The following is a 72,089-nucleotide window of genomic DNA, read 5'->3' on the forward strand; positions in this document are numbered from 1 at the left end:
GACTTCACCTTCCTCGATAAAGTCTTAGTCCTGCCATGCAGTTCTGCTTGATGTATCCTTGAAAATGCCTCTGCTGTTGTTTGGTGCTTGTCCTATACATTTTCAGAGACTGACTTTATCTCATGAGTCTAGATCTGGAATGTTGAATTCTGGATCGCATTTTGGTAATTTATTTGCCATTCAGCAGAGTAACGTGATATTGCCAAAGGCCAATGTTCTCAGGACAATTCTCCAAATCTCACCATGACAGATGGTGAAATTTTAATTCAATGAAAATCTGAAATAAAAAGCCACTCTAATGGCATCCATATAACCAATGTAAATTGTCTGAAAGAAAGAACCATCTGGCTCACTAACGGCCTTTAGGGAAGGAAATCTGCCATCCTTACCTGGCCTGGCTTACATTTGACTCTAAACCCACAGCAATGTGGTTGACTCTTAACTGCCCTCTGGGATGGGCAATAATGCTGGATTGAATGAATTTTAAAAATCCTCTATTAATATTCAGTTTGGTGAGTTGGCTGCTCTCGAGGAGTTTTGCTACACTTTCACTCATGAGTTCTTCAGGTGTATCTCAAATTCCACTGATTTGTGCAACTCAATTAAATCTGCACATATTCTTATGGAACTCTTTCACTTTGGGACTGTTACCACACCTGGACATCACCTCGTTGACATGGTAACTGGTGAGCTAACTTCCTGTTGGTGCTTCAGCTTTAACTTTGTCTAAGAGTGCCTGAGGGACATTCCTTGGTGTGAATAAATAAATCTGTACAGCATTATTTCACAGGGCAATGTGATATTCAATGCAGTTAATTTCCACAACTGTGAGAACACTTTTGGAAACTCACTCCAAAATTCATTTGTGTATTCAATGTTACAATCTCATTAACCTTACAGATCAATGCCAGTGTTAAGCATGCCTTTCTACTTACTAGAGAATAGTTCTTGACATGGAGACATTCAAGAAATTCTCAAACTTTTAGCTGAACTTCGTCATGGCTGACTTTTTTAATGATGTTCCTCCATGACTTTCTGATTTGATCAGTAATGATTTTAAGTTGGTTAGCTGATGAGAAAATATTGACACAGCGGCTCCTATATTCAATTTAAACTCCGCAAAGTGTCCAGCCACTTCTGGTTAAACACTCATGATCATTTTTATTTCCTCAGAAGTATTTGATCTGATCTTCTTCAGCCTCTGAAAAAGGCATGGCTTTAAAGATTTTTCACTTTATTTGGCAGCTGTCTCCATTTTAGAACAACAGATTGCTTTAAAATGACCTATTTTTCCATAGTTGTGGCACTCTGCTCCCTCTGCTGGGTATCTTTGTGTTTGTGTGGCTTGTTCCCGCTGCACTAGAGCCATGTTAAAATGATGGTTGGTGTGCTTTATCCTCTTTTTGTGAGCCAAGGCTCTCGCTTCCTTTGAGCCATACCAACTGAGGCAGCTCACTCAATATTTTTCCATGGGCTATTGCTTTTCCCGCCAAACAAGTACCTGATTCTGTTTCCTAAGTTCTGTTTGCCTCATGAACGAAACTGTTTCCACCAAAGATAAATCATCCAAGCCTGAAAGTCCCAGCCTATCATTAATAGTGATCCCTGCAGTATAAAGTAATGGACTAATCTGTCTCGTGGCCTTCCTTCTCCAAGCCTGAAGTGGTTCTGTACTTAGTGAACCTGTTCTTCTACATTTCCCCTTCCTCTCTGTGGAGTGATTCCTTTAATGCCTGGAATATTTCTAGAAAAAGTCGGCCAGTTTCCACGCTTCTTTGGATCCCTAGTACTGTTCTGGCATGTGCTCCTGAATCTATTCCACTGATTGTGGCCTTGAGTCTTTGCTGTCTGCTGTCCACCTTTTGTGTCTGTTGCCCTGCTTGGTGCTGCTCCTCCCGTTGTATTCCAGAAGTCTTGGTGAGTCTTTATGATACAATTTCAGGTTTTTCTTCTGAATATCCTTAACCTTGAAGTTTCCTTCAACCACTGGCTTTGTCGATTCTTTTAATCCTATTCATTGCCGTGGTGTCTTGTTGTTTGTTCTAGGCTTCCAAAAGAATGATGTTTGAGTCATTGAACTAGAACTTTACACACCTCTTCACATGAGGTGAGAGTTTCTGCTCCCTTGTAGATCACCCTACTGACTTGTATGACTCTGACATGATCCTAATATCATCATATTAGATTAGAGAGAAAAAGCATTAACATTAGAGGTCAATTCAGCAGACACAACATTTAGTTCCTCTGGATCCTGGAGTGAGCCTGAATAATTTTGCCAGTTTAAAACAAAAGCTGTACTGGTACTGAAAAGTTAAACTGTTAAATCTTTACTGCCCTATTTAGAAATGTCACTCCTATACTTTTAATATAAATTCCAGCAATGTTATAGACCAACTAGAGGTGCAACAGTGGGGTATACATTCAGGAGAAAGTTGTCCTGGAATTTTGGTTTATTCATTCATGAGGTGTGGATATTACTGGCTAAGCCAGCATTTATTGCCCATCCATAGTTGCCCTTGAGAAGGTGGTAGCAAGCTTCCTTCTTGAATCACTGTGGTCCATTTGGAGTAGGTACACCCACAATGCTATCAGTGAGGGAGTTCCAGGATTCTGACCCAGTGGCACTGAAGGAATGATGTTATATTCCCAAGTCAGGATGGTGAGTGGCTTAGAGGGAGACTTGCAGGTGATGGTTTTCCCATGGATCTACTGCCCTTATCCTTCTCAATAAAAGTGGTTGTGGGTTTGTCGAAGGATCCTTGATGAATTTCTGCAGTGCATCTTGTGTTTAGTACACAAAGCTGCTACTGAGTATCAGGGGTGGACAAGAGTGGACAATATCCACAAGAGTGGATGCTTGTGGAAGTGATTCCCATCAATCAGGCTGCTTTGTCATGAATTGTGTCAAGCTTCTTGGGTGTTATCAGTGCACACATCAAGGCAAGTGGAGATTACTCCATGACTTTCCTGAATTGTGCCTTCAAGACGGTGGACAAGCTTTGGGGACTCAAGAGATTATTATTTACTGAAGGATTCCTAGACTCTGACCTGCCTTTGTACCCATTGTACATATTAGGATAATCTAATTCAATTTCTGGTCAATGGTAACCACCGGGATTTTGATAGCGGGGATTCAGTGTTGGTGATGGTATTAGAATTAGAGTGAGCTTTATTATCACATGAGCACAGTGAAAGGTTTACAAGTCGCCATTATGGTGCCATCTTCGGTACAAGGTACCTAGGTACAGATTCTTAAGTACAAATTCCCAGGGTTCAAAAAAGGAAACAAAAAAATGGAAGTCCAGCATTATAGATCATAGGAATAAATTAGAAAATTACAGAAATAAAACTTCAGAGTAATGATTCTTCAAACCTAATTTGCGCTGGCACCCATACCATGCTAGGCTTCACATCAAAGCTGGCGGTCCATGCTGAGACCAAACCAGGCCAGGAGACCACTGTGCCGGCACCATACACCACCACACTGGGTCCATACACCACCACACCGGGTCCATACACCACCACACCAGGTCCATACACCACCACACCGGGCCCGTACACCATCACACCGGGCCAGGAGACCACCACACCGGGCCAGGAGACTACCACACCGGGCCCGTACACCACCACACCGGGCCAGGAGACCACCACGTTGGGCCCATACACCACCACATCGGGCCCATACACCACCACACCAGTCCCATACACCATCACACCAGGCCCATACACCACCACACCAGGCCCGTACATCACCACACCGGGCCAGGAGACTACCACACTGGGCCAGGAGACCACTACACCGGGCCCATACACCACCACACTGGACCAGGAGACCACTACACCGGGCCCATACACCACCACACTGGGCCTGTACACCACCACATCGGGCCCATACACCACCACATCGGGCCCATACACCACCACACCAGTCCCATACACCATCACACCAGGCCCATACACCACCACACCAGGCCCGTACATCACCACACCGGGCCAGGAGACTACCACACTGGGCCAGGAGACCACTACACCGGGCCCATACACCACCACACTGGACCAGGAGACCACTACACCGGGCCCATACACCACCACACCGGGCCTGTACACCACCACATCGGGCCCATACACCACCACACCGGGCCAGGAGACCACTACACTGGGCCCGTATACCACCACACCGGGCCCATACACTACCACACCGGGCCCATACACCACCACACCAGGCCAGGAGACCACTACACTGGGCCCATACACCACCACACCGGGCCCATACACCACCACACCGGGCCCATACACTACCACACCGGGCCTGTACACCACCACACCGGGCCCATACACTACCACACCGGGCCTGTACACCACCACACCGGGCCCATACACTACCACACCGGGCCTGTACACCACCACACCGGGCCCATACACCACCACACCGGGCCCATACACCACCACACCGGGCCTGTACACCACCACACCAGGCCCATACACTACCAAGGTAAAAACAATGACGGCAGATGCTGAAAACCAAATACTGGATTAGTGGTGCTGGAAGAGCACAGCAGTTCAGGCAGCATCCAACGAGCAGCGAAATCAACATTTCGGGCAAAAGCCCTTCATCAGGAATAAAGGCAGTGAGCCTGAAGCGTGGAGAGATAAGCTAGAGGAGGGTGGGGTGGGGAGAAAGTAGCATAGAGTACAATGGGTGAGTGGGGGAGGAGATGAAGGTGATAGGTCAAGGAGGAGAGGGTGGAGTGGATAGGTGGAAAAGAAGATAGGCAGGTCGGACAAGTCCGGACAAGTCAAGGAGACAGTTACTGAGCTGAAAGTTTGAAACTAAAATTAGGTGGGGGAAGGGGAAATGAGGAAGCTGTTGAAGTCCACATTGATGCCCTGGGGTTGAAGTGTTCCGAGGCGGAAGATGAGGCGTTCTTCCTCCAGGCGTCTGGTGGTGAGGGAGCGGTGGTGAAGGAGGCCCAGGATCTCCATGTCCTCGGCAGAGTGGGAGGGGGAGTTGAAATGTTGGGCCACGGGGCGGTTTGGTTGATTGGTGCGGGTGTCTCGGAGATGTTCCCTAAAGCGCTCTGCTAGGAGGCACCCAGTCTCCCCAATGTAGAGGAGACCACATCGGGAGCAACGAATACAATAAATGATATTAGTAGATGTGCAGGTGAAACTTTGATGGATGTGGAAGGCTCCTTTAGGGCCTTGGATAGAGGTGAGGGAGGAGGTGTGGGCACAGGTTTTACAGTTCCTGCGGTGGCAGGGGAAAGTGCCAGAATGGGAGGGTGGGTCGTAGGGGGGTGTGGACCTGACCAGGTAGTCACGGAGGGAACGGTCTTTGCGGAAGGCGGAAAGGGGTGGGGAGGGAAATATATCCCTGGTGGTGGGGTCTTTTTGGAGGTGGCGGAAATGTCGGCGGATGATTTGGTTGATGAGAAGGTTTGTAGGGTGGAAGGTGAGCACCAGGGGTGTTCTGTCCTTGTTACGGTTGGAGGGGTGGGGTCTGAGGGCAGAGGTGCGGGATGTGGACGAGATGCGTTGGAGGGCATCTTTAACCACGTGGGAAGGGAAATTGCGGTCTCTAAAGAAGGAGGCCATCTGGTGTGTTCTATGGTGGAACTGGTCCTCCTGGGAGCAGATACGGCGGAGGCGGAGAAATTGGGAATACGGGATGGCATTTTTGCAAGAGATTGGGTGGGAAGAGGTGTAATCCAGGTAGCTATGGGAGTCGGTGGGTTTGTAAAAAATGTCAGTGTCAAGTCGGTCATCACTAATGGAGATGGAGAGGTCCAGGAAGGGGAGCGAGGTGTCAGAGATAGTCCAGGTAAATTTAAGGTCAGGGTGGAATGTGTTGGTGAAGTTGATGAATTGCTCAACTTCCTCGCGGGAGCACGAGGTGGCGCCAATGCAGTCATCAATGTAGCGGAGGAAGAGGTGGGGAGTGGTGCCGGTGTAATTACGGAAGATCAACTGTTCTACATAGCCAACAAAGAGACAGGCATAGCTGGGGCCCATACGTGTGCCCATGGCTACGCCTTTGGTCTGGAGGAAGTGGGAGGATTCAAAGGAGAAATTGTTAAGGGTGAGGACCAGTTCGGCCAAACGAATGAGAGTGTCAGTGGAAGGGTACTGTTGGGGACGTCTGGAGAGGAAAAAATGGAGGTCTTGGAGGCCCTGGTCATGGTGAATGGAGGTGTAGAGGGATTGGATATCCATGGTGAAGATAAGGCGTTGGGGGCCGGGGAAACGGAAGTCTTGGAGGAGGTGGAGGGCGTGGGTGGTGTCTCGAATGTATGTGGGGAGTTCCTGGACTAGGGGGGATAGGACAGTGTCAAGGTAGGTAGAGATGAGTTCAGTGGGGCAGGAGCATGCTGAGACAATGGGTCGGCCAGGGTGGTCAGGCTTGTGGATCTTGGGAAGGAGGTAGAACCAGGCAGTGCGGGGTTCCCGGACTATGAGGTTGGAAGCTGTGGGTGGGAGATCTCCTGAGGTGATGAGGTTCTGTATGGTCTGGGAGATGATGGTTTGGTGATGGGGGGTGGGGTCATGATCGAGGGAGCAATAGGAAGAGGTGTCCTCGAGTTGGCGTTTGGCTTCAGCGGTGTAGAGGTCAGTGCGCCCAGGAGGACTAGTTCCACCATAGAACACACCAGATGGCCTCCTTCTTTAAAGACCGCAATTTCCCTTCCCACGTGGTTAAAGATGCCCTCCAATGCATCTCGTCCACATCCCGCACCTCTGCCCTCAGACCCCACCCCTCCAACCGTAACAAGGACAGAACGCCCCTGGTGCTCACCTTCCACCCTACAAACCTGCCTTTATTCCTGATGAAGGGCTTTTGCCCGAAATGTCGATTTCGCTGCTCGTTGGATGCTACCTGAACTGCTGTGCTCTTCCAGCACCACTAATCCATACACCACCAAATCATCTGCCGACATTTCCGCCACCTCCAAAAAGACCCCACCACCAGGGATATATTTCCCTCCCCACCCCTTTCCGCCTTCCGCAAAGACCGTTCCCTCTGTGACTACCTGGTCAGGCCCACACCCCCCTACGACCCACCCTCCCATTCTGGCACTTTCCCCTGCCACCGCAGGAACTGTAAAACCTGTGCCCACACCTCCTCCCTCACCTCTATCCAAGGCCCTAAAGGAGCCTTCCACATCCATCAAAGTTTCACCTGCACATCCACTAATATCATTTATTGTATTCGTTGCTCCCGATGTGGTCTCCTCTACATTGGGGAGACTGGGCGCCTCCTAGCAGAGCGCTTTAGGGAACATCTCTGAGACACCCGCACCAATCAACCAAACCACCCCGTGGCCCAACATTTCAACTCCCCCTCCCACTCTGCCGAGGACATGGAGGTCCTGGGCCTCCTTCACCGCCGCTCCCTCACCACCAGACGCCTGGAGGAAGAACGCCTCATCTTCCGCCTCGGAACACTTCAACCCCAGGGCATCAATGTGGACTTCAACAGCTTCCTCATTTCCCCTTCCCCCACCTAATCCTAGTTTCAAACTTCCAGCTAAGTAACTGTCCCCTTGACTTGTCCGGACTTGTCCTACCTGCCTAGCTCCTTTTCCACCTATCCAATCCACCCTCTCCTCCTTGACCTATCACCTTCATCCCCTCCCCCACTCACCCATTGTACTCTATGCTACTTTCTCCCCACCCCCACCCTCCTCTAGCTTATCTCTCCACACTTCAGGCTCACTGCCTTTATTCCTGATGAAGGGCTTTTGCCCGAAATGCCGATTTCGCTGCTCGTTGAATGCTGCCTGAACTGCTGTGCTCTTCCAGCACCACTAATCCATACACCACCACACCAGGCTAGGAGACCTCCACACCGGAACCGCAAACCACCACACCGGGCCCATACACCACCACACCGGGCCAGGAGACCACTACACTGGGCCTGTATACCACCACACCGGGCCCATACACCACCACACCAGGCCAGGAGACCACTACACTGGGCCTGTATACCACCACACCGGGCCCATACACCACCACACCGGGCCAGGAGACCACTACACTGGGCCTGTATACCACCACACCGGGCCCATACACCACCACACCGGGCCAGGAGACCACTACACTGGGCCTGTATACCACCACACCGGGCCCATACACCACCACACCAGGCCAGGAGACCACTACACTGGGCCTGTATACCACCACACCGGGCCCATACACCACCACACCGGGCCAGGAGACCACTACACTGGGCCCGTATACCACCACACCGGGCCCATACACCACCACACCGGGCCCATACACCACCACACCAGGCCAGGAGACCACTACGTGGAGCTGGGAGACCACTGTGTGGGGCCAGGAGACCACCACACCAGGCTAGGAGACCACCACACTGGGCAGGGAGACAGCCACACCGGGCCAGGAGACACTACGCCAGGGCCATATACCACCACTTTGGGCCAGAAGCCACCACACCAGGCCCATACACCACCACACCATGCCCGCACACTACCACACCGGGCCAGAAGACCACCACACCCAGGCCAGGAGACCACCACACCAGGCCCGCACACCACCACACCGGGCCCATACACCACCACACTGAGCCCGTACACCATCACACCGGCCCCATAAACCACCACACCAGGCCCATAAACCACCACACCAGGCCCATAAACCACCACACCAGGCTCGTACACCACCACACTGAGCCAGTAGACCACCACATGGGCCAGGAGACCACCACACGGGCCAGGGGACCACTACACTGGAACTGTACCCCACCACACCGGGCTAGAAGACCATCACACTGGGCCAAGTTCTCTGCTATTACATATTTTCTCACCACTGATGTCAAGTTCACTGTTTATAATTTGCTGATTTCTCTTCTCCTTAAATAGTGGGGTTACATTAGCTAGCCTCCAATTCAAGATTGAAGTGAAGTATTCATGAAGCTGTCAGATTGCCATTAAAAAAAATCTGGTTAATTCATGTCTTTAAAGATAAAATAGCTGCCTTCCTACCTCACTGCTCCATCCCTGATTCTACATCTACATCTATATTGATGATTTGTAAGTATGATCCACCAAGGTTTGACAGTCACTGTAACGTACAGGATTAAATTGTTGAGAAGGAGGCCCACTAAGTTTTCAGAGCAACTACTGGTTCATTGCTCAGGACGTCCCCATAGACATTTGTCAGTGATGCCCACCTCCTGAATAATTAAAACGAGGAGGGAGGCCTGGCAATTGTTTTGCACAGGCAACATTGTCTGTAGGTTAAACCAAATGTCTGAAATTCATGGATGAATTTTAAAGGCCAGACCACATACCAGCACATCATAAAATAGGCAATTGAGCAAATGGTGATTGGCTGTTCTGGGAGATATTGGTATGATTGATAGGAGCAATGAACAGCATGGCTTGAAAGCAAACAGGGGAGAAGCAGTTGAGTTGGCAGTGACATGAAGAGAGGGAGATGGGGAGAGTCGTGGCTGAGTGACTCCATCTTTCAACCTCATCAACAGTTCAGCAACTTGGCAGCATCTCATTGTGGCAAAGAAAAAGGTTAAAAAGCAAAATTGTCTACCTTATAAAATTCAGGCATTCTGTGAATTATCAAATTTGATACACAGATTGGCACTATGGCCCCAGATGTTTGATATGGCTCTTCCCACTGCTTCAGCCAGGAATTTGCAATTCTTTAGGATTGGCATTGTTTTCTCAGTGATACTGCCAGCTAATCTTAACTGGCACAATGTCAGCAGAGAGAACAGTTCTGGAGATTCAAGAAGATGGAACTCCAAACAGGTCAAACTGGCTCAGGAAGAATCAATCACAGCAGCAGCCTTGGCAGCGGAATTTGAAGCGAGAGGAGAAGAGTGGATCAGTGAAACCAGCCGGAGACAGAACTACTCGAACATTTTATAGAGTGAAAGTCACAGATTACCAAACACACACAGTCAAGAACGAATAAGTGATTTTAAGGTAGTTTGTTAAGAAGCAACAATTTAGTGAAACAGACATTAAAAGTTTAAGACCCATAATAGGTGAGAATAGTTTCAAAATAATGGTTGGAGAAAGCGGGGCTTGCTGATCTTGCAGACTAACAGTTTCCTGAGAGTGGTTTACATATCCTGGATCATACACACAGTTGGATACAGCTTGTCTCCATGGCTGCAAGTGACAGCCTCTTGTCTAGTTTGTTAACAGCAATCTTCTTCTCCCTTTGTTCGATGTTTTCTTGAGTTGATCAGATATCAGTTCATTTTTCATCCCAAAGGTGAGGGGAGCGAGTTACAGTTTCCTTCTGTTTCCTTCAGTCTTCTTGAGCTAATCAAAGTGTTGGGTCTGGGGTCAGCATTGGTTCGCCTCAAAGTTGTTTTTCATCCTTTCCTTTATGAAAGTCCATTGATATAACTTACTTCTCGGAGGCTTATGCCAATCATTTATTCAACTGTTCATTGGTAAGGCACAAATATTCAAGATAATTGCTTCTGTTTCTACCAGAGATCCATTAAGTCATCCTGTGACTCACTGCTTCCTGTTGACAGTGTTGAATTGTCAGAAATTATTTTCTGATTGCACATGACGTCCCTTGTGAAGTCCAATCAGGATAACCAATGATATGTTTCAATCTGTTTGTGACACACCCTTGGCAAAAATGGCAGCCAGTGTTGTCTTTGTGTTTGTCAACTGATTTGAGAGCTTTACCCTCAAGGGGAAAAGAGACAGAAGGGGCTATTTCTATGAGTCACAGGATGACTTAACCGGAAGTTTCAACCAGATCCCCCTCATCTTTCTAAACTCCATTGAGTACACACCCATAGTCCTTTACATCATGTTGCAAGCTCTTCATTCCCAGGATCATTCTTGTAAACTTGCTCTGGACCCCCTCCAATATCATCCCACCCTTCCGCAGATACAAGGGCCCAAAACTACTCACAATATTCCAAATGCTGTCTGACCAGAGCCTTACACAGCCTCAGGGGTATATGCCTGCTCTTGTATTCTAGCCCTCTTGAAATGAATGCTAACATTGCATTTGCCTTCCTACCTGTGAACACAACCTGTATAGAACATAGAACATAGAAATGTACAGCACAGAACAGGCCCCTTGGCCCACGATGTTGTGCTGAGATATAATCCTAATGTAAAATACAGTAACAACCTACACACCGCTCAATTCACTGCTATCCATGTGCATGTCTAGCAGTCACTTAAATGTCCCCAATGACTCTGCTTCCACCACCACCGCTGGCAACGCATTCCATGCATTCACAGCTCTCTGTGTAAAGAACCCACCTCTGACATCTCCTTTGTACCTTCCTCCTAATATCTTCAAACTATGACTTCTCATACCAGTCAATCCTGCCCTGGGGAAAAGTCTCTGGCTATTGACTCTATCTATTCCTCTCATTATTTTGTACACCTCGATCAGGTCTCCTCTCTTCCTCCTTCTCTCCAGAGAGTAAAGCCTGAGCTTATTCAACCTTTCTTCATAAGACAAGTCCTCCAGTCCAGGCAGTATCCTGGTAAACCTTCTTTGTACCCTCTCCAAAGCCTCTGTATCTTTCCTATCGTAGGGCAACCAGAACTGGACACAATATTCCAAGTGTGGCCTCACCAGGATCTTGTAGAGCTGCAGCAAAACCTCACGGCTCTTAAACTCTATCCCCCTGTTAATGAAAGCCAAAACACCATATGCTTTCTTAATAACTCTATCCACTTGGGTGGCAACTTTGAGGGATCTATGCACTAGAACACCAAGATCCCTCTGTTCCTCCACACTGCCAAGAATCCAATCTTTAAACCTATATTCAGCATTCAAGTTCGACCCTCCAAAGTGCATCACTTCACATTTATCCAGGTTGAACTCCATCTGCCATTTCTCAGCCCAGTTCTGCATCCTGTCTATGTCACGCTGCAACCTGCAGTAGCCCTCTATACTATCAATGACACCTCCAACCTTTGTGTCATCTGCAAATTTACTAACCCACCCCTCAACCTCCTCATCCAAGTCATTTATAAAAACTGCAAAGAGCAGAGGCCCAAGAACAGAGCCCTGCAGGACCCCACTCAACACTGTCCTCCTGGCAAAATACTTTTTATCTACAACCACTCTCTGCCTTCTGTCAACCAATCAATTCTGAATCCAGATAGCCAAATCTCCCTGTATCCCATACTTCCTGACTTTATGAATGAGCCTACCATGGGGAACCTTATCAAATGCTTTGCTGAAGTCCATATACACCACATCCACTGCTCGACCTTTGTCGACCTGTCTTGTCACCTCCTCAAAGAACTCAATAAGATTTGTGAGGCATGACCTGCCCCTCACAAAGCCAAGCTGACTGCCTTTAATCACACTATGCTTTGCCAAATAGTCATAAAGCCTATCCCTCAGAATTCTTTCCAAAACTTTGCTGACCACAGACACTGGTCTGTAATTGCCAGCAGTTTCCCTATTACTCTTCTTGAAAAGAGGAATTACATTCACCTCCCTCCAATCCTCCGGTACGACTCCTGTGGAGAGTGAGGAGGCAAATATCCTCGCCAGCGGCTTAGCAACCTCCTTTCTCACTTCCTGGAGCAGCCTGGGATACATCTGGTCTGGCCCTCGGGACTTATCAATCTTAATGTTTTCCAAATTACTAGCACATCATCTTCATCAATCTTGATCTGGTCAAGACTGTATCCCAGCTCCTCCAAGTTTTCATTTATAACAAGTTCCCTTTCCTTAGTGAAAACCGAAGCAAAAAACTCATTTAGGGCTTCCCTTATCTGTTCGGACTCCATGCACAAGTTCCCTTCGCTATCCGCGATTGGCCCTACCTTCTCCCTGATCATTCTCTTATTCCTCACGTATGAGTAAAACACCTTTGGGTTCTCCCTAATCCTTCTTGCCAAGCATTTTTCATGCCCCCTCCTGGCTCTTCTCTGTCCATTTCTGAGTTCCTTTCTAGCAAGCCTGTAATCCTCTAAAGCAGTGCTCGATCCTCGCTTCCTCCACGTTACATAAGCTGCCTTCTTCCTTTAGTTGAGAAGTTCCTCTGTTCTCGTCATCCAAGGTTCCTTAATCTTACCTCTTCTTACCTGCCTCAGAGGAACAAATTTGTGCATCACTTGCAACAACTGCTCCTTAAACTGTCTCCACACGTCTGCTGTGCCCTTTCTGTGGAACAATTGCTCCCAATCTGTACTTCCCAACTCCTGTCTGATAGCGTCATAATTTCCTTTACCCCAATTAAATATCTTCCCTTGGTAACTGCTCCTTTCCCTCTCCAAGGCTATGGTAAATGTGAGGCAGTTGTGATCACTGTCACCAAAGTGCTCTCCCACCACGATATCTGACACCTGTCAATAGACAATAACAAATAGGTGCAGGAGTAGGCCATTCTGCCCTTTGAGCCAGCACCACTATTCAATATGATCATGGCTGATCATCCTCAATCAGTATCCTGTTCCTGCCTTATCCCCATAACCCTTGATTCCACTATCCTTAAGAGCTCTATCCAACTCTTTCTTAACTGAATCCAGAGACTGGGCCTCCACTGCCCTCTGGGGCAGAGCATTCCATACACCCACCACTCTCTGGGTGAAGAAGTTTCTCCTCAACTCTGTTCTAAGTGGCCTACCCCTTATTTTTAAACTGTGTCCTCTGGTTCGGGACTCACCTTTCAGTAGAAACATGCTTCCTGCCTCCAAAGTATCCAATCTTTAATAATCTTATCAGATCCCCTCTCAGTCTTCTAAACTCAAGCGTATACAAGCCCAGTCACTCCGATCTTTCAGAGTAAGATAGTCCTGCCATTCTGGGAATTGACCTCGTGAACCTACACTGCACTCCCTTAATAGTCTTTCATCAAATTTGGAGACCAAAACTGCGCACAATATTCCAGGTGCAGTCTCACCAAAGCCCTGTACAGCTGCAGAAGAACCTCTTTGCTTCTATACTCAATCCCTCTTGTTATGAAGGCCAGCATGCTATTAGCCTTCTTCACTACCTGCTGTACCTGCATGCTTACCTTCATTGACTGGTGTACAAGAACACCCAGATCTCTTTGTACTGCCCCTTTACCTAACTTGACTCCATTTAGGTAGTAATCTGCCTTCCTGTCCTTGTCACCAAAATGGATAACCATACATTTATCCACATTAAACTGCATCTGACATGCATCCATCCACTCACCTAGCCTGTCCAGGTCATCCTGTATTCTCTTAACATCCTCTTCACGTTTCACCCTGCCACCCAGCTTTGTGTCATCAGCAAATCTGCTAATATTACTTTTAATACCTTCATCTATATCATTAATGTACATTGTAAAAAGCTGCGGTCCCAGCACTGATCCCTGCGGCACACCACTGGTCACTGCCTGCCATTCCGAAAGGGATCCGTTTATCACTACTCTTTGTTTCCTGTCAGCCAACCAATTTTCAGTCCAAGTCAATATTTTGCCCCCAGTACCATGCGCCCTAATCTTGCTCACTAACCTCCTATGTGGAACTTTATCAAAGGCTTTCTGAAAGTCCAGATATACTGCATCCACTGGATCACCCTTGTCCATCTTCAGAGTTACATCCTCAAAAGATTCCAGAAGATTAGTCAAGCATGATTTCCCCTTCATAAATCCATGCTGACTCTGACCTATCCTGTTACTACTATCCAGATGTGTCGTAATTTCATCCTTTATAATAGACTCCAGCATCTTTCCCACCACTGAGGTCAGACTAACTGGTCTATAATTCTCTGTTTTCTCTCTCCCACCTTTCTTAAAAAGTGGGACAACATTAGCCACCTTCCAATTCGCAGGAACTGATCCTGAATCTATAGAACATTGAAAATGATCACCAATGCATCCATGATTTCTCGCACCACCTCCTTCAGTACCCTGGGATGTAGACCATCAGGCCCTGGGGACTTATTAGCCTACAGACCTAACAGTCTCTCCAACACCATTTCCTGCCTAATATAAATTCCCTTCAGCCATTATTACATCTGGGAGATTGCTTGTGTCTTCCCCAGTGAAGACAGATCTAAAGTACCAATTCAACTCTTCTGCCATTTCTTTGTTCCCTGTAATAAATTCACCCGTTTCTGTCTTCAAGGGCCCAATTTTAGTCTTAACCATTTTTTTTCTTTTCACATACCTAAAAAAGCCTTTACTATCCTCCTTTATATTTTTGGCCAGTTTACCTTCGTACCTTATTTTTTCTTTGCGTATTTCCTTTTTAGTTATCCTCTGTTGTTCTTTAAAAGCTTCCCAGTCGTCCAATTTCCCACTCATCTTTGCTATGTTATACTTTTTCCCTTTGGTCCTTAACTTCCCTCGTCAGACAGGGCCAGCCCTGTCTCCCCTTAGGATCTTTCTTCCTTTTTGGAATGAACTGATCCTGCACCTTCTGCATTTCCCCAGAAATACCTGCCATTGTTGTTCTACTGCCATCCCTGCTAGGATTGCACCATTGAATTTTGGCCAGCTCCTCCCTCATAGCTCCATAGTTCCCTTTATTCAACTGAAATATTGTCACTTCTGATTCTACCCTCTCCTTTTCAAACTGCAGATTAAAGCTTATTGTATTGTGGTCACTACCTCCTAATGACTCCTTTACTTCGAGGTCCCTGATCAAATCCAGTTCGTTGCACAACACCAGATCCAGAGTTGCTTTCTCCCTGGTAGGCTCCAGCACAAGCTGTTCTAAGAATCCATCTCAGAGGCACTCCACAAATTCCCTTTCTTGGGGTCCAGTACCATCCTGATTCTCCCAGTCTACCTGCATGTTGAAATCCCCCATAACAACTGTAGTAATATCTTTGCAACAGGCCAATTTCAACTCTTTATTCAACTTACACACTATATCCAGGCTACTGTTTGGGGTCCTGTAGATAACTCCCATTAGGGTCTGTCTATCCTTAGAATTTCTCAGCTCTATCCATACTGACTCTACATCCCCTGATTCTAGGTCCCCCCGCACAAGGGACTGAATATTATTCCTTACCAACAGGGCCACCCCACCCCCTCTGCCAGTCAGTCTGTCCTTACGACAGCACGTATAGCCTTGAATATTCATTTCCCAGGCCCTGTCCACTTGAAGCCACATCTCAGTTATCCCCACAACATCGTAGCTGCCAATTTCCAAATGAGCCATAAGCTCTTCCATGTTATTTCTAATGCTTCATCAATTCATATCTAATATTTTTAATTTGTTACTCCTCTCACCCGTCCTATCAATTCCTATTTCACTTGACCTTACGTCATGATCCCTTTTTGAGTTTTCTGCTCCATTGATTCCATTGTCTTTCTTGACTTCTCTTGTTCTAACTTTCCCTTTAACTTCCTTCTTAAACTTCCAGCTTGTCCCCTCCCCCCGCTATTTAGTTTAAACACAGCTGTGTTGCAGTGGCAAACCTACCTGCCAGAATGCTTGTCCCCCACCTATTAAGGTGCAACCCGTCCCTCTTGTATAATTTATCCTTACGCTAAACATACCCCAGTGATCCAAGAATTTTTTTTTTTTAGATTAGATTAGATTACTTACAGTGTGGAAACAGGCCCTTCGGCCCAACAAGTCCACACCGCCCCGCCGAAGCGTAACCCACCCATACCCCTTACCTAACACTATGGGCAATTTAGCATGGCCAATTCACCTGGCCTGCACATCTTTGGACTGTGGGAGGAAACCGGAGCACCCGGAGGAAACCCACGCAGACACGGGGAGAACGTGCAAACTCCACACAGTCAGTCGCCTGAGGCGGGAATTGAACCCGGGTCTCAGGTGCTGTGAGGCAGCAGTGCTAACCACTGTGCCACCGTGCCGCCCACAATTTAAATCCTTGCTTCCTGTACCAGTTCCCCAGCCACACATTCAGGTCCATTATCACCCTGTTCCTGTCCTCTCCTGCCCAAGGAACTGGAAGCAAACCAGAGATAACCACCTTGGACGTCCTGCTTTTCAGCCTTCTTCCGAGTTCTCCGAAGTCCCGCTGTAGAATGTCCCTCCTCTTCTTCCAGACGTCATTTGTGCCGACATGTACCACCACGTCTGGCTCTTCACCTTCACCCTTTAGGATTTCCTGCACTCTGTCTGCGATGTCCTTAATCCTGGCACCAGGAAGGCAACACACCATCCTCAAATCCCACCTGTTGCTGCAGAAACCCCTTTCAGTCCCTCTCACTATGGAGTCCCCTATTACCACGGCTCTATGTGATGTCTGACTCCTCAACTCTGCCTCCATGCCAATTTCTGATTGGCAGACCTGACCACCTCTCGGACTGGCAGTGATGTCTGTCTCTACGGTTTCCAAGAGATTCAACCTGTTCCTGACAGGTACTTCCCCTGGGGTCTCTTGCACTTGTCTCATCTCTGCCTTCCTCATCGTCTTCTCCCTTCTACTCACTTCTGGTACGCTCGGTGTAATAACCTCGCTGAAGGTCCTGTCCAGAAAGATCTCGTTCTCTCGGATGAGCCTGAGGTCATCTAGTTCTTTCTTCAGTGCTGCAATATGTCCTGGCTCGTTGCCGAGCCACCAAATCCAAAATGGCCTCTCCCCTCGTCGGTCTGTCTATGTACTGAGAAAGGAAACCCTCCTGAACACACCTGACAAAAACAGCTCCATCCAAACCATCTGCATTTAGGAGGTTCCAGTCGATATTGGGAAATTTGAATTCAGCCATAATAACAACCCTGCTACTTTTGCATTTTTCCAGAATCTGCCCACCTATGAGATCTTCAATCTCTCTACTGCTATTAGGTGGTCTGTAGAAAGCCCCCAATGTGGTGGCTGTTCCCTTGCTGTTCCTAACATCCACCCATACTGACTCAGTAGACAAACCTTCCTCAACAACCTTTGTTTCTGTAGCTGTGATGCACTCTCTGATTAGCAGTGCTACATCCCCTCCTCTTTTTCCACCCTCCCTGTTCTTTTTAAACGTTCTAAACCCTGGAACATCTAGTAACCATTCCTGCCCCTGTGAAACCCACGTCTCCGTTATGGCCACAACATCATAGCCCCAAGTACTGATCCATGCTCTAAGTTCGTCACTCTTATTTCGGACACTCCTTGCATTCAAGCAGACACACTTTAACCGATCCCTTTGTTTCATTGCGTGAGAAACCATCCTGATAGATTCAACACATCCTGTCACGGTCACGTCTGCAACTGACCCCCTCTCAGACATGTGGCTCTGATTCCCAGCCCCATCCCAAATTTATTTAAACCCTCCCGAATCACATGAGCACATGAGCACAGGACATTTGTGCCCCTCCAGTTCAGGTGCAATCCATCCTTCATGTACAGGTCCCACCTTTCCCAGAAGGTATCCCAATGGTCTAGGTATCTGAAGCCCACCCCCCTGCACCAGCCACACAGCCACGTGTTAAGCTGCATTCGTTGACTGGTCCTCATCTCACTACCTCGAGGCACCGGTAGCAAACCTGAGATCACTACTCTACTCGCCCTGCTCTTCAGCTTCCAACCTCACTCTCTGTAGTCACTTTTCAGATCCTCAATCCCTTTCCCGGCTATATCATTGGTTCCAATATGTAACATGATTTCTGGCTGCTCCCCCTCCCCCTTCAGAATCTTGTAAACCCAATTGGCGACATCCCGGACCTTGGCACTGGGGAGGCAACGTACCTTCCGGGAGTCCCGTTTCTGACCACAAAATCTCCTATCAATCCATCTAACTATTGAGTCCCATACCACGAGTGCTTTTCTATTTGGCCCCCTTCCCTTCTGAGCCACAGTGCTAGGCTCAGTACCAGAGACCTGATAACTATGGCTTTGCCCTGGTAGGCTGTCCCCACCAGCGGTATCCAAAGCGGTATACTTATTGCTGAGGGGAACAGCCACAGGGGATCCCTGCTCTGACTGTAGGTTCCCTTTCCTCCCCCTGACAGTAACCCAGCTGTCCTTATCCTGTGTCTGGGGAGTGACCACCTCCCTGTATATCCTCTCAATCTCCCCCTCAGCCTCTCGGATGATCCGTAGTTCATCCAGCTCCAGCTCCAGCTCCAATTCCCTAATTCAGTTGTCGAGGAGCTGGAGTTGGGTGCACTTCCCGCAGATGTAGTCGGCAGAGATGTGTGAAGTGTCTCTCACCTGCCACAATCTCAAGGAGGAACATGCAACTGCCCTAACATCCATAACCCGTTACTCTGATAGTCCGCACAGGACTAAACAAAGGAAGAGAAAGAAAAACAAAGAAACCTGAAAACCTCCCTAGTTTACAGACTCTTAGTAAGGTTAGAGGAGGTGGGTAGGAGGGAGGCCCCACGGTGTAGGGTCTCAGGTTCAGATCTCACCCACTTAAAAACCTTCCCAGAAGTCCTTCACTCCTCCCTCAGACCTCTCGGCAAAAATGTTATGTTAGCCTTTAGTGGGAGTTCCAAGTTCCTTTGTGCTGAAGATTTTGGAAGCCTTTCCCAATTAAGAAAATAGTTTCCGTCCTTGTCCTTCTACCAAAGTGCATAATCTCACACTTTCCCACATGATATCACAACTGACAGTTCTTTGCCCACTCTCCTAGCCTCCTTTTGCAGCCTCCCCGGACTCTCAACACGCTCTGTCCTTCCTTCCACCTATCTTTGTGTTATCTGTAAACTCAGCAACAATTCTTTCAGTTCCGTCGTCCAGATCATTAAATAATTCTGGTCCCAACACTGGACCCTGCAGAACTCCACTACTCGCTGGATGCCAACATGAAAACGTCCCCCTTCTCCTTACTCACTGCCTTTTGCCAGTTAGTCAATCCAATATTGACTCCAGTACCATGCCCCTAACACGAGGGCCTCTTATCTTATTGAACAGCCTTTTATGTGGCTCCTTGTCAAAGGCCTTTTCTAGAAATCCAAATAGATCATATCCACTGGTTCTCCTTTATCTAACTTGTTCATCACCTCCTCTATTGTAATACATTTGTCAGGCATGACCACACTTTGACGAGGCCATGTTGAGTCAGTCAGAGGGTCATACAGTCATAGAGATGTACAACAAGGAAACAGACCCTTTGGTCTAACTCATCCATGCCAACCAGATATCCTAAATAAATCTAGTCCTATTTGCCAGCATTTGGCCCATAGCACTCTAAACCTTTCCTATTCACATAACCATCCAGATGCTTTCTGAATGTTGTAATTGTACCAGCCTCTACCACTTCCCTTGGCAGCTCACTCTATACATGCACCACCCTCTGCATGAAAAAAATGCCCCTGAGGTCCCTTTTAAATCTTTCCCCTCTCACCCTAAAACTATGTTCTCTAGTTCTGGGCTCCCCCACCCCAGGGAAAAGACCTTGTTTATTTACCCTATTCAATGCCTCTCATAATTTTATAAATCTCTATAATATCACCCCTCAGCCTCAGACACTCCACAGAAAATAATCCCAGCCTATTTAACCTCTCCCCACAGTTCTCCCCATAACCCTCCAACCCTGGCAACATCCTTGTAAATCTTTTCTGAACTCTTTCAAGTTTCACAACATCCTTTCTACAGTAGAGAGACCAGAATTACACACGGTTTTCTAAAAGTGGCCTAACCAATGTCCTGTACAGTTGCAACATGACCTCCCAACTCCTATACTCAATGCACTGACCAATAAAAGCAAGTACACCAAGCACCTTCTTCATTACCCTATCTGGGCTACAGTTTCAAGGAGCTATGAACCTGCACTCCAAGGTCTCTTTGTTCAGCAACACTCCCTAGGACCTTCCCATTAAGTGTATAAGTCCTGCCTTTCCAAAATGCAGCACCTCACATTTATCTAAATCCAAATGCCACTCCTCAGCCCATTGGCCCATGTGATCAAGATCCCATTGTAATCTGAGGTCACTTTCTTTGCTGTCCACTGCACCTCCAATTTTGGCATCATCTGCAAACTTACTAATTATACCTCCTATTTTCACATCCAAATCATTTCTATAAATCATGAAAAGTAGAGGACCCAGCACCGATCCTTGTGGCACTCCTCTGGTTACAGGCCTCCAGTCTGAAAAACAACCCTCCACCACCACCCTCTGTCCTCTACCTTTGAGCCAGTCCTGTATCCAAATGGCTAGTTAAGACCATACAACATAGAACATTACAGCACAGTACAGATCCTTCGGCCCTCGATGTTGCACCGCATGTATGTCATGTATTCCATGTGTTCTAACCTTGCTAACCAGTCTCCCATGAGGAACCTTGTTGAACACCTCACTGAAGTCCGCAAAGATCACTTGCAGTCCTATTTTATCATGCACTTCCAACTACACTGCAATCTCATTCGTAAGAATGGATACGAAAGTCTTTACTGAGTTCAGCCCAACTAGCCTATAGCTTTCTGTCTACTGCCTCCCTCCCTTCTTAAGCAGGGGTGTTATTTTAGCCATTTTCTCATCTTCTGGGACCCTCCCTGATTCCAATGATGCCTGACAAATCACCACCAATGCCTCCAACAGTTCCTCAGTTACCCCCTTCAGAACTCCAGGAAGTGGTGCATCTGGTCCGAATGATTTTTCCACCTTCAGATCTTTCCGCTTCCTTAACATCTTTTCCTGAGTGATGGTCATAATATCCATCTCTGCCTCTGATTCTCTTGAAGTTCTGGTATGCTATTGGCATCTTTCGCTGATGCAAAGTACCTATTGAGTTTCTCTGCTATTTCTTTCAATATTACGAGCTCACTTACCTTCATAGTTCATCTCTTCTCCCCACTGCTTTTTTAGTTATCCTCCGCTGGTTTTTAAAGGCATTTTTTTTGCTTTTATGCTGTCCCACAACTCCCCTGTCAGCCATGATTGTATATTTCTTCTTCCTTGAGATGAATTTCTGCTGTGCGTCCCAGATTACCCCCCACAAACTGCTGTCATTGCTGTTCCACAGCCTTTCCAATCATCTCTGGCCAACCACTACCTCATGTCTTTGGCTTTACCTTTACTCAGTTGTAATACCATGACTACTGAGTCAGCCTTCTCCTTCTCAAACCTGCTATCTCTCATGGTCTCTGCCCCACAGGGGTCCCTCCTTCTTAAGCTCCCGAATCCAATCTGCCTCATTACGCATTCCCCAAATCTGGAACTTCCTGTTCCCTAGTGGGCTGTACCACAAGCTGCTCGAAAAACAAACCTTCTCATAGACATTCCACAGATTCCTTTCCTTGAGGTTTGTGACCAGCGTGATGTTACACCTGCATATTGAAGTCCAGCATAAGAATCTCGATCGTGGCTCCAGCGAACAGTGTCTATTTCCCTGAATATACTAATTCTAATGAGAATTGCCCTCCTCTTTTCTCCCTCTTACTGAATGCCCCCCTGTAGCACGGTCCTACGGTCAGTTTGCACATCCTCTCTACAGCCCCTGCCCTCATCCACACAGGGAGCAAAAATCACAAACCTCACGGCTCAATGGCTGAGGTTCCTTCAGCAACAGCTCCTGTTTCCACGACCCACCTCTCTCATAGTCACACATTCCTGTTCCTCACCACTGACAAAGTTTGAGGCAGTGAACCACAGGGATGTGACCGCCTCTTGAAACACAGCATCCAGGTTACTCACCCCCCCGTCCCTGATGTGGAGCAGCATTTGACACTCAGACTCCAGCTCCAGCTCAACAACCAACACTTTCGACAGCTGTAGACACGATCAGCCAGAATGGGCTCCATCAGCTCCCACATCATGCAGTCACAGCACATCACCTGGCCCTGCATCTCGTTTGAATTCTTATATTGATTGAAAAGAAATTTATAGAGTTCTTTCTGTATATGACCTGTAAACAATTCTGTTAATTAACTACATTCTGAAACAGATTAAAATAGAACATCGATGAGGAAATATCACCAAGGAAGCTATGGTTTACCTGTCAGGGCAATCTTGGGCGAACGCTGATGCTGGGCACCGATTTGTCCTGAAAACAAAGCACTGCTTCTCCTTTGCAACAAATGCCCATGCCGCCTTTGAACTGCCTGAACTATATAAATCCTCAGGCAGTGAGCTCAGTGAGTGAGGGAGCAGTGAGCTCAGACAGTGAGGGAGCTGTGAGCTCAGACAGTGAGGGAGCTGTGAGCTCAGACAGTGAGGGAGCATTGAGCTCAGTGAGTGAGGGAGCTGTGAGCTCAGACAGTGAGGGAGCAGTGACCTCAGTGAGTGAGGGAGCAGTGAGCTCAAACAGTGAAGGAGCAGTGACCTCAGTGAGTGAGGGAGCAGTGAGCTCAAACAGTGAAGGAGCAGTGAGCTCAGACAGTGAGGGAGCAGTGACCTCAGTGAGTGAGGGAGCAGTAAGCTCAGACAGTGAGGGAGCAGTGACCTCAGACAGTGAGGGAGCAGTGAGCTCAGACAGTGAGGGAGCAGGGAGCTCAGTGATTGAGTGAGCAGTGAGCTCAGTTAGTAAGGGAGCAGTGAGCTCAGACAATGAGGGAGCAGTGAGCTCAGACAGTGAGGGAGCAGTGAGCTCAGACAGTGAGGGAGCTCTGAGCTCAGATATTGAGGGAGCAGTGAGATCAGACAGTGAGGGAGCATTGAGCCCGGACAGTGGGGGACCAGTCAGCTCAGAGAGTGAGGAAGATGTGAGCATTGAGCTGAAACAATGAGGGAGCAGTGAGCTCAGATAGTGAGGAAGAAGTGAGCTCAGACAGTGAGGGAGCAGTGAGCTCAGTGAGTGAGGGAGCAGTGAGCTCAGTGAGTGAGGGAGCAGTGAGCTCAGACAATGAGGGAGCAGTGAGCTCAGTGAGTGATGGAGCAGTGAGATCAGAGAGTGAGGCAGCAGTGAGCTCAGTGAGTGAGGGAGCAATGAGCTCAAACAGTGAGGGAATAGGGAGCTCAGTCAGTGAGGGAGCAGTGAGCTCAGTGAGTGAGGGAGCAGGGAGCTCAGACAGTGAGGGAGCAGTGAGCTCAAACAGTGAGGGAGTAGGGAGGTCAATCAGTGAGGGAGCAGTGAGCTCAGTGAGTGAGGGAGCAATGAGATCAGACAGTGAGGGCGCAGTGAGCTCAAACAGCGAGGGAGCAGTGAGCTCAGAGATTGAGGGAGAAGTGAGCTCAGACAATGAGGGAGCAGGGAGCTCAGATAGTGAGGGAACAGTGAGCTCAGAGATTGAGGGAGCAATGAGCTCAGTGAGTGAGGGAGCAGTGAGCTCAGACAGTGAGTGAGCAGTGAGCTCACACAGTAAGGGAGCGGTGAGCTCAGTGACGAATGGAGCAGTGAGCTCAGACACTTAGGGAGCAGTGAGCCCAGTTAGCGAGAGAGCAGTGAGATCAGACAGTGATGGAGCAGTGAGCCCAGAGAGTGACGGAACAGTGAGCTCAGACAGTGAGGGAGCAGTGAAATCAGACAGTGATGGAGCAGTGAGCCCAGAGAGTGAGGGAGCATTGAGCTCAGTGAGTGAGGGAGCAGTATGCTACGACAGTGAGGCAGCAGTGAGTTCAGTGAGTGAGGGAGCAGTGACCTCAAACATTGAGGGATAAGTGAGCTCAGACAGTGAGTGAGCAGTGAGCTCAGACAGTGACGGAGCAGTGAGTTCAGTGAGTGAGGGAGCAGTGACCTCAGACATTGAGGGATAAGTGAGCTCAGACAGTGAGGTTGCAGTGAGTTCAGACAGTGAGTGAGCAGTGAGCTCAGACAGTGAGGGAGCAGTGAGCTCAGACAGTGAGGGAGCAGTGAGGTCAGACAATGAGGGAGCAGTATGCTACGACAGTGAGGCAGCAGTGAGTTCAGTGAATGAGGGAGCAGTGACCTCAGATATTGAGGGATAAGTGAGCTCAGACAGTGAGGGAGCAGTGAGGTCAGACACTGAGGGAGCAGTGAGCTCAGACAGTGAGGGAGCAGTGAGGTCAGACAGTGTGGGAGCAGTGAGCTCAGACAGTGAAGGTGCAGTGAGTTCAAACAGTGAGTGAGCAGTGAGCAGTGAGCTCAGACAGTGAGGGAGAAGTGAGCTCAGACAGTGAGGGAACAGTGAGTTGAGTGAGTGAGGGAACAGTGAGCTCAGACGGTGATGTAGCAGTGAGTGCAGACAGTGAGAGGGCATTTAGCTCTGACATTGTGAGAGCAGTAAGCTCAGACTGTGAGGGAGCAGTGAGCTCAAAGAGTGAGGGAGCAGGGAGCTCAGAGAGTGAGGGAGCAGTGAGCTCAGACAGTGAGGGAGCTGTGAGGTCAGTGTGTGAGGGAGCAGTGAGATCAGAGACTGAGTGGGCAGTGAGCTCAGACATTGCGGTAGCAGTGAGTGAGGGAGCACTGAGCTCAGTGAGTGAGGGAGCAGTGAGATCTGACAGTGAGGGGAGAGTGAGCTGAGATAGTGAGTGAAGAGTGAGGTCCGATAGTGAGGGAGTAGTGAGGTCAGACAGTGAGGGAGCAGAGAGCTCAGACAGTGAGTGAGCAGTGAGCTCAGTGAGTGAGGGAGCAGTTAGCTCAGTGAGTGAGGGAGCAGTGAGGTCAGACAGTGAGGGAGCAGTGAGCTCATTGAGTGAGGAAGCAGTGAGCTCAGACATTGAGGGAGCAGTGAGCTCAGACAGTGAGGGAGCAGTGAGCTCAGACAGTGAGGGATAAGTGAGCTCAGACAGTGAGGGAGCATTGAGCTCAGAGAGTGAGGGAGCTGTGAGCTCAGACAGTAAGGGAGCAGTGAACTCAGTGAGTGAGGGAGCAGTGAGCTCAGAGAGTGAGGGAGCAGTGAGCTCAGAGAGTGAGGGAGCAGTGAGTTCAGACAGTGAGGGATCAGTGGGCTCTGTCAGTGAGGGAGCAGTGAGCTCTGATAGTGAGGGAGCTGTGAGCTCAGTGAGTGAGGGAGCAGTGAGGTCAGACAGTGAGGGAGCAGTGAGCTGAGTGAGTGAGTGAGCAATGAGCTCAGACAGTGAGGGAGAAGTGAGCTGACAGTGAGGACGCTGTGAGCTCAGACAGTGAAGGATCAGTAAGCTCAGTGAGTGAGGGAGTAGTGAGGTTAGACAGTGAGGGAGCAGTGAGCTCAGACAGTGAGGGAGCTGTGAGCTCAGTGAGTGGGGGAGCAGTGAGCTCAGACAGTGAGGGAGCAGTGGGCTCAGTGAGTGAGGGAGCAGTGAGCTCAGTGAGTGAGGGAGCAGTGAGCTCAGACAGTGAGGGAGCAGTGAGCTCAAACAGGGAGAGAGCAGTGAGCTCAGTGAGTGAGGGAGCAGTGAGCTCAGTGAGTGAGGGAGCAGTGAGCTCAGACAATGAGGGCGCAGTGGGCTCTGACAGTGAGGGAGCAGTGAGCTCAAACAGGGAGGGAGCAGTGAGCTCAGACAGTGAGGGAGCAGTGAGCTCAGTGAGTGAGGAAGCAGTGAGCTCAGTGAGTGAAGTAGCAGTGAGATCAGACAGTGAGGGAGCAGTGAGCTCAGACAGTGTGGGAGCAATGAGCTCTGACAGTGAGGGAGAAGTGAGCTCAGACAGTGAGAGGGCAGTGAGGTCAGACAGTGCGGTAGCAGTGAGCTCAGTGAGTGAGGGAGCAGTGAGCTCAGACAGTAGGGAGCAGTGAGCTCAAACAGGGAGGGAGCAGTGAGCTCAGTGAGTGAGGGAGCAGTGAGCTCAGACAGTGAGGGAGCAGTGAGCTCAGACAGTGAGGGAGCAATGAGCTCAGACAGTGAGGGAGCAGTGAGCTCAGACAGTGAGGGAGCAGTGAGTTCAGTGAGTGAGGGAGCACTGAGCTCAGTGAGTGAGGGAGCAGTGAGCTCAGACAGTGAGGGAGCAGTGAGCTCAAACAGGGAGGGAGCAGTGAGCTCAGTGAGTGAGGGAGCAGTGAGGTCAGACAGTGAGGGAGCAGTGAGCTCAGACAGTGAGGGAGCAGTGAGCTAAGTGAATGAGTGAGCAATGAGCTCAGACAGTGAGTGAGCAATGAGGTCAGACACTGAGGGAGCTGTGAGCTCAGACAGTGAGGGAGCAGTGAGCTCAGTGAGTGAGGGAGCAGTGAGCTCAGTGAGTGAAGTAGCAGTGAGATCAGACAGTGAGGGAGCAGTGGGCTCTGACAGTGAGGGAACTGTGAGCTCAAACAGGGAGAGAGCAGTGAGCTCAGTGAGTGAGGGGGCAGTGAGCTCAGACAGTGGGGGAGCAGTGAGCTCAGTCAGTGAGTGAGCAATGAGCTCAGACAGTGAGTGAGCAACGAGGTCAGACAGTGAGGGAGCTGTGAGCTCAGACAGTGAGGGAGCAGTGAGCTCAGATAGTGAGGGAGAAGTGAGCTCAGACAGTGAGGGCGCTGTGAGCTCAGACAGTGAAGGATCAGTAAGCTCAGTGAGTGAGGGAGCAGTGAGATCAGACAGTGAGGGAGCAGTGAGCTCAGACAGTGAGGGAGCAGTGAGGTCAGACAGGGAGGGAGCAGTGAGCTCAGACAGTGAGGGAGCAGTGAGCTCAGACAGTGAGGGAGCAGTCAGCTCAGACAGTGAGGGAGCAGTGAGCTCAGACAGTGAGAGGGCACTGAGGTCAGACAGTGCGGTAACAGTGAGCTCAGTGAGTGAGGGAGCAGTGAGCTCAGTGAGTGAGTGAGCAATGAGCTCAGACAGTGAGGGAGCAATGAGGTCAGAAAGTGAGGGAGCAGTTAGCTCAGACAGTGAGGGAGCAGTGAGCTCAGACAGTGAGGGAGCAGTGAGCTCAGTGAGTGAGTGAGCAATGAGCTCAGAGAGTGAGGGAGCAGTGAGGTCAGACAGTGAGGGAGCCGTCAGCTCAGACAGTGTGGGAGCAGTGAGCTCAGACAGTGAGGGAGCAGTGAGCTGAGACTGTGAGGGAGCAGTGAGCTCAGTGAGTGGGGGAGCAGTGAGCTCTGATAGTGAAGGAGCTGTGAGCTCAGTGAGTGAGGGAGCAGTGAGCTCAGACAGTGAGGGAGCAATGAGGTCAGACAGTGAGGGAGAAGTGAGCTGACAGTGAGGACGCTGTGAGCTCAGACAGTGAAGGATCAGTAAGCTCAGTGAGTGAGGGAGTAGTGAGGTTAGACAGTGAGGGAGCAGTGAGCTCAGAGAGTGAGGGAGCAGTGAGCTCAGTGAGTGAGGGAGCAGTGAGCTCAGACAGTGAGGGAGCAGTGAGCTCAGAATGTGAGGGAGTAGTAAACTCAGACAGTGAGGGAGCAGTGAGCTCAGAGAGTGAGGGAGCAGTGAGCTCAGTGAGTGAGGGAGCAGTGAGCTCAGACAGTGAGGGAGCAGTGGGCTCTGACAGTGAGGGAGCAGTGAGGTCAGACAGTGAGGGATCAGTGAGCTCAGTGAGTGAGGGAGTAGTGAGCTCAGACAGTGACAGGGCAGTGAGCTCAGTGAGTGAGGGAGCAGTGAGCTCAGTGAGTGAGGGAGCAGTGAGTTCAGACAGTGAGGGAGCAGTGGGCTCTGTCAGTGAGGGAGCAGTGAGCTCTGATAGTGAGGGAGCTGTGAGCTCAGTGAGTGAGGGAGCAGTGAGGTCAGACAGTGAGGGAGCAGTGAGCTGAGTGAGTGAGTGAGCAATGAGCTCAGACAGTGAGGGAGCAATGAGCTCAGACAGTGAGGGAGCAGTGAGCTCAGACAGTGAGGGAGCAGTGAGCTCAGACAGTGAGGGAGAAGTGAGCTGACAGTGAGGACGCTGTGAGCTCAGACAGTGAAGGATCAGTAAGCTCAGTGAGTGAGGGAGTAGTGAGGTTAGACAGTGAGGGAGCAGTGAGCTCAGACAGTGAGGGAGCTGTGAGCTCAGTGAGTGGGGGAGCAGTGAGCTCAGACAGTGAGGGAGCAGTGGGCTCAGTGAGTGAGGGAGCAGTGAGCTCAGTGAGTGAGGGAGCAGTGAGCTCAGACAGTGAGGGAGCAGTGAGCTCAAACAGGGAGAGAGCAGTGAGCTCAGTGAGTGAGGGAGCAGTGAGCTCAGACAATGAGGGCGCAGTGGGCTCTGACAGTGAGGGAGCAGTGAGCTCAAACAGGGAGGGAGCAGTGAGCTCAGACAGTGAGGGAGTAGAGAGCTCAGACAGTGACACTGCAGTGAGCTCAGGGAGTGAGGGAGCAGTGAGCTCAGACAGTGAGGGAGTAGAGAGCTCAGACAGTGACAATGCAGTGAGCTCAGGGAGTGAGGGAGCAGTGAGCTCAGACAGTCAGGGTGCTGTGAGCACAGTGAGTGAGGGAGCAGTGAACTCAGAGAGTGAAGGAGCAGTGAGCTCAGAATGTCAGGGAGCAGTGAACTCAGATAGAGAAGGAGCAGTCAACTCAGACAGTGAATGGGCAGTGAGCACAGTGAGTGAGGGAGCAGAGAGCTCAGACAGTGAGGGAGCAGTGAGCTCAGTGAGTGAAGGAGCAGTGAGCACAGAATGTCAGGGAGCAGTGAGCTCAGTGAGTGAGGGAGCAATGAGCTCAGTGAGTGAAGTAGCAGTGAGCTCAGACAGTGAGGGAGCAGTGAGCTCAGACAGTGAGGGGAGAGTGAGCTCTAACAGGGAGGGAGCATTGAGCTCAAACAGTGAGTGAGCAGTGAGCTCAGACAGTGAGGGAGCTGTGAGCTCAGACAGTGAGGGAGCAGTGCGGTCAGACAGTGAGGGAGCAGTGAGCTCTGACAGTGAGGGAGCTGGGAGCTCAGACAGTGAGGGAGCAATGAGCTCTGACAGTGAGGGAGCTGTGAGCTCAGACAGTGAGGGAGCAGTGCGGTCAGACAGTGAGGGAGCAGTGAGCTCTGACAGTGAGGGAGCTGGGAGCTCAGACAGTGAGGGAGCAATGAGCTCTGACAGTGAGGGAGCTGGGAGCTCAGACAGTGAGGGAGCAGTGAGCTCAGACAGTGAGGGAGCAGTGCGCTCAGACAGTGAAGGATCAGTGAGCTCAGACAGTGAGGGAGCAGTGAGCTCAGTGAGTGAGGGAGCAGTGAGCTCAGACAGTGAGGGAGCAGTGAGCTCAGTGAGTGAGGGAGCAGTGAGCTCAGACAGTGAGGGAGCAGTGAGGTCAGACAGTGAGGGTGCAGTGAGCTCAGTGAGTGAGTGAGCAGAGAGCTCAGACAGTGAGGGAGTAGTGAGCTCAGACAGTGCGGTAGCAGTGAGCTCAGTGAGTGAGGGAACAGTGAGCTCAGTGAATGAGAGGGCAATGAGTTCAGACAGTGAGGGATCAGTGACGTCAGACAGTGAGGGAGCAATGAGTTCTGTGAGCAAGGGAGCAGTGAACTCAGTCAGGGAGCAGTGAGTTCAGTGAGTGAGGGACCAGTGAGGTCAGAGAGTGAGGGAGCAGTGAGGTCAGACACTGAGGAAGCAGTGAGGTCAGACAGTGAGGGAGCAGTGAGCTCAAACAGTGAGGGAGCAGTGAGCTCAGTGACTGAGGGAGCAGTGAGCTCAGACATTGAGGGAGCAGTGAGCTCAGACAGTGAGGGAGCAGTGAGCTCAGACAGTGAGGGAGCAGTGAGCTCAGTGACTGAGGGAGCAGTGAGCTCAGTGAGTGAGGGAGCAGTGAGGTCAGACAGTGTGGGAGCAGTGAGCTCAGACAGTGAGGGAGCAGTGAGCTCAGACAGTGAGGGAGCAGTGAGCTCAGTGACTGAGGGAGCAGTGAGCTCAGTGAGTGAGGGAGCAGTGAGGTCAGACAGTGTGGGAGCAGTGAGCTCAGACAGTGAGGGAGCAGTGAGCTCAGACAGTGAGGGATCAGTGAGCTCAGTGAGTGAGGGAGCAGTGAGCTCAGTGAGTGAGGGAGCAGTGAGGTCAGACAGTGTGGGAGCAGTGAGCTCAGACAGTGAGGGAGCAGTGAGCTCAGTGACTGAGGGAGCAGTGAGCTCAGTGAGTGAGGGAGCAGTGAGGTCAGACAGTGTGGGAGCAGTGAGCTCAGTGAGTGAGGGAGCAGTGAGCTCAGACAGTGAGGGATCAGTGAGCTCAGTGAGTGAGGGAGCAGTGAGCTCAGACAGTGAGGGAGCTCCTCTAGCTTATCTCTCCACGCTTCAGGCTCACTGCCTTTATTCCTGATGAAGGGCTTTTGCCCGAAACGTCGATTTCGCTACTTGTTGGATGCTGCCTGAACTGCTTTGCTCTTCCAGCATCACTAATCCAGTGAGGGAGCAGTCAGCTCAGACAGTGAAGGAGCAGTCAGCTCAGTGACTGAGGGAGCAGTGAGCTCAGACATTGAGGAAGCGATAGTGTTAATATCCGTCTCAGTTTGTTGGTGTCTGGAAATATACCCTATCTCACCCACAGAGCTTACTCAATTAATTTTGTTTTGATTGGAAATATCCTGATGTGTGGCTAAATTAACAGGCTATTGAGCATTGGGAAAGATCTCGGGAAATGACAGGGAGAGAGGATGGAGGGAGAATGAGAAAAAGTAGGTTCGGAATGAGACAGTGAATGAGTGCGAAGAGCAGTCTCCGAAATGGAGGTCCTGCAAACAGTGCTTGTGGCTTGTGCTCTGTCTATGTGGCCCCAAAACTGAGTTGCAACTCTCTGCATGCCTATCAGCCTCCTGTCCTTCACCAGCTGGTGCCAGTTTGCTTGGTCAACTTGCCAGCAGCATATAAAAGAGACCTGGCAGTTGGCATTGGCCAGGAATCTCATGGAGACTCCTGGCTCCCTGCCTGGGAATGGAAATTCTCACTTTACTGGTTTCAATGGCATTCGTGATGGAAAAGGTGCTGCTGGCATACTGTCACCTGTCTGACCCCATTGCAAACCACCAGCCAGCACTGCTGCTGTAGATGTTCCCAAAAGCAGCCCATTTCTCGGATGGTGACTCAGTTAAGCCCATGATTTGACCACGTGTTGAGGTCTTCACCAACAAATAGCAGATGCAAAACCACCAAAGGAGTCTTTCCTATTCCTAATGTGCATCTTCTTGCAGTGCTGCTGATCAAAATGAACACTGAAGTCTACCAGGTCTTCACACAAGCTGGACGGGATGGTTGCTGCAGAGCCCAGCGGCAGTTACACACGGGCGGTGTAGTTACTCCCTCGTTATGGATTGTCACCTTAGTGAGCTGGTGGTAACAGTGACGGTAACACCAGAGCGGGTGGAGGGGTTAGTGACGGTAACACCAGAGTGGGTGGAGGGGATAGTGATGGTAATACCAAAGCGGGTGGAGGGGACAGTGATGGTAACACCAGAGCGGGTGGAGGGGTTAGTGACGGTAACACCAGAGCGGGTGGAGGGGACAGTGATGGTAATACCAGAGCGGGTGGAGGGACAGTAATGGTAACACCAGAGCGGGTGGAGGGGACAGTGACGGTAATGGCAGAGCGGGTGTAGGGGACAGTGACGGTAACACCAGAGCGGGTGGAGAGGACAGTGACGGTAACACCAGAGTGGGTGTAAAGGACAGTGACCGTAACACCAGAGCGGGTGGAGGGGACAGTGACGGTAATACCAGAGCGGGTGGAGAGGACAGTGACGGTAACACCAGAGCGGGTGTAAAGGACAGTGACCGTAACACCAGAGCGGGTGTAGGGGACAGTGACGGTAACACCAGAGCGGGTGGAGAGGACAGTGACGGTAACACCAGAGTGGGTGTAAAGGACAGTGACCGTAACACCAGAGCGGGTGTAAGGGACAGTGACGGTAATACCAGAGCGGGTGGAGAGGACAGTGACGGTAACACCAGAGCGGGTGGAGGGGACAGTGATGGTAATGGCAGAGCGGGTGTAGGGGACAGTGACGGTAACACCAGAGCAGGTGGAGGGGACAGTCACGGTAATACCAGAGCGAGTGGAGGGACAGTAATGGTAACACCAGAGCGGGTGGAGGGGACAGTGACGGTAATGGCTGAGCGGGTGGAGGGGACAGTGACGGTAATGGCAGAGCGGGTGTAGGGGACAGTGACGGTAATACCAGAGCGGGTGGAGAGGACAGTGACGGTAACACCAGAGCGGGTGGAGAGGACAGTGACGGTAACACCAGAGCGGGAGGCGGGGACAGTGCGGTAATACCAGAGTGGGTGGAAGGGACAGTGACGGTAACACCAGAGGGGGTGGAGGGGATTAGTGACGGTAATACCAGAGCGGGTGGAGGGGACAGTGCGGTAATACCAGAGTGGGTGGAAGGGACAGTGATGGTAATACCAGAGCGGGTGGAGGGGACAGTGACGGTAACACCAGAGCGGGTGGAGAGGACAGTGACGGTAACACCAGAGCGGGTGGAGAGGACAGTGATAGTAATACTAGAGTGGTTGGAGGGGACCTGTGATGGTAACACCAAAGCGGGTGGAGGGGACAGTGACGGTAATGGCTCTGGTATTACCGTCACTGTGGAAAAAGTGAGGACTGCAGATGCTGGAGATCAGAGCTGAAAAATGTGTTGCTGGAAAAGCGCAGCATCCAAGGAGCAGGAGAATCGACGTTTCGGGCATAAGCCCTTCTAAAGAATGGCAGAGCGTGTGGAGGGGACAGTGACGGTAATGGCAGAGCGGGTGTAGGGGTCAATGACGGTAATACCAGAGCGGGTGTAAAGGACAGTGACCGTAACACCAGAGCGGGTGGAGAGGACAGTGACCGTAACACCAGAGCGGGTGTAGGGGTCAATGACGGTAATACCAGAGCGGGTGTAGGGGACAGTGACGGTAACACCAGAGCGGGTATAGGGGACAATAATAGTAACACCAGAGCGGGTGTAAGGGACAGTGACGGTAACACCAGAGCGGGTGGAGGGGACAGTGACGGTAACACCAGAGCGGGTGGAGGGGACAGTGACCGTAACACCAGAGCGGGTGTAAGGGACAGTGACGGTAACACCAGAGCAGGTGTAGGGGACAGTGACGGTAACACCAGAGCGGGTATAGGGGACAATAATGGTAACACCAGAGCCGGTGTAAAGGACAGTGACGGTAATACCAGAGTGGGTGGAGGGGACAGTAACGGTAACTCCAGAGTAGGTGGAGAGGGCAGTGACAGTAATGGAGGTGTGTGTGGAGAGGGGAGCAGTAGCCCCAGTGGTAGCCCAGGCTGACGAAGACTGCAATATGGGAATCGCTTCTGTCTTCACGGTTTGCCAGTGTTCTGGACTCAGTTGCCAAATTTGAAGCATGTGGACCTAAGCGGAGCCAGGAGAGTGACGTCCGCTTGTTAAACTACCTGACACAGAGACATCCACCAGACCATTCTGGGTGGAGTGAAGGATTGGCAACAGGGTCAGGTCTGTGCCAGGATTCTCCAAACGGTTGGTGGAGACTGGCATCTGTGTAGCCTCAAGGCTGTTGCCTCTGTCGCCCAAACCAAGCAGGGCGACAAGCAGAAATGGCGCCCCAAAATTTGACTCTCCCATCTCACAGATGCAAATTCAGCTTCTCCTCACAATAACTTTTCCCCACTTCATCAAAACCTGTAGATCAAACATTTGTCCATCATCTGAACACTTGTGTGAACACTTTAGCTCGGTGTCCTTTAACTTTACTGTTGCTTTGGCTGTAATGATTATTTAGCTCCTAAAGGCAGTGGTATGAACTACCTACTCTGTTTCCATTTTATTCATTTTTAAACTTCTGATCAGGTGAGAACATTTCCACAATCCAATTCAATGCAATAAGGCTAACTGAAGTGAACTGAAAAAGCTGGGCATTTGAGCAGGACTGGATTTGCTGACTATCCAAGAGGAATATGACAAACAGGAATTCCCTGTGAGCCTGCACACTCCAACATGCTCAGTGGCAGAAACTCCCAGTAGCCTCTCTACATACACCAAACTGTCTCCCAGTGACTAGTAGGAGTGTGTTGACTTCAAACATGAACATTTGATTCAGTGTTTGTTCTGGTTTACAAATAAGGTGTTGCAAGTTTTAAGGGGTTTGATATTGCCTCCCAGAGTTTAAATTCACCAAGTTCCCAAATGTGGAAAGCTACCCCATAAACTATAATTCACACCAACACCAAAGCTTGTGGTACACATATCAATTCTTGGTAATTCTTTATTCACTGCTTGTAATTATAACTAATTTACCATTAACATCTTAATCAAGATAATTGGTATTGAGCAATTCTGACAATGGGCATTTTTCATCCCCAGTGATACATGATTATCCATTGTTTCACTCTTGATCAGTGAATAATTCTGCAGTTAGGCTTTGAGACAGAGTTCTTGAAATAGAAATATGAATCCCTGTTAGGGGCAATATGACAACAATGAAACAAAACTATTGCTCATCTTTTCTGAAAAGGACAGGGACAGTTGAATTTACAAATCAGTTTTATTTTTGGAATAATCACTTGAATGTCAGAATCATTGCTAACTGTTATGAGGGTTTTGTTGGCAGGATGAGTGTTTTGGGGAAATGCCACATAAGTACCACATCTCAAAACAAAATTACTTTCAGAAAGAAACAAGAGTGAAACCATTAGTTTCTGGCCAGATTCCTGCTTATTAATAATCCCAGGGATGAATTAGCAGATTTAACATTTTGTTTCCCACATTTCACAATGTTATTCACAAAGAGTTTTTTTTATATTTCTCATGGTCGGATGGTTTAAAACAGAATGGAATGTACCTTGTGCACAAGCCGACAAAAGCCTTGAAGCTGGTCCTACTTATTGATTTGGATCTGTAGGATTAGCCGAGGGTTTGACTGGAAGTGAGAGAACTACTACATGATCAAACAAATAGCAGCAGATGCTGAAACATGCTTCTCAATGGCATACCTGAATAATTAAAGAGAAACCTGCTCAACCAATCCAAACCTTAAGGAGCTCGGGGCAAAAAACCCATAAAGCTCAAACTCATTCAACCTGACTGTGCTAATGCTACAAACCCATGCAGACAGTTTACACTCTACAACTGAAGTTGTATTTGACCAAATCGACTCTATCGCTCTATTTCATGTCATTGTATGGAGAAAAATTAGGTGGGAAAACACAATTGAAAATAAAATGCGAGCCTGTACAAAGAGCAAACTCCAGAGTTCCTCCTGATGAAACCTACACTTCCACAGGTGAATGCATGGGGACTAAACAGCCAACACGTCTAAATGCTAACTTTCAGAGACCATTTCCAAACACCCTTCAGGTTTTCCCACATTGCATTCAGTATCTATTAACAGTTAATTAAAGACCAAATCCAAACTACTAAAGAATTACAACTAAAGAATGTAGTGATTAGCGGCCAAGACAACATCAATTGAACGGAATTGTAAATTTGTTTTGAGATATTGGGTAGGATTTTCATGGCCCTCCTGAAATGATGCATGGAGCTGGGACAGTCTTACATTTGTTTTTCTTTATATGCCCTCTCTGTTTGCCTTATGTGTGGTCCTGAATACAATACCATCAATACGCAGTATCAAAGTGATGAGATTAATTAGGCAATATTAACATTGTTTTCAGAAAGAGAAATCTTTGTTTGACAAATCTATTGGAGTTCTTTGAGGTGGTAGGTATAAAGATAAATAAAGGGGAACCAGTGGACATTGTATATTTGGACTTTCATTAGTATTTTAGTATTAAAGGTTGTTTCATGGGAGTAATACATTACTTTGGATAGACCATTGGTTAAAGTACAGTTTCTTTATTCAGAGAGTAATAGGGGTGTGGAACTCACTACCTGCAACAGTAATAGACTCACCAACTTTAATGGCATTTAAATGATCATTCTATAAATATATGGATGAAAAGGGAATAGTGTAGGACAGATAGGCTTCAGATTAGTTCCACAGGTCGGCACAACATCGAGGGCTGAAGGGCCTGTACTGCACTGTTGTGTTCTATGTTCTATGTATGTAAAACAGTGAATAGGAAGAAATGAGTCATTTCTAAGTTGGAAGGCTGTTACTAGAGAGTGCTGCAAGGATCAAAACTGAACATCAGATTGTTCCATCAGACTGTGAATGCCTTAGATGGAGGGATCGAGTGCCATATAGTATCCAGGTTTTCTGAGGGATCCTGGGATGTGGGAGGGGACTTTGGGAAAGGATTGCAGTGAGCACTGAAACTGTGGAAGTTAGGCCTCCCCTACAGGCTGCAGGGTTTGAATTCCACAGAATCCATCGCTGAATCAACAGGGTTTTGGCTTCCATTTAGGCAGGGACTAGTTCCATACACAATACTGGACATGGTCTTTCCACACCCTGGGATTGGGAAGGTCCTGATACTGAGGCCTGAATGAGAATGAATGAGTCCTGTGGGGTGGGGTAGGCTGGGGTGGGGCGAGGATGGAGAGGGGGTGAAGATCAGTGAGAAATCAGAAGGATCAGGGTTCCGGTTCTGCGGAGTAGTCCATGCAGACACAATGGGATCCAGTATGGAGTTATAAAACACTTTCCTTCTCAATCCAGCAAGCTGAACCTGAGTTTAGTGTTTTAAATTTGAAATGGTGAATAGAAGTCTAGCTTGCAAACACATTATACCATTTAAAATGGCAGCCCCCTTTTTAGACTGGGTTCATTGCCTGCCCCACTCTCCTAGTTCCTTAAAACTGGAAGTCGAGAGGTTGGAGGGAGATTATTGTTGTGATTCAGGTTTTTCATAGTTTAAGTTTCCACTCAATCGAAACGAGCGTTCTTTGTGGAATTAATATTCCCCTAAAAGAAGGCTATAGGTGGGCTAACAAGAAGCAAGGAGTTTACTAATGAAGGATAACAAGGAGAAATGTGGGATCATTCACTTGAACAGAATTCGGGCTGTGTGAGGTCAAGCAAAATATTCTTTTAAGCAAGAAGCTATTAAATGTTGGTGTTAGAATTATTTCGATATCCTTGTACTGAAGCACAGAAAATGCCCATGTAGGTGTAGCATAGATTAAAAAGGCAGCGGATATGTTGGCCTTTATTGTAAGGTGCGTGGAGTAGCAGAATAAAGACATTTAGCTGCTATTGAATGGAATCTTGTTCGGCCAGACCTGGAGTACTTTGCAAAGTTCTGATTTCTGTCTCTATGAAAGGGTATACATGCATTAGAGGCAGTACGATAAAGATTGACTAGCTTGATTTCTGGAATGAAAGGGTCTCCTCATGAAGGGAGAATTGAGTAGAATCAGCATATAATGTGGTAAACAAATTAAAACACGTCAGATTGTGAAAACATTTAATAGGTAAATGATGTTGTGTGATTTTTAACTGTGAATACCAAAGGTCTTTTCCCTAAGGTGGATGAGTTCAAAACTATGGGGCTTATTTTTAAGGCGAGAGGAGAAAGATTTAAAAAGGACACGCTGGACAACTTTTTTACACAGAGAGTAGTTTGCATGTGGAATGAACTGCTGGAGGAAGTGGTGGATGCAGGTACAGCATTTAAAAGTCATTTGGATATGTACATGAATAGGAAAGATTTGCAGGGATATGGGCCAAACGCAGGCAAGTGGGACTAGTTTAGATTGAGAACACGTTGGGCATGGACTAGTTGGACTGAAGGATCTGGTTCTGTGCTGTATGACTCTATGACTTTATGATTCAATGCAAGTTCTGTCATAAGAAAAGATGTTACACCTACAGTTAAACTAAATTCTGTGTGCAAAAATAATATTTCAACCAAAACCAATTACATTTCGTTTTGACTGGTGGAGTAGGGGAGCTTGTCAGTGCATTCCTCCAATAGCGGTCATAACACTACCCTTTATACCAAGGTTTTGGTCATTGAGATAACGTGTGCTTATGTGGCATGGTTTCATATTCCAATTTTGAACACTCCTGTGAAATGCTTGGAGACGTTTGTATTATCTCCAAGATAATATAAATATAATTTATTGTTGAAAGTCTTGTATCTGAATGCATCTGATGTCATGCTGAGAAATGGCCCTTATGATCTGAAATTAGGTCTTGCTAAAATATTTGCTCCTCCACATGGTGGAGGTTTCCTTCTAACAACCAATCTATTTTCAACTCTCCGCAGGAAGGCTCTTTCAGAGCTTTAAAGTGTTTATTACATACATTTTCACTGTTCAAAGTTCACAGAATCAGGAGCATAACTATTTTATTTCTGTTCCTATCTTTTACCACAGATAAATGCATTTTAAAAACCTTGAAAAGACCTCAACATTTCCCTTTCGTAGTATCACACGAAATAAGTTTGTCAGTCAAAATTGGCCAATGGTCCTGACAGCAGTGTTTATGTCACCACTTATTTATGCATCACTTCTCTAAACTTTTAATTTTATTGTCACGCATATGAAAGAAGGTGATTAATAACTCTCGAGCAAGCACCTATTTCTTAATTTTGAGGAAGATTCGCAGTCAGCAGGTCAGCTGTTAATGTGAGGTGTGCAATATTTGCCCATTACTTCTTTAATCCTTAGGCAGTCTGAAAAAGCTCACATGGGTGTGTGCTCACCAGGACTGATAGAGGCAAAGACACGAAAGCAGGAGTTTAAGCAGATGGATACATATCTACAAAAGTGCAAGATAATTTCCAAAGATATGCGTTTGTGCAACCGCGTGCTGTCAGTGAGTTGTTTTTCCCATTTCGTCTATGTGCAGTCCCAAGTTGTGCAGTTTGGATGAAGGGATCCTACTCTGTACATGGCCTTACTGACTCAGAAGACTTAGATGCTTGATCCAATCTTAGGTTGGTTTTGTTCCAAACTCTTGACCAGCATTGTTTCCTCATGTGCATGAAGACTTTAATGTCTGCCAATCTCCGGCAGTCTTGACTCTCTCAGCCGAGTTGTGGCACGTTTGTCATGCAACGAGACTTGATTTTGATTCAGGGGCAGGAGAGGTGGTGAGGTGTTCCCAGAGAATGAGTAGGAAGTGCAGAGAGCAGCAAGGGTTAGTGGTTTAAGAGGATGAGGTGGACAGTAATGAGAGTTACAGTCCATGAGTTTTGGTGAGAGGCAGGTGCAGCGGCAGAGTTGCAGGTAGTGCTGAGCCTCTGTGAATGTGAAGGGGCAGGTGATGACAGAATATAGTGACACCTTATTGAGCTGAAGAGAGAAATCACTGAGAGCATGACTCTCATTTCAAGAAACACTTAGACTGAAAATGTCAAGCATTTTTCCTGAGAGTTACATACAAGTATAAAATTTGCTTTAAATAAAGTGTTTCAAGAGAAAACCTCTGTCAGCAGCAAAATGCAAAGCACAGACGTTCATAATGAAATGTGTATTTGGTGAAAATGCTTGATATATCATTAGATTAATCCAATTCACTCTGAACTTCAGCATTCTCAGGCAAAAATGACATTTTTAAAAAAATGATTATAATCAAAATTACAAAACATGCCCATGATAGTCTTGTGTGTTCTCCTGGCAATGATTTGGATTAGTTATGGGACACTTGCATGGTGATGAAAAAGCAGAAAAGTAGGGGACCTTTTGATGGTTTCCCTTTGATGAAAGTGGTCCCTATGTAAGAGTTTGCTGACTGTACAGCTCTGAAGCTCCTCAAATGTATTGTGTCCCAAGATTAACACAATCAAGAGGTGGGTAAAGCCTTCAAAATGTAACTGTCATTCCCAGCTCTTTAAACTGTTTTCCCATCCAGCCCTTCACTACAATACACCATTCCTCATTATGCTCCTCCCGTCCTCAGATGATTACTATAGTTTTCCCTTCCACAGCCGTTTTAGGACGAGATATTTAGCGACTGCTATGTTCAAAGTGGGAGTTGGGCAGAACTAAAAATAACCCTGTCCGTCGTGCTGGTGCCTAGGCTCTATTCCATTCCCAAGCTAGCTCTTATCAAATCAGCTCAATCAAATTATATCAAAGTGCCAGCCCATTAAAGTGGCACTACAGGAATCAAAATTGAAAGTCCGAATTAGCAAAATTAAAATTAAAATTTTTGAAATGAACAATTCACCTCCAAGTTTTGTTTTGCAGAGGTGAGGTTGGAAGCTGACAAGGCCACCTTTTAGCACATGACAGGTCACCTCTCAGGTTCATTACGGCCCTCACTGAGGCCAGTTCTGATTAGAGCCGGTGTGTAAGTTCGGCCAATGATTACCCTGGGTTTTCTCCACCATGACCTTCACCCCTCCCTGCAAAAAAACAGCCCCCACCTTTTGTTAACCACCCCATCCCCCTTACCCACTGTGGTGGCTTGGCTGTACTGGAGGGACAACCTTTTTACACCGCGAGTGGTTTGTGTGCAGAATGAAATGTCAGGAGGATTGATGGAAGCGGCTACAGTTACAACATTGAAAAGACATTGGATTAGTTCATGAATAGGAAAGGTTTGGAGGGATATGGGCCAAGCGCAGGCAGGTGGGACTAGTTTAGTTTGGGATTATGGTCAGCATGGACTGGTTGGAGCGAAGGGTCTGTTTCCATGCTCTATGACTGTCTGACTCTATAAATGTAAGATTTTTAAAAGCTGAAGAAAAGATGTTTCCGTTTTGTAGCACTGTCTCCTTGCCAACCTTCCATTACTGTTTCTCTCGAGCAGGAAAGCCTCTGATTACACCACCATCTTTGAGAGCTCACCTGATGTTCTTAAAGCCAGTAAACCTGTGTTTCCCTGATGTTTTGCAGTCTGCTGTGGCAACAATGTTTGTTCTTGCCTCATGCTCCCTATGTCTGCGTGGGTTTCCTCCGGGTGCTCCGGTATCCTCCCACAGTCCAAAGATGTGCAGGGCAGGTTAATTGTCCATGGTAAATTGTCCATAGTGTTAGGTGCATTAGTCAGAGGGGAATGGGTCTGGGTGGGTTACTCTTCAGAGGGTCGGTGTGGACTTGTTGGGCTGAAGGGCCTGTTTCCACGCTGTAGGGAATCTAATCTAAAAAATGTGTCAGAAACCTGTCAGTCAGTGACAACAGGCAGCCATTCATCAAACCAAGCAACCATCATCTTCCTGAAGGTTAATTTCCTGTTCTTTCTGAAGTGATTCTTAGGAGCTCCCTTTTTGTTTCATATGCTAGATATTTGGAAAGTCAGTTACTGTTGCTTTAGCAGTTAAATCGAATCTCATGCTATACAATAAATATTGTGGAAATTCAGGTTTAAAGAGACCTCAGCTTCTGACAAAAACTCCTAAAGTCAATTAAGCTAATCTCAAGTATTATTAGATAGGATTCGGAATCAGGAACTATCCCATTTGATTTGGGCATGGCTGTCCTAACAATTTGGAGGTGGGTGCTTGAAGTTTTCATCCATTGCTGTCAACATTAGGTAAGGAGACAGGATTGATGACATGATACTATTGAGTGGAATTCCTATTAATTTGATGTATGTTGCACCACCGCCCCATACCCAGTCTATTCTATGCCTGTATGATATTTGTCAAAACTGCAACTTATCAAAAGGTGGGTTTGCTGCAGTGAGGAAAGGCAGGTTACCTCAGTTACAAAACACAAGGAAGGTCAGCTCTTCTTGAAAACAAACATGATTTGGAAAGGCTTTCCTCTTCATCCTGATTTCACACTAACCTTGCTTACTCGCACACACAAAATATTTAATTACTATTCTGAGGAAGCAGCTCAGCTTTACTGCCAGTGGGGTACAGGCCTGTTCATGGCAATAGTCTTGAGCATAAGAGTTTGACTGGGAGGAAGGGGCACCTGAGGTTACTTGACAGAATTCCTGCTCTGCTTTGTCCATGGAAATGGAGAGGGATATGTAGACTTTGGGAAGCTATAACTTTAAAATGACAATGATATCAAACAATAAATCTAACTGAATGGTTCACTCAAAAATCTGGATCCTTAATAAATTTTGAGACGTTTTCTCTTCCTTCAAAAAGCAGAGTTTTAATATCTTCATCTAATGTCTATATTTGCCTGAGGTTTGTTTATCCAACTGGGGATAGACTGAAAAATTGACAAAGCAGTCATTCAATAGATGCAAACCCTTTTGCTAATAATTTCCAAGTAAACTTTGGTATTGTTACTATTATTGTTTTGAGCCAGTATTGTTAAGCATCATGGAAAGAAACGCAGAGTGCGATACAATAGCATAAAAAAAGATTTTTGCTCTCACCGTTTATTTCAAGCATCCAATTCTATTACTGCAGCACAGTCACTCCCAGCTATTCATTATTCGTTATATGATTGATTAACCAGAGGAAAATAATCTACTGAATAACAGCAGCAATTATGGTACACAACAAAGAGAGCTCTAAGTGTTTCCAGAGTGAGTATTAATTATACTGCACCAGGGAGTAAAGCTAATTTAAACCGAGAAAAGTTCATGTACAGTTTGGCAATATTTTGATTGTCTTTAAGCTTACAAAATCAAAGTCTTGGTTTCATTAAATATCTTGTATCAATTTGTGTTACTTCCAAATATTATATTGGCCACTGTCACATCCTGAACTAAGTTATATCACATTGTTTTCAACAAGATGGTTTTCCCTGGTGTTGCAATCACTGAATGAAATATTAAGCCATCCAGACTGACTATATTGTACATAACATGATTCAAATTTGGGTTTTATGTTAATGTAAATAATAGATATTTTAATTACAATTTTTTAGAACTTCACTTGTAAATTTTCGTTTCAGGACTTAACAATATTGCAAAGAAAGTGCACCAAAGTACTTATTTAATTAATATTTACACTAAAAGCCACATTAGTCATAACTCTGAAGATATAGCCACTTTAAATCCATATTACATGTTTGGACATTTTATCCATCTAAATGAATGGAATTCTCACTCGGATAACACGGCTTTTCCTCCAAATAGAGAAAACAAGAAAATTACTTACTTTTTACACCGTATATGAAAGACCAAACCGATCTATTGCAGCAATGGGAGTTATTGGAACAATCGTACACATAGAGCGTAGACTCAAAATCAACGTAACTTCCTTCAAGGACAGTATTTTTTTTAAACTGGATGACGTCGAATCAGGCGATTACAGTCATTGTGTACTCAGTCCTACATCTGCACGAGCAAGTCGGTAGAAAGCACTGAACGTTTGAAAATTTTGATCACAGATTTTTATTTATATATACACTAAGAGACGAAAAGTTGAATTGCATTGTTTTTTGCAATGCTCATTCTAACATAGATTGGTGCATGAGACCTCAGATAATGGCAAAGCATATCTCAGACATTCACATTCACAATTTTCAGATTAGTATTGTGTCAGAATTTAGGTAAATCCCTGCAGAATCATATCTGGAAAGAAATGACTCGTAACGTAGGCTTATCTGATGCAAAATTCAACTTATTTCTGTTAGTCCAGTGTGTGGGTGTGATGATGCACTGTGCCATGAAATGGCTTAATTTCATAGACTCGACTCCTGATCTTGCCGAACCCATCTGCAATGGGCACTGATCAGATCTGCCTGGCACTTGCTCACAGGGAAAATGGAAATGTTAACTACTCTCGAGCATGCCCAGACAGCTGGCTACAGAGTAATATTTGCAGACATGTGGAAGATGATAGACAATAGGTGCAGGAGTAGGCCATTCTGCCCTTCGAGCCTGCACCACCATTCAATATGATCATGGCTGATTATCCTTAAACAATGTCCTGTTCCAGCCTTTTCTCCATAACCCTTTTTTCCACTATCCTTGAGAGCTCTATCCAACTCTTTCTTAAATGAATCCAGAGACTGGGCCTCCACTGCCCTCTGGGGCAGAGCATTCCACACAGCCACCACTTTCTGGGTGAAGACGTTTCTCCTCATCTCTGTCCTAAATGGTCTACCCCGTATTTTTAAGCTGTGTCCTCTGGTTCGGCACTCACCCATCAGCAGAAACATGTTTCCTGCCTCCAGAGTGTCCAATCCTTTAATAATCTTATATGTCCCAATCAGATCCCCTCTCAGTCTTCTAAACTCAAGGGTATACAAGCCCAGTCGCTCCAGTCTTTCAGTGTAAGGTAATCCTGCCATTCCAGGAATTGACCTTGTGAACCTACGCTGCACTCCCTCAATAGCCAGAATGTCTTTCCTCAAATTTGGAGACCAGAACTGCACACAATACTCCAGGTGTGGTCTCACCAGGGCCCTGTACAGCTGCAGAAGAACCTCTTTGCTTCTATATTCGATTCCTCTTGTTATGAAGGCCAGCATGCTATTAGCCTTCTTCACTACCTGCTGTACCTGCATGCTTACCTTTATTGACTGGTGTACAAGAACACCCAGATCTTTCTGTACTGCCCCTTTACCTAAATTGATTCCATTTAGGTAGTAATCTGCCTTCCTATTCTTGCCACCAAAGTGGATAACCATACATTTATCCACATTAAACTGCATCTGCCATGCATCTGACCACTCACCTAGCTTGTCCAGGTCACCCTGTAATCTCCTAATATTCTCATCACGTTTCACCTTGCCACCTAGCTTAGTATCATCAGCAAATTTGCTAATGTTAGTACTAAAACCATCTTCTATATCATTAACATATATTGTAAAAAGCTGCGGTCTCAGTACTGATCCTTGTGGTACCCCACTGGTCACTGCCTGCCATTCTGAAATGGAGCCACTTAGCACTACTCTTTATTTCCTGTCAGCCAACTAACTTTCAATCCAAGTTAGTACTTTGCCCCCAATACCATGCGCCCTAATTTTGCTCACTAACCTCCTATGTGGGACTTTATCAAAAGCTTTCTGAAAGTCCAGGTACACTACATCTGCTGGATCTCCCTCGTCCATCTTCAGAGTTACATCCTCAAAAAATTCCAGAAGATTAGTCAAGCATGATTTCCCCTTCATAAATCCATGCTGACTCTGACCTATCCTCTTACTACTATCCAGATGTGTCGTAATTTCATCCTTTATAATAGACTCCAGCATCTTTCCCACCACTAAGGTCAGACTAACCGGTCTATAATTTCCTGCTTTCTCTCTCCCACCTTTCTTCAAAAGTGGTACAACATTAGCCACCCTCCAATCCACAGGAACTGTTCCCGAATCTATCGAACTCTGGAAAATAATCACCAACGCATCCACGATTTCTCAAGTCACCTCCTTCAGTACCCTGGGATGTAGACCATCAGGCCCTGGGGAACTTATCAACCTTCAGACTTAACAGTCTCTCCAACACCAATTCCTGGCAAATATAAATTCCCTTCAGTTCAGGTCCTTCAGCCACTGTTACCTCAGGGAGATTGCTTGTGTCTTCCCCAGTGAACACAGATCTAAAGTACCAATTCAATTCTTCTGCTATTTCTTTGTCCCCGTAATATATTCCCCTGTTTCTGTCTTCAAGGGCCCAATTTTAGTCTTAACCATTTTTTTGCCTTGGACATACCTAAAAAAGCTTTTACTATCCTCCTTTATATTCTTGGCCAGTTTACCTTCGAACCTCATTTTTTCTCTGCGTATTTCCTTCTTAGTAATCCTCTGTTGTTCTTTAAAAGCTTCCCAGTCCTCCGTTTTCCCAATTATCTTTGCTATGTTATACTTAGGTATATGGAATGATTAGGAAACCAAATATGATGCAAGCCAGAGGAGAAAAGGAAAAGAAACAATTCAGAACTGCTGTAAGGAATGTCAATTTGCTTTAAAGAGTTGTCGAATCACACTCAGGGAAGCATGTTTAATAAATTGTCACTAAAGGCTAAAAGTATGGCACAGGGAATCATAGAATAATAGAGTCACAGAGATGTACAGCATGGAAACAGACCCTTCGGTCCAACCCGTCCAGGCCGACCAGATATCCCAACCCAATCTAGTCCCACCTGCCAGCACCCGGCCCATATCCCTCCAACCCCTTCCTATTCATATACCCATCCCAATGCCTTTTAAATGTTGCAATTGTACCAGGCTTCACCACTTCCTGTGGCAGCTCATTCCATACATGAGCCACCCACTGCTTGAAAAAGTTGCCCCTTCGGTCCCTTTTATATCTTTCCCCTCTCACCCTAAACCTATGCCCTCTAGTTCTGAACTTTCCCACCCCAGGGAAAAGACTTTGTCTATTTATCCTATCCATGCCCCTCATGATTTTGTAAACCCCTATAAGGTCACCCCTCAGCCTCCGACACTCCAGGGAAAGCAGCCCCAGCCTGTTCTGTGTCTCCCCATAACTGATCAATGAATGTCCAACTTATGAACGCTCTGACTTACGAATGTGATCCGAGGGGTATAATTTTAAAGATCTGACATACGAATGTTTCCTGTCCTTATAAACAGCCAATTTAAATTGTCCTACATTGTGTTCCAAACTGGGTCCAACTAACTTGTGAAAGGATTCAGGAATGAAACTCATTCTCACCCTGGAGACTACCTGCATACTTCAAAATGTAGTTAGTGGTATGGAACTCCTATTGCTTCTGTCATTATCATAATTAACTTCATTTTTGCTTTATGAAAACAAATTGCCCAATTTTTGCTGGCTTTATATTTTTGCAAATTACTGTAAAGCCCAAATCAGTCAGGAAAGTACTGTTACCTCTAATGTGAGAATTAAAGTGCTGCTTTAATGACCAGACCCTGTCAGATATGGCACCATTTTTCCAGTTATACCATCAGATAGGATGAGGTTATGTTCCCATCCCACAATTAGATAAATGATTTCACATTGCTGAAATTTTATAAAGTTACTCAGGAACGGTTCACAACAGTAAGCAATGAAGAAAATCAATTATGGTAAAATAGAACACCTAATAAAGATAAACTGACTAAGGAAAGAAACAGTTAGTTGCTATGTCTCAAGAGTGTCATTATATACTTTTTAGAAAGAACAAATTAACGTATTCACTTTTAGTATGTAAACACAGCTGCTCTGTTGATCATGTTTGCCTGACGTGTTGCTCATCCAGAATATAATCAATGGATTATTTCGTTAAATGGAAAATTATTAGACTTTTTTTTATCTATAAACCTTTTTTCAATATTTGCCTGTTAAATCTATAAAATAATTAAGTGACAAAACGTCTGGCAGCCTATCTTTCTATCCATTATATTTGACAATTCAGAAATGGAGAGAATAGGGCCCCTCAAAGATCAGTAAGGCGGCCTTTGTGTGGAGCCGCAGGAGATGGGGGAGGTACTAAATGAATATTTTGCATCAGTACTTACTGTGGAAAAGGATATGGAAGATATAGACTGTAGGGAAATGGATGGTGACATCTTGCAAAATGTCTAGATTACAGAGGAGTAAGTGCTGGATGTCTTGAAACGGGTAAAGTTGGATAAGTCCCCAGGACCTGATCAGGTGTACCTGAGAACTCTGTGGGAAGCTAGAGAAGTGATAGCTGGGCCTCTTGCAGAGATATTTGTATCATCGATAGTAACAGGTGAGGTGCCAGAAGACTGGAGGTTGGCAAACGTGGTGTCACTGTTTAAGAAGGGTGGTAAGGACAAGCCAGGGAACTATAGACCGGTGAGCCTGACCTCGGTGGTGGGCAAGTTGTTGGAGGGAATCCTGAGGGATAGGATATACTTGTATTTGGAAAGGCAAGGACTGATTAGGGATAGTCAACATGGCTTTGTACGTGGGAAATCATGTCTCACAAACTTGATTGAGTTTTTTGAAGAAGTAACAAAGAGGATTGATGAGGGCAGAGCAGTAGATGTGATCTATATGGACTTAAATAAGGCGTTCGACAAGGTTCCCCATGATTAGCAAGGTTAGATCTCACGGAATACAGGGAGAATTAATCATTTGGATAGAGAACTGGCTCAAAGGTAGAAGACAGAGGGTGATGGGGGAGGATTGTTTTTCAGACTGGAGGCCTGTGACCAGTGGAGTGCCACAAGGATCGATGCTGGGTCATCTACTTTTTGTCATTTACATAAATGATTTGGATGCGAGCTTAAGAGGTACAGTTAGTAAGTTTGCAGATGACACCAAAATTGGAGGTGTAGTGGGCAGCGAAGAGGGTTACCTCAGATTACAACAGGATAGAACATAGAAGATAGAACATAGAACAGTACAGCACAGAACAGGCCCTTCAGCCCACAATGTTGTGCCAACCATTGATCCTCATATGAGGTAAACCTAATGTACGAACCCTCAAATTTCTGTGACTATATGCATGTCCAGCCGTCTCTTAAATATCCCCAGTGACCTCACTTCCACAACTGCTGCTGGCAACGCATTCCATGTTCTCACAACTCTCTGCGTAAAGAACCCGCCTCTGACATCCCCTCTATACTTTCCGCCAAACAGCTTAAAACTATGACCCCTCATGTTAACAATTTCTGCCCCGGGAAATAGTCTCTGGCTATCAACTCTATTTATGCCTCTCATTATCTTGTACACCTCAATTAGGTCCCCTCTCTTCCTTCCTTTTTCCAATGAAAAAAGTCCGAGCTCAGTCAACCTCTCTTCATAAGATAAGCCCTCCATTCCAGGCAGCTTCCTGGTAAACCTCCTCTGAACCCTCTCCAAAGCATCCACATCTTTCCTATAATAGGGCAACCAGAATTGGACACAGTAATCCAAAGTTTTATAGAGCTGCAACAAGATCTCTCAGCACTTAAACTCAATCCCCTCTTAATGAAAGCCAAAACACCATATGCTTTCTTAACAACCCTATCCACTTGGGTGGCAATTTTAAGGGATCTATGTACCTGCACACCAAGATCCTGCTGTTCCTCCACACTGCCAAGAATCCTATCCTTAATCCTGTGCTCAACTTTCAAATTCAACCTTCCAAAATGCATCACTTTGCATTAATCCAGGTTGAACTCCATCTGCCATCTCTCAGCCCATCTCTGCATCCTGTCAATGTCTCACTGCAGCCTATAACAGCCCTCTATACTGTCAACGACACCTCCAACCTTTGTGTCATCTGCAAACTTGCTGACCCATCCTTCAATCTCCTCATCCAAGTCATTAATAATAATTACAAAGAGTAGAGGCACAAGAACAGAGCCCTGTGGTACACCAGTCACCACTGACTTCCAGGCAAAATACTTTCCTTCCACTACCACCCGTTGTCTTCTGTCGACCAGCCAATTCTGTATCCAGACAGCTAAATCTCCCTGTATCCCATTCCTCCTGACCTTCTGAACGAGCCTATCATGGGGAACCTTATCAAATGCCTTGCTGAAGCCCACATATACCACATCCACCGCTCGACCCTCTTCAACTTGTCTAGTAACATCCTCAAAGAACTCAATAAGATTTGTGAGGCATGACCTGCCCCTCACAAAGCCGTGTTGACTGCATTTAATCAAGCCATGCTCTTCCAGCTGGTCATAAATCCTATCCCTCAGAATCCTTTCTGACACCTTGCAAACTGACTGGTCTGTAATTGCCAGGGATTTCCCTATTTCCTTTCTTGAAGAGAGGAATTACATTTGCCTCTCTCTAGTCCTCAGGTACGACTCCAGTGGAGAGCGAGGATGCAAAGATCTTCACAAGCGGTGAAGCAATCACATTTCTCGCTTCCCAAAGCAGCCAAGGACAAATCTGGTCTGGCCCTGGTGACTTGTCAATCTTAATGTTTGTCAAAATTTTCAACACATCAGCTTCCTCAATCTCTATCCGTTCCAGCATGCTTACCTGCTCCTCAATGGGTTTTTTTTGGATTAGATTACTTACAATGTGGAAACAGGCCCTTCAGCCCCACATGTCCACACCGACCCTCCGAAGAGTAACCCACCCAGACCCATTCCCTTACACCTAGCACTATGAGCAGTTTAGCATGGCCAAGTCACCTGACCTGCACATTTTGTTTGGACTGTGGGAGGAAACTGGAGCACCTGGAGGAAACCCACGCAGACACAGGGAGAATGTGCAAACTCCACACAGTCAGTCACCTGAGGTGGGAATTGAACCCAGGTCTCTGGCGCTGTGAGGCAGCAGTGCTAACCACTGTGCCGCCCATGACATTTCATTCACTACAAGATCCTTTTCTTTAGTAAAGACAGAAGCAAAAAACTTGTTTAGGGCTTCCCCTACCTCCTCAGACTCTATACACAAGTTCCCTATGCTATCCCTGATCGGCCCTACTCTTTCTTTGATTATTCTCTTATTTCTCACATACGTGTAAAATGCCTTTGGATTCTCCCTAATCCTTCCTGCCAAGCCTTTCTCGTGACCTCTTCTGGCTCTCCTCAGACCCTTTTTGAGCTCCTTCCTCACCTGCCTGTAATCCTCTAGAGCCTAGCAAGATCTTTGCTTCCTCCACCTTATGTAAGCTGCCTTCTTTCTTTTGATGAGATGCTCCTCCGCTCTCATCATCCAAGGTCCCTTTGTCTTACCCCTTCTTGCCTGTCTCAGAGGAACACATTTATGCATCACTCACAACAACTGTTCCTTAAACAGCCTCCACAGGTCTATAGTGCCCTTTCTATGGAACAATTTCTCCCAGTCCATGCTTCCCAACTCACGTCTGCTAGCATCATAGTTTCCTTTTCCCCAATTAAATATCCACCCATTTTGCCTAATCCTCTCCTTCTTCATAGCTATGTAGAATGTGAGGCAGTTGTGGTCACTATCACCAAAATGGTCTCCCACCACAAGATCTGACACCTGCCCCGGCTCATTGCCAAGCACCAAATCCAAAATGGCCTCTCCCCTTGTCAGCCTGTCAACGTACTGAGTTAGGAAACCCTCCTGAACACACCTTACAGAAACAGCTCCTTTCAAACCATCTGCTCGAAGGAGGTTCCAATCAATATTGGAAAAGTTAAAGTTACCCATTACAACAACCCTACTACATTCACACTTTTCCAAAATCTGCCAACCTATGCTTTCTTCAATCTCCCTGCTGCTATTAGGGGGCCTGTAGTAAACCCCTAATGAGGTGACTGCTCCCTTGCTGTTCCTAATTTCCACCCATACTGACTCAGTAGGCAGACCCTCCTCGACAATGGTAACTTCTATAGCTGTGATACCCTCTCTGATTAGTAGTGTTACACCCCCTCCTCTTTTTCCCTCCTCCCTGTTCTTTTTAAATGCTCTAAACCCTGGAACATCCAGCAACCAATCCTGCCCCTGAGAAACCCATGTCTCTGTTATGGCCACAACATCATAGCACCAGGTACTGATCCATGCTCTAAGCTCATCACTTTTATTCCTGACACTCCTTGCATTAAATGTGTTGCTGGAAAAGCGCAGCAGGTCAGGCAGCATCCAAGGAACAGGAGAATCGACGTTTTGGGCATTAGCCCTTCTTCAGGAATCCTGCACTTTTCCAGCAACACATTTTCAGCTCTGATCTCCAGCATCTGCAGACCTCACTTACTCCTTGCATTAAAGCAAACACACTTTAACCGATGCCTTGGTTCTTTCCCAGGAAATTCCTTCCCACTGGCTGCGCTACCTCTTGCTATTGCTTCATCTCCATCAACTCTCACCACCGGTATATAGCTCAGGTTCCCACCCCCCCTGCCATACTAGTTTAAACCCTCCTGAACCACTCGAGCAAACCTTCCACCCAGGACACTGATCCCCTTCCAGTTCAGGTGCAACCCGTCCTTCTTGTACAGGTCCCACCTTCCCCAGAAGGCATCCCAATTATCTACATATCTGAAGCCCTCCCTCCTACACCAGCTGCGCAGCCATGTGTTAAGCTGCGCCCGCTCCCTGTTCCTTGTCTCACTATCTCGTGGCACCGGTAGTAAACCCAAGAACAGATGGGCCAATGGGCTGAGAAGAGGCAGATGGAGTTTAATTCAGATAAATGCGAGGTGCTGCATTTTGGGAAAGCAAATCTTAGCAGGACTTATACACTTAATGGTAAGGTCCTAGGGAATGTTGCTGAACAAAGAGACCTTGGAGTGCAGGTTCATAGCTCCTTGAAAATGGAGTCGCAGGTAGATAGGATAGTGAAGAAGGCGTTTGGTATGCTTTCCTTTATTGGTCAGAATACTGAATATAGGAGTTGGGAGGTCATGTTGCAGCTGTACAGGACATTGGTTAAGCCACTTTTGGAATATTGTGTGCAATTCTTGTCTCCTTTCTATTGGAAAGATGTTGTGAATCTTAGAAAGGGTTCAGAAAAGATTTATAAGGATGTTGCCAGGGTTGGAGGATTTGAACTACAGGGGCTGTTTTCCCTGGAGCGTCGGGGGCTGAGGGGTGACCTTATAGAGGTTTACAAAATTATGATGGGCATGGATGGGATAAATAGACAAAGTCTTTTCCCTGACGTCAGGGAGTCCAGAACTAGAGGGCATAGGTTTAGGGTGAGAGGGGTAAGATATAAAAGAAACTTATGGGGGATCTTTTTCATGCAGAAGGTGGTACGTGTATGGAATGAGCTACCAGAGGAGGTGGTGGAGGCTGGTACAATTGCAACATTTAAGAGGCAGTTGGATGGGTATATGAATAGGATGGGTTTGGAGGGATATGGGCCAGGTGCTGGCAGGTGGGACTAGATCGGGTTGGGATATCTAGTCGGCCTGGACGGGTTGGACCGAAGGGTCTGTTTCCATGCTGTACATCTCTATGACTATGACTTGGGTTTTGAAAATAACTAACAAGTACAAAGTGCCTCATTGTATTTATTTTTTCTACTATACATTAAGAGATGAACTTTTAATAAAAAAGTCAAAAAGACATGAATTTTAATGCTATTTTAATGATAGAGAGTGAGGTAGAGAATTGCAGAGTGCTGAGTTCAGGTGGCTGAAGGCATGATCCCTAATAGTAACACATATGAGGTGCTGATCACTTAAACCTCTTCATAAGCTCACTCAGCATGAAGATGGACGTATAGGCAAATTTTGGAGGTGCACTTCTGACTACTGCTATGAGAGAAGGAGTCCTGGAGATACCCTGAGCTGGAAAATCAGTGATCGTTTAAAAAGAGCAGGAACAGTGAAAGACCCAAAAAGAACGAGAGCATCTTTTCAGTTTATCCTAATGCATGGAATATATGATATTGAAGTAACAGATTCAGCCAGGTACTGGAGGGTGCTGACACTAATTATAGCTCAAAGTTATGATAATTATTTCTGAGCGGCACCAAATAACTTGTAGGATTATGAATATTGCAATGCCCTTAATTAAATTATTTTTTGGCATACAGTTTTTGAGAACTCACTGCAAAAGCAAAACTTGTTAGACTTAGAAATTAAAAATTGAAGTTGATCTTTGGACATCTTAGAAAGCAGTAGAGAGCAGCCCACAAATGGAACCTGACCACTTCCAGGCTCTGGTCTGCTTTCATGTTTAATGATGACATGGTTTCTCAAAACAATATTACCACTTAAATATACAGGAGATCAACAATGACTTACAGGATTCAAATTAATATCACTCAATTCCTGTGGAATGGCTGATTTGTACTAAAATATCGCTGATGCTTGAAAGACTTGCTCCATTGAAATCAGACTGTATCGTGTAAAAAGTGCATTTAGTCAACTGACTTAAAATATCGATGTTGACCTAAGTACCTTGGTAATGAAGATAGGCATTAAAAAGACTATATGTTTAACTATCACTGCCTAAGTGTAGATTCATATCATATATGTATAAGAAGGAATAAATGAAACAATGCTATTTAATTCTCACGGCTGACTGCTTCATTTTGATTTAGTAATGTCTCCTAGCAAATCTGGGAGCTTCATTACTGTGTAACTTACAATGATCAGCTTTAGTGACAGACAGCTCTCTTATGTTTCCTGAAATCTCCACAATGTGGGTAATTCCTGTAGCTTTGCTGAACATGCCATCTGCTCACTTGTGCACTTGTATTCCACAATAATGTACAGCTCAAGCTATCTACTGCAGCTTAGCTGCAGCATAACATTCTCTTGGCAAACAGCATGTTCCCTGCCGAGTGGGAAGATAAAATTGAGAGCTCCTGAAGAGTAACTATGACCATGTGATGTTCTTGAAATAATAGCTGAATAACTCCTACGCAAACAAAATTTAACTCGGAAAAAGGAAAAGAAAAAATACAGGTTACAGCAAATTTAGGAAATCTATACAATGCCATATATAATGCTTTAATTACAACTGTATGTTTCTTTGAATGCAAAGTGATTATTTTGAACCAATCTGATATTGGGAATTTTCCTTTCTTTTAAAGGGAAATACAAATTAGCATGGTGCTTGCTTGGAAACACCTCGGAAGAAGGTTAATTCTGATATATGCAAGACTTAATAGAGCCTTGTACTTAATGTTACTTAGCTTTGGTGGCTTTGAAATTCCAAATACAGTTGGGTGATGTGTGACTAAAGCTTAGTGCTCTCCTGAGGGTGTGCACTCCATTGTCCATCAGTTCTGACATGGTACACATCCTTGAGATGGATGCAGCAAGAGCTATCCCACATTAGAAGCAAGTGAAAGCCTATTATCCTGACATCACGCTGTCCTACTGACTAATATGATGGCAGCTTTTCCAAATTTGGGAGAGGCAGCACCTTTCAGTTGATTCATTGCCTGTTCACAAAAAAAAACAAGCATTTAGCTGCAAGCACAAGTGTTATTTAAAGGAGAAGACATCCAACATGCTACTTTATTGCAAAGTGTCTGAAAGTACTCTGAGTGTTTTTGAACATAGAATCCCTACAATGTGGAAACAGGCCATTTGGTCTAACAAATCCACACCAACCCTCCGAAGAGTAACCCACCCAGACCCATTTCCGATCTACTAGTCTACATTTCCCCTTGACTAATGCACCTAACTTACACATCCCTGAACACAATGGGTAATTTAGCATGGCCAATACATCTGACCTGCACATCTTTGGATTGTGGGAGGAACTGGAGCACCCGGAGGAAATCTATGCAGACACGGGGAGAATGTGCAAACTCCACACCAGCAGTCGCCTGAGGCTGGAATCGAACGTGGTCCCTGTTGCTGTGAGGCAGCAGTGCTAACCACTGAGCCACCGTGCTGCCATTTTTGAAGACGTTGTGATGAGACCCTATATTCAGTAGGAGGTGTGACTGCATTATTCCAGAAAAGGCAAAAGAGTATGTGACCTGTCACGCAAAGACTGCATAGGGCATGGGGTTACTGCTGCTATTGTTGTTGCACTGCACTATGACAAGGCAATGGAGCAGCAAGTACAGAGTTCTTGATGAAGGGCTTATGTCCAAAATGTTGATTCTCCTGCTTCTTGGATGCAGCCTGACGTGCTGTGCTTTTCCAGCACCACACTCTTGAAGCAAGTACGGAGTTACCAAGGTATGCACTATTTTCACTGTCAGTTCTGTAGAGTGGAACTCCTGCATGCTGCTGATAGTAATAGGACAGTAACAGTCTGCTACAACACCCGGAAGTTAGTATGGACGCCCAACAATGCTTTCTCATATGTGGTCTCTTTGAGATTATCATCTCCCTCGGCTGTAGAAAAACTCCTATGTCGACTCGCTTTCTGATGAGTTGGCAAATGAACAAATTATTGACTCAGGCCTGGCTTCAGCCTACTCAAACCCAGTGACTCTTCACATCCAACTCTTTGTTAGTCTTTAAGGTACAAGAATTAACAGGATCTAATGTCGGGACTGTAATTTTAAATATGACTCCTTTATTCAGAAAGCAAAGGAGAGAAAGTGCAGGATACTGCAAGCCAGTGGGAAACATTTGTCATTGGGAAAACGCAAGAAGCTATTATTAAAGACAGGGACAATGTTTTCACACAGACGATGGTGCGAGTATGGAATGAGCTACCAGAGGAAGTGGTGGAGGTTGGTACAGTTACAACATTTAAAGCATCTGGCTGGCTATATGAATAGGAAGGGTTTAGAGGGATATGGGCCAAGTGCTGGCAAATGGGACTAGATTAGGTTGGGATATCTGGACAAGTTGGACTGAAGGGTTTGTTTCTGTGATGAATGTATCTATGATTCTCTGAATCTATGACATTATGACAGGGCACTTAGATCAATTCAAGATAATCAGAGACAACATATTTTTTGTGAAAAGGAAATCAGTCTGACTAATTTGTTAGACTCCTTTGAGGATGTAACAAGCTGAGTTGGTAAAAGTGAACCAATGGACAGAATGAACTTAGATTTCCAGAAGGCATTTACTAAATGCCACATCAAATGTTATTATGGAATATAAGTGCTGATAGCATAGAAGGTTGATGAGCAGCACTTTGCTAGGACCTTAACTGTCTGCAATTTATATAAGTGACTTGCGTAGAGGAACAATGGGTTTCATTGTCCAATTTGATGGTGCTACAAAGATAGATAAGAAAATAAGTTGTGTGGAGGACGGCAAGAAAATACGGATAAAGTGAGTGATCAAAGATTTGGCAAATGAAGTTCCATTTGGGAAAATGTGAATTGTCTATTTTGGCAGGAAAAATAAAAAAGAGACATTATCTTTAATGAAGAAAGATTGCAGAGCTCTGAGATGCTGAGGAATCTCGTTGTACAGGAGTCACAAAAAGTTAGAACGCAAGTACAGCAAGTAATTGGGAAAGCTAACAGAATGTTACCGTTCATTGTGAGGGGAATTGAATGAAAAAGTATGGAGGTCATGCTTTTCTTATATAGGGCAATGATCCACTGGCATCTAAATACTGTGTATAGTATTGGTCAACTTATTTAAGGAAGGATGTCAATGCATTGGAAGCAATTCAGAGGTGGCTTATCAAACTTATACCTGGAATTATGGACTGTTTTATGAGGGAAGATTGGACAGGGTAGGTATATATCTGCTGGAATTTAGAAGAATAAAATTTTAGCTTATAGGATCTTAAGAGGTTTCGACAGGTAGATGCAGAGAAAATATTTCCTATTGTGGGAGAATCCAGAACCAGGTGTCACTCTTTATATATCAAAGTCAACCACTTAACTGAGGAGGTTCCTGTCAGGGAGTTGTGCATCCTTGTCTTTCTGCAACAGTGGTGGAAGCAGCGTTCTTGAATATTTTTAAGACAGGGTTAGGTAGATTCTTGTTAAGCAAGGGGGTGAAATGTTATTATGGGTAGGCAGGAATGTGGAATTGAGGGAACATCAGATCAGTCATTAACTTATTAAATTGCACAGCAGGCTTGAGGACTGCTCCTACTCCTAATATCTTTGTTTATTTATTATCAGATCAAGTGGTGGAGCCCCTCTAAGTGCTAAGCTGTTGCTCTTCCTTTCTTCCTCCTGGGACTCCACAGGCTGGCAGGACACAGTTTTTATGTGTCTGAAAACAGCAACTTTGTAGGGGGACGGTTATTGTGAGGGAAGATTATTGTGAGGGAAGATTATTGTGAGGTAAGATTATTGTGAGGGGAGGTTATTGTGAGGGAAGGTTATTGTGAGGGGAGGTTATTGTGAGGGAAGGTTATTTTGAGAGAAGGTTATTGTGAGGGGAGGTTATTGTGAGATGAGGTTATTGTGAGGGGAAGTTATTGTGAGGGAAGATTATTGTGAGGGAAGGTTATTGTGAGGGAAGATTATTGTGAGGGAAGGTTATTGTGAGGGGCAGTTATTTGAGGGAAGGTTATTGTGAGTGGAGGTTATTGTGAGGGGAGGTTATTTTGAGGGAAGGTTATTGTGAGGGAAGGTCATTATGAAGTGAGGTTATTGTGAGGGGAGGTTATTGTGAGGGGAGGTCATTGTGAGGGAAGGTTATTGTGAGGGAAGGTTATTGTGAGGGAATGTTATTGTGAGGGAAGCTCATTGTGAGGGAAGGTTATTGTGAGGGAAGATTATTGTGAGGGGACGTTATTGTGAGGGGCAGTTATTTGAGGGAAGGTTATTGTGAGGGGACATAGAACATAGAACATAGAACATAGAAAAATACAGCGCAGTACAGGCCCTTCAGCCCTCGATGTTGCACCGACTGAAGCTTACCTAACCTACACTAGCCCAATAACCTCCATTTGCTTATCCAATGCCCGCTTAAATACCCATAAAGAGGGAGAGTCCACCACTGCTACTGACAGGGCATTCCATGAACTCACAACCCGCTGAGTAAAAAATCTACCCCTAACATCTGTCCTACACCTATCACCCCTTAATTTAAAGCTGTGTCCCCTAGTAACAGCTGACTCCATACATGGAAAAAGGCTCTCACTGTCAACCCTATCTAAATCCCTAATCATCTTGTACACCTCTATTAAATCTCCCCTAAACCTTCTTTTCTCCAATGAGAAAAGTCCCAAGTGCTTCAGCCTTTCCTCACACGATCTTCCTACCATGCCAGGCAACATCCTGGTAAACCTCTTCTGCACCCGTTCCAATGCCTCCACATCCTTCCTGTAGTATGGCGACCAAAACTGCACACAATACTCCAGATGAGGCTGCACCAGAGTCTTATACAACTGCAACATGACCTCAGGACTCCGGAACTCAATTCCTCTACCAATAAAGCCCATTACACCATATGCCTTCTTCACAGCACTATTTACCTGGGTGGCAACTTTCAAAGATCTGTGTACATGGACACCAAGATCTCTCTGCTCATCCACACTACCAAGTAGTCTACCATTAGCCCAGTAATCCATCTTCTTGTTACTCCTACCAAAGTGAATGACTTCACTCTTAGCTACATTGAATTCCATTTGCCACCTTACTGTCCAGCTCTGCAACTTATCTATATCGCGCTGTAACCTGCCACATCCTTCTTCGCTGTCCACAACTCCACTGACTTTCGTGTCATCCGCAAACTTGCTCACCCAGCCTTCAAGGCCCTCCTCCAGGCCATTTATAAAAATGACAAACAGCAATGGTCCCAAAACAGATCCTTGTGGAACACCGCTAGTAACTGCGCTCCAAGATGAACCTATGCCATCAACTACTACCCTCTGTCTCCTTCCAGCCAGCCAATTCCTAATCCAAACCTCTAATGCACCCTCAATGCCATACCTCCGTAGTTTTTGCATTAGCCTGCCACGGGGTACCTTATCGAACGCCTTGCTAAATTCCATATACACCACATCTACTGTTTTGCCCTCATCCACTTCCTTGGTCACCTTCTCAAAGAATTCAATAAGGTTTGTGAGGCACGACCTGCCCTTCACAAAACCATGCTGACTATCCTTGATCACATTATTCCTATCCAGATGTTCATAAATCCTATCCCTTACAATTCTCTCTAAGACTTTGCCCACAACAGAAGTGAGACTCACTGGCCTATAGTTACTAGGGTTATCCCTACTCCCCTTCTTGAACAAGGGGACCACATTCGCTATCCTCCAGTCTTCTGACACTATTCCCGAAGACAACGACGACATAAAAATCAAGGCCAATGGCTCCGCTATCTCCTCCCTAGCTTCCCAGAGGATCCTAGGATAAATGCCATCAGGCCCAGGGGACCTATCTATTTTCATCCTTTCTCACAATAACATTCCCTCACAATAACATTCCCTCACAATAACATTCCCTCACAATAACCTCCCCTCACAATAACCTTCCTTCACAATAATCTCCCCTCACAATAACCTCCCCTCACAATAACCTTCCCTCACAATAACATTCCCTCACAATAACCTCCTCTCACAATAACCTTCCTTCACAATAATCTCCCCTCATACTAACCTTCCCTCACAATAACCTTCCCTTTGTTGACATTTTTCATTTACTCAATGGACATGGGCGTCACTGGCTGGCCAGCATTTATTACCTGTCCCTAGCCCCCCCTTCAGAAGTTGGTGGTGAGCTGCCTTCTTGAACCGCTGCAGTCCATGCCCTGTAGGCAGACCCACAATGCCACTGGGGAGGGGATTCCAAGATATTGATCAAGCAAGAGTGAAGGAACATTAATATATTTTCCAGTAAGGATGGTGAGTAGTTAGGAGGGGAACTTGCAGGTTTTGATGTTCTGATGTATTTGTTGCCCTTGTCCTTCTAGGTGGAAGTCATCATAGGTTTGGAAGGTGCTGTCTGAAAATCTTTGATGAATTTCTACAGTGCATCTTGTAGATAATACACGCTGCTGCTACTGAGCACCGGTGGTGGAGGGAGTGGATGCTTGTGGATGTAGTGCCAATCAAGCGGGCTGCTTTAATCCTGAATGGTGTTAAGCTTCTTGAGTGTTGTTGGAGCTGTACTCATTCAGGCAAGTGGGGAAGCAGTCCATCTCACTCCTGACTTGTGCCTTGTAGATGGTGGACAGGTTTTTGGGAGCTTGAAGATGGGTTACTCACCAGTGTAATCCTAGCCTCTGACCTGCTCTTGTAGCCATTGTATTTGTGTGGTGTGTTCAGCTCAGCTTCTGGTCAATGTAGATCACAGAATTTTGACAGTTGGAGATTCAGTGATGGTAACACCATCGAATGTCAAGGGGCAGTGGTTAGATTATCCCTTATTGGAGATGCTCATTGCCTGTCACTTGTGTGAGGTGAATGTTACTTGACCCCTTACATGAGATCATTAAACTTCATGAGAATCAAAGAATATTTCCAGCACAGACACAACTTAGACTCTGTGCTAGGCCAATTCATCCAGTCTTGATCCCTTGCTTATTCCCCACTGCCTTAAAAAAAGTCAGTGTTCATGCAATTATTCAATTCTCATTTGAAAGACTCAATTTAACCTATCTCCATCACACTCTCAGCCAGTGCATTCCAGATCCTAACTGTTGACCTTCATGTTTCTTTTATCAAGCATCTTAATTTGAAGTCCTCTTTTTTTATGACCCTTGACCAGCAGATCCTGGGAATGGGCTTCAGGCCTTGGTGGTCCAATTGTTTTTAACGTTGCAGTAAAAGTTGTCAGCAGCAAGCCTGAGTCATTCAGTATGGTCTTCTCTTAAGAGACAGATTGTCTGAAGAATAGAATTTGTGCTTTGAATAAACCAGCTCACCTTCCAGTGGAACTCAGAGGCAGCCAATTGTAGGACAGACTGGGTTTCAGTCAGGTAACTTTAGTGGCAGCAGCAAGTGTATCTGCTTCCTTACTTGACTGGAACCAACGAAGGAGGTCATGAATTGTGACAGTGCAAGACAACTTTAATAAAACAACGAACTGCAGGCGCTGGAGATCTGAAACAAAAACAGAAATCGTTGGTGAAACTCAGGAGATGGGACAGCATCTATGCAGAGAAAACAGAGCTTCCATTGCGAGTGTGGTAACTCTTCACCAGGATTTATGGCAACCCTGAGACCATCCTGATGGGAGACGGATGGGTAAAGGGATTGTGCGTCTGTGGTGAAGAGGAGGCGGCTGGAGCCTGTGAACTGGAAATTGGGAAACTGATATAAAGCGTGCGAAGAATCACAGATATGAGTGGGAGGGACTGGACTGGGAGAGAAAAAATGGAGTCGAGGTGGGAAGAGGTCAGTTCCGCGGGGGTGGAGCAGGCAGAAATGAGGGTCTATCCAGGCCGTCCTGCTCATGGATTTCAGGAAGAAGGTGGAAACAAACTGTATGAGTTGGGAGGCTACTGCAGGGAGATCTTAGAAGAGATGAGGTTGGTGATAGGCTGTGGCCTGTTGCTCGATGATCGGGTCATGGTCCGGGGGGAGATGGGTTGAGGTATTCAAGAGCTGGCACTCAGCTTCCACAATGTAGAGGTCAGAATGCCAGACAAGAACAGCACCACCCTAGCCATCAGATTTAATTACAAAGTCAGGGTTGGATCGCAGGGCACGGAGTGCAGTCAGTTCAGGGGGCAATAAATGGGAGTGGGCAAGGAGGGGGCAGACAATTTGAGGTGACCAATGTCATTAAACAGGTTGATTGCAAAGGGAAGGCTCCAGGTGGAGGGAGAGTGGTGGAGGCAGGTGAAGGGGTCTGTGAGACAGAGAGAAGAGTCTTGTCCAAAGGAATGGGCAACAGAGGCAAAGGCAGCGGGAGAAAGGTTCAATGTCATGTCATGCCTGAAATTCATTGGGGTGAGGACACAGAGAGGGATAACTAACAACTTTACTGAGTACAGAACATTCAGCATCAGACAGTGAAAATCAGAGGGGATATTAGATATTCAACAAGAGGTGGCCAGGAGAAAGGACAGGGACAGAGGGAAGGGGGTGGGGGAAGAAGGATCCACAGGGATATGCATATCTCTGAGTTGTTGCAGACTGACTCCTTAATGCCTGAAAGGAAGCGAACGAGTTTCTTGTTTGAACGTCAAATGAGCCAGAGAATGAAGTGGATCTGGGGTGCAGGACAGCTCTGAGCCAATGTGAGTAAAGTTTTGTCCTAGTTCTTTGATGTACCAACAGATGTACCAACATGTTGTGCAAGACCCCATAACAGAGCAATACATTCAGTTCATTCCTATTGTGAACCTTGCTCAATCGCAGCATATTTCCCTTAAAGTTAGAAGCTTGAAGGTTGAGATTTCACTCCTGGAATATATATTGTAGGCTGAAACCTCAGTATTGATTTGGGAGAACACTGCATTGCCAGAGGTGCTTTTTTTTTGGAGTAGATGATAAATAAGGGTTTTGTAATGTCTGACATACAAAGTCTCAATGTGACTATTGCCATGAATTTCCTGCTAATACTTCCAGATTTGATTATTAACATTAGTGCAAAGAAATCTTTGGCATTTGATTTACAGATTTATGCAAATAAAAACATAGAAGTGCTTCACAATGAAAAGCAATGAGCCACCTTATTTTCAATTATTAATCTTAACCCTTTGCACCAAAGTTACCGAATAAGGAATTGAAGTACTTGAAATATTTATCTGCCCTTCTGAGAAAGGTAGAAACACAAAAAGCATGTTTCAGAATTAACTCGATGGCTCAACTTGCACTTTGTAAAACAGCATAAATATGACACTGCAGCTCTCACTTTCCTTCAGAGTTTATTTTTGAATGCTGTTTTAATAGTAAACACTCATTGAAGTTTTGCAGCAGCACCAATGCTAGGCAAAAAATTAAACTTTTAAGTTTTTTAACTTTGCCTTTCACGAATTTATTTTAAAATGTATCAATTTTTGTAGAATGGCCTGATATTTCTGCTGAATGGAACATATTTTAGCTCTGTACCTACACACACCAGCACAAGGTCACCACACATGCCACCATCAGTCACAGCATTCATATCTTCTGGACACTAACCCAGGTCCCTCTGCCTGCTCAACCCTTGATTCAACACATTGAATCTAAGCAATTAATTGTATGTTCAGTGTTAAATTTTCCACCTGCTGATTAAGAATTGGTGGAATCACACCTTTATTGTTTTTGACCTTTGTGTATTATTGCTCTATGCACTAACAGCCCTCTAAGAAATTCATCGTCAGCTTTAATGCAACTTACACTGTTGGAATATTAGATAACTGTACATTGTAAATTAGTTGAAAACAGAACATTCTCAGCTTTAAATACCTGCTATGTATTGAGTCATCGAATGTCATCTACATTTAGAGTTCTACACAGCCTTCAATGTTCTTAAGCGAGTTGTGGGGGTTGTTGATCCCAATTAGAATGTGAACATGTATAGTTATGGGGTGGTGGTTGCTGGCAGAGTGCAATTGTCATTGGACTCATAATGTAGAGGACCAGATAAAGTTTTTGGGAATTAAGTTCAAATCCCATTAAGCAGAGAGTGGAATTTGAATTTAGAAAATCTGGAGTTAATAGTCTAATATTGGAAATAATAATAGAAAATCTACTATCTTGATCTTGTCTGACCTACATGTGATTCCAGATCCACAGCAACATGTTTAACTCATCAAAATGGCCTAGCAAGCCATTCAGTTGTTGTAAGTCACTTTTTTAGATTCCCTACATTATGGAAACAGGCCCTCTGGCCCAACAAGTCCACACTGATCCTCTGAAGAGTAACTCACCCAGACCCATTCCCCTAGCCTATATTTACCCTTGACTAATGCACCTAACGCTATGGGCAATTTAGCATGGCCAATTCACCTGACCTGCACATCTTTGGATTGTGGGAGGAAACCAGAGCACCCGGAGGAAACCCACACAGACACAGGGAGAATGTGCAAACTCCACACTGACAGTGATCTGAGGCTGGAATCGAACCCAGGTCCCTGGCTCTGTGAGGCAGCAGTGCTAACCACTGAGCCACCGTACCATTAAAAAGTCTCAAAGAAATGAAATCAGATGGACTACCCAGCAGTGACTTAGGCATCAGAAACGATGACAAACACAACACCGTCAGACAATAGCCTGACACTGTTATACTTATGGAATTATACCTTCCAGACAATGTCCCAGGCTCCACCATCACCATCCCTGGTACATCCTTTCCCACTGCCAGTCAGATACAGTCAGAAGGAAATTGGCCTGTGATTCCTCAACATTGACTCTGTATGCTGTGGAACTTTATGGCATCAGGTCAAATATAAGCAGGAAGACCTCCTGCTGATTACCCTCGGCACTCCTTTATGTTGATCACACTTGGAGGGAGCACTGAAGGGGGCAAAGGTGCAGAATGTACTTTAGATGGGGAAAATTGATGTCTATCACCAATACTGGTTCTGCAGCAACCCTACTGATCCGGCTGGACAAGCCCTAAAGGACAGTTATTTACCATCTATATTCATGACTGGGATGAGGCAAGTGAATGGATACACAGGATTGCAGGTGACACAAAAATGGCTGGGAAACCAAGTGGTGAGGATGATGCAAACAGCCTGTAGAGGGATGTAAACAGGTTAAGCGAGTGGCCAAAGCCTTGACAATCTGGGAAAATGTGAGGATATGCAGTTTTGCAGGAAGAATAGGAGAGTGAAAATGATTTAAATGAAGATAGACTGCAGAAATCTACAGAATAAAGGGATTTGGAAGAATCCCTTTATTGCATGAACCACAAAAAGCTAGCACCCAAATTCAGCAGGTAATTGGGAATGTTGGCCTTAATTCAAAAGCGAGTGGAGAATAAAAGTAGGGAGACATCAGTAAAAGAGGTTAGTCAGCCCACAGCTGGAATACTGTAACCAGTTTTGGCCTCTAATCTAAGGAAAGATATCCTGGCTTTGGGGACAGTCCAAAGAAGGTTCACTGGGCTAATTCTAGTTGTCATGGGACTGTAATGAGGTGAGGATAAGTAGATCAGACCAGTACTCCTTGAAGTTTAGAAGAATGAGATGCAAAGTTATTGAAACACTAGGGGCCTTGACAGGGGAAAGGTGGAGGTGTTGTTTCCCCTTGTGGGAGAGTTACACAGTTAAGACCGAGATGAGGAGGAATTCCTTCTCTCAGAGGGTTGTGAATCTTTGAAATCCTTTACCACAGGTAGCAGTTGAGGTTGTGTTGTTAAGTGCATTTAATTGAAGTGTGATAATTGCATTCAAAATTGACAAACTATGTCCTTTGATTGACAGAAAGGTGGTGATAAGGAAGGGAGCCAATTTCTTCTCTTTACCTGGCCTTGACAAGATACAGAAGGCAATTGCATGAAACTTGCCTTTACACACACGTATAAAAAACATCGACATGAGCTTGGCATGTTTGGGAAAAATCTTCAGGCCTCAGAAAAAAGCCTATCAAGTAGAAATACGACAACACCAAGTGGCTAATATAAACCTATTCAAAAGAAAAAGACAGTATTAAGTCCATTTGAATCACGTTAATATTCAACAAGATGAAGTTATTGATCTGTATTGGTGGCATTTGGAGGCTACCAGAGAAACTCATCAGTAAGCCATGGAAGGATGAGAGAGTGATTTTTTTTAAATTCAAAGACCAGCCATCAACGGAAGCTGCCATTCTACCCAGCAATGTGTTCACTCTCCAAGGAAATGACCAGAGAGCACACATGTTGTCTATCTTTCATATACTTCTCCACAGTAAACACTGATGCAAAATACTCAATTACTATCTCCCCCATCTCCTGTGGTTCCACACAAAGGCTGCCTTGCTGATCTTCAAAGGATACTATTCCCTCCCTAGTTACCCTTTTGTCCTTAATGTATTTGTAGAATCCCTTTGGACTCTCCTTAACCCTATTTGCCAAAGCTATCTCATATCCCCTTTTTGCTCTCCTGATTTCCCTCTTAACTTTCCTCCTACTGCCTTTATAATCTTCTGAGGGTTCACTCGATCTATCCTGTCCATACCTGACATACACTTCCTTCTTATTCTTAGCCAAAACCACAATTTCTCTAGTCATCCAGCATTCCCTATACCTACCAGCATTGTCCTTCACCCTGACAGGAATATACCGTCTCTGGACTCTCAACTCATTTTTGAAGGCTATTTTCCAGCCATCCCTTTACCTGCCAACATCTGTGGATTAGATATTTATAGTGTGTAGTCCTCTTTCAGTAGTACTGCCTTTTCTGACAACATCTGTTGTGTGTGACATACTGAATCATTCTTTACGATCACGTGCTTTATTTGCCCATCAGTATTTCAGTCAGAACTTAGCCCTGATTGTAGTGTAGCTGTTCTGTATTGCAAGTTCAGGGTAACAAACACCGATATGGCCATAATGGGCTTTGCTTGTAACTATCTAATTGGCTACTTGGGTATTTTACTGGGTGATGGTTGGTGTTTAGAAAGGAAAACAAAAAAGAGTTCTAGTGATTTTGGTGGTAGGTAAGTCACTCAGTTGTGTGTGATAGCACTTCTGGGTTCAGATTTAGAACTAATGCTATCATAAACTTTCATCAGGATAAGATGATGGGGTTTCTTCTATTTGGAGTTTATACTGTTCCATCAGCTGACTGTTAAGGCATTATCAATATGATTCCTTTGTTTGTTTCGAGCTCACTATTTTCCTGATCATTAAGTGACATGAATTATTAACACAGCAGATGTAGAAAAACATCATGAACAGTATTATGGACACTTGTTGTGATACTGACATGCTGCTAAAGCCTCATTTATTTGGCTTGTTCACCAGCACCAAGCACTGTTCTGCATTTCCCTCTTTATACCTATCAGGCAATAAACAAAGTGAAAAAAGTGCTTTTAAGCTCAAATTGTGGCAATAAATCTGAATCTCAATTGTCCTTACAAAAATTGCCATTCCCCAAAAATGCCACCTTAACTGCCACCCTCCCTCTCACCTGGAGTCCAAGTAGGTTCATCCAAATGTGAAAGAATCAAGGTTAACCCCGCCAGCTATTTCTCCAACCACTGAGCCCAAACTTGCCTCCAAATCATTGCTACCATGATACTGCTGGAGCTGCAGGAAAATATTCCTGATGCACAATCATATTGTACACTGAAAGTTAATGTTAATTTTCTGCTTGTTAACCTTTTTAATACTTGGGAGATTCATAGAGTCATAGAGATGTACAGCACGGAAACAGACCCTTTGGTCCAACTTGTCCGTGCCGACCAGACATCCCAACCCAATCTAGTTCCACCTGCCAGCACCCGGCCCATATCCCTCCAAACTGTGCTTTGAGAACTGAGCTACAGACATTACCCAACCTCAGCAACATCCCATCTTTGAACCCTGACTGAGGTTGTGTCACTCCTTTCCCTATGCCCGGTGTCACCCATTGTTCAATGTGGGGCCATCACTTTCGAGAGAACCTTCAAATGATTGAAAACCTTCACTTATTTTCAGCAACAGCGAAAGCAAGGAAATGACAAATAAAAGCTGCATTTGCTTCTGGAAACAGACAGGGACTTCCTGTCTTTTGATTAATAACAAATTTACAGTCAGCAAATTGATTGGAGTCAGTCAGCCAGCTGGCATTGCCTGGAGCCGAGTGTCCTGTCGGGTTTGTTACACATGTGCTACTTCACTTAATTGTGCTGAAGATGACATTCCCCTTCCTCAATGTCCTTATCTGCCTCCTTGGGAGACAGCTACTGCTCTCCCAGCTCTTCAGAGTCCATCAGATCCCGACTTTGCCGGTTCCAGTTGTACACAGTACAGCACAGCACACAGGCGTTACTCAACAAACTCTGTGTGGATGGTACAGCAAGGCCCCTCCCCAGACCTACTCAAATGTCAGAACCTCATCTTCAGGCGGCTTCTCTCCTCCATATGGCTCTACTGGAATGATGACCTGCCTTGTATCTACAGTCAGCCTCTGTCTGGGGCTTATGTCATGGAGTCACTAACCATGGTGGCAGAGGGTAGACTTTGTCTCCCAGTAACCATCTTTGTTCAGCAATCCACCCCTTGGAACAAATCAGGAAATGGAGAGTTCTGAAGAGTGTAAGCACCATGGCAGCTCCCAGGGTACCTGGGGTGGACGTCTAAGATGTGGTTCTGATGGTCACAGGTGACTTGATGGAATGATGCTTTCCTGTTGATGAAGTCCACTGTGTTTGTATATGGGGCTCACAATCTCATGTGTGTATATCTGTGTGGTGCCCTGTCCCGGGGGGAGCCGGTGAGGTTGCCAAAGCCTCCTGCCCAGGCAGCAGCACAAGCCTCGTCATGGGGAAACAGGAGGAAGAGTGTGATCCACCACAAACTGTATCAGTAGCAGCCCTGATATATCAAGGATTGTGAGATTCACGCAGCTGGATTAGTGGTGCTGGAAGAGCACAGCAGTTCAGGCAGCATCCAACGAGCTGCTCGTTGGATGCTGCCTGAACTGCTGTGCTCTTCCAGCACCACTAATCCAGTATTTGATTTTCAGCATCTGCAGTCATTGTTTTTACCTTCGAGATTCACGCAGCTCTCCAGTCGGTCCTTGGAAACAGCCAGATACATCAACATTTAGTGTAAGATCTGCTGTGACCATCACCAGGATAGGATGATGCTCACTGTTTCATGAATTGTTCTGACTTCAGAACCTGGCATCGTTCTGTGACACTGTCCCAGAACATCTTCAGTCTTCATCAACAATGTCCTCACTCAAACGGAGGAAATGGCATCGAGGACAATTGCCTCTGGTCCTCCTGTACATCATCTGTATCTAGAGGCACTTTAGAGCGGAGTTTGCTGTTGGACTGGGTCTGGTGTGTGCAGTCAGACCATGTGCAGAGGCCTTGCACTGAGCTGAGCTGTCTATTTGAAATTTCCTATCTTAACGTTTTCTTATTTTTAACTAATTTTTCAACTCTGTCAGTAATTGACTACTTTTATTCCTCTGCTGTATCGAAGAATTGCCCTTAGGTTCTTGCATGTGAGATGTCAGCAGAAGAAGGCAGACATTGGAGAAGTTTTTCAGTGTACTCCTACAATGGCTGTGGGTGGACATTGGCCACACTTACAGTGGCGCTGTGTGGGGAACAGGAGGAAACAAACAGGTCCGCAGTAATGTGAGCAGTCAGCATTTACATCACACACAGTCGTCCATGTAGTGGATCACAGAGGACCCTACAGGGAGAGCAGCAGAATGTCTCTACATGAACTTATGATGGAGGGACCTTATTCTGATGCATACTGTACAAGCCATGCTGTATTAATCCAGTCAGAGACTGTAAGCGTAGTAGAATTACTGAAAGCTTGACCCCTCACCTCCCACATCACCCAAGAAAATGCTGATGAATATTGAGAGGGAATCAGCTCCATGCCCTTGTGCAGCCTTTGAGATCTTGGATTGTCTTTATGAATTGTGACTTGTAAGTGGCACTACCAAGGTAATCTATGATTACTTCTGTCTCATGGAGATGACTATCAAGATTGCTCAAGACCAGGTTTTAAACTCCCACAGTTGGACACTGTATGCATTTCACAGGCCGGGTATGATAATTATATGTGACTTCAACCTGTACTGTACAAGTACCTGATTAATACAGTTGCCCCTTGACAGGCCTCACATTGCTCACCGGGAGAACCTGTGAACTCATATAAAACCCTCCTTTCAGGTGGTTCAGCCTGTTTCCCAGTGTGTCTGAGTATAGAAGGCAAAGCAGATTTCCCTTGGCACAGTGAGTCACAGGCTCAGAGTGCTAGTAAAACTCACCCACCCCAAAACTCCACGTTGCTTTCTTCCTCACAGTCCCTGTCAAACCCACCAGGACTGAACTTGAACACATTCCCACACATCTCTTTGATTTCTAACTTTATCACCCTCTGAGGCTTGGCCCTACAGCTGACTCACTGTTCTCTGTGCAGTTCCCAGACTGACATAGCACGACTGCCCGTAATTATTGTGTTGGAGCTGCAAGACTCACCATGGCTCACCCCTAGAGCTGCTGTGACACAGTCCCCAACACTGATAGCCCCAAGCAGCCAACTGCCTGTATCTTAGCCTCCTGGCGTATTCACTGCCTCTCCTGACCTTCTGCACTCGGATGCTGAATGTTCTGTACTCAGCAAAGGTCTCAGCTTTATCCCTTTGTGTTCCCATCTTCATGAATTTCTGGCACAACATGACTGAGAACTCATTCATCCGTCGCTTTTATCTCTGTGCCCACAGACCCCTTTGCCCAACTCCAACACACTCCCTCCACCTGGACCCCTCCCTCTGGCCTTTTACCTGCACTGTTTTCCAGTATGTTAAGGGGATGTTATGGCCTAATGGTATTATCACTGGACTATTAATCCAGAGATACAGGTAATGTTCTATGGGACCTGGGTTCAAATCCCACTGTATCAGATGGCAAAATTTGAATTCAATAAATATCTGGAATTCTGAATCTAATGACTATAAATCCATTGCCAATTGTTGGAAAAACCCATCTGGTTCACTAGTGAACCTTACCTGGTCTGGCCTACATGTGATTCCAGACACATGACAAAGTGGTTGACTCTCAACTGCCCTCTGGTCAATTAGGGGTCACCAACCTATTTCATCTGGTGATCTCGACACCCTTGACTATACCTTCTTGCGCCCTGCTTCCTATAGATGCCATTCTGTTCTCTTGGTTCTTCCATCTCCATTACATTTGTTCCAATGATGCCAACTTCATTAAAGGAGCCTCTGAAATATCCATGTTCTTCCTCAGGTGGGGATTCCCCAGCACCGTTGTTGGCAGGATCCTCAGTCGGGTCTGACCCATCTCTTACACTTCGGCCCACACCCACTGTCATCCCTCCCACAGCTGTGATAGGGCCCCCCTTGTCCTCATCTACCATCTCTCCAGCATTCACATCCAGAAGATCATTAGCCACCATTTCCACCACCTCCAGCGAGATATCACCACCAGACACATATTCCCCTCCCCTCCCTTGTCTGCCTTCAACAGGGACCGTTCCATCCGGGACACCCTGGTCCACCCTTTCTTCACTCCCAACACCACCCCATCCCACCCACAGCCCCACGGCACCTTCTGCTGCCACTATTCTGAAGGTGTAACACCTGCCTATTTACCTCCTCCCCCCTCAGTTTCCAAGGGCCCAAACATACCTTCCAGGTGAGGCAGCAATGTACTTGCACTGCCCACAATCTAGTCTACTGCATTCACTGGTCACAATGTGGTCTCCTCCAGGAAGAAGGGCTCATGCCCGAAATGTAGATTCTCCTGCTCCTTGGATGCTGCCTACCTGCTGCGCTTTTCCAGCAACACACTTTCAGCTCTGATCTCCAGCATCTGCAGTCCTCACTTTCTCCTGGAGCTATCAGGTACTCACTCAGTCTTTCTTGTCAGCAATTGCCATCTAGTTTTGATCTGGTATGAAAGAGAATAGGTAGCTGCATGTCAATAGGGAAAATTAGCTAATTAGATGCAAAGAGGGAAATAACTAAGATGTAGGCCTAGGGCTCAGTAACAGCCTGTACCATATAAAGGTTAATTTTAGAAATTCCCCAAGATTCCTTCAACACCACCTTCCAAACCCACGTGCATTTCCACTTCGCTGGCCAGGGGCCACAGGAACGTGGGAAGATGACCACTTCTAAGTTTGTCTCCAAGCCACTCACTATCTTGACTTG

This window comes from Chiloscyllium punctatum, chromosome 15 (assembly GCF_047496795.1).
Source record: "Chiloscyllium punctatum isolate Juve2018m chromosome 15, sChiPun1.3, whole genome shotgun sequence".
NCBI classification, from domain to species: Eukaryota; Metazoa; Chordata; class Chondrichthyes; order Orectolobiformes; family Hemiscylliidae; genus Chiloscyllium; species Chiloscyllium punctatum.